This window comes from Clarias gariepinus, chromosome 7, assembly GCF_024256425.1.
Source record: "Clarias gariepinus isolate MV-2021 ecotype Netherlands chromosome 7, CGAR_prim_01v2, whole genome shotgun sequence".
Classification (NCBI taxonomy): domain Eukaryota; kingdom Metazoa; phylum Chordata; class Actinopteri; order Siluriformes; family Clariidae; genus Clarias; species Clarias gariepinus.
This window is the reverse complement of record NC_071106.1, coordinates 18,814,190-18,875,137: the sequence shown is the minus strand read 5'-3', so window position 1 is coordinate 18,875,137 and position 60,948 is coordinate 18,814,190. Positions and strand designations below refer to the sequence as shown.

General features: G+C 38.5%; 3 protein-coding genes across 5 annotated transcripts; 2 read left to right on the top strand and 1 right to left on the bottom strand.

Moving 5' to 3' along the window:
• The first annotated feature begins 3,258 nt into the window (after window positions 1–3,258).
• On the top strand, window positions 3,259–14,271 carry tgm2l (transglutaminase 2, like). The gene is made up of 13 exons (XM_053500605.1): window positions 3,259–3,365; window positions 4,332–4,508; window positions 5,022–5,252; window positions 5,453–5,571; window positions 7,822–7,950; window positions 8,102–8,279; window positions 8,566–8,704; window positions 8,794–8,897; window positions 9,931–10,173; window positions 10,276–10,542; window positions 10,974–11,134; window positions 11,224–11,360; window positions 13,492–14,271. The coding sequence occupies exons 1-13, from the start codon at window positions 3,350–3,352 to the stop codon at window positions 13,652–13,654; spliced, it is 2,064 nt and encodes a 687-aa protein (XP_053356580.1). The 5' UTR covers window positions 3,259–3,349; the 3' UTR covers window positions 13,655–14,271.
• A 3,719-nt stretch (window positions 14,272–17,990) lies between these two features.
• LOC128527747 (alanine--tRNA ligase, cytoplasmic-like) lies at window positions 17,991–37,600 on the top strand. 3 transcript variants are annotated; one of them, XM_053500282.1, is made up of 21 exons: window positions 17,991–18,066; window positions 20,364–20,531; window positions 20,784–20,972; window positions 21,130–21,275; window positions 23,047–23,238; window positions 23,310–23,454; window positions 23,535–23,680; window positions 23,759–23,867; window positions 24,686–24,836; window positions 28,545–28,669; window positions 28,873–29,017; window positions 29,100–29,278; window positions 29,378–29,491; window positions 31,339–31,545; window positions 31,771–31,955; window positions 32,903–33,011; window positions 33,219–33,332; window positions 33,424–33,543; window positions 36,090–36,176; window positions 36,331–36,444; window positions 36,903–37,600. In XM_053500282.1, the coding sequence occupies exons 2-21, from the start codon at window positions 20,388–20,390 to the stop codon at window positions 37,080–37,082; spliced, it is 2,901 nt and encodes a 966-aa protein (XP_053356257.1). In that variant the 5' UTR covers window positions 17,991–18,066; window positions 20,364–20,387; the 3' UTR covers window positions 37,083–37,600. The 3 variants fall into 3 exon arrangements, with proteins under 3 accessions (XP_053356257.1, XP_053356258.1, XP_053356256.1); XM_053500283.1 differs by lacking the exon at window positions 17,991–18,066 and adding an exon at window positions 19,068–19,139; XM_053500281.1 differs by lacking the exon at window positions 17,991–18,066 and adding an exon at window positions 19,208–19,282.
• A 129-nt stretch (window positions 37,601–37,729) lies between these two features.
• Window positions 37,730–57,643, bottom strand: st3gal2 (ST3 beta-galactoside alpha-2,3-sialyltransferase 2). Its single transcript, XM_053500284.1, has 6 exons — window positions 57,040–57,643; window positions 55,738–55,931; window positions 49,400–49,579; window positions 49,077–49,122; window positions 43,920–44,039; window positions 37,730–40,201 (listed from the first exon to the last, which is right to left on the bottom strand). The coding sequence occupies exons 1-6, from the start codon at window positions 57,379–57,381 to the stop codon at window positions 40,028–40,030; spliced, it is 1,056 nt and encodes a 351-aa protein (XP_053356259.1). The 5' UTR covers window positions 57,382–57,643; the 3' UTR covers window positions 37,730–40,027.
• Between the last annotated feature and the right edge of the window lie 3,305 nt (window positions 57,644–60,948).

Genomic DNA, 60,948 nt, shown 5'->3' with positions numbered 1-60,948 from the left:
ACAATTTGTGCATTAAAATAACTATATAAATTAAACTGACTAAGTGTCTGGGGAAATAAGTTGACTGGAATGCAAACTAACTTTGATGTAATGAGAAGGATCTGAGCATTTAAAGAAGAGGAAGAAGCAGTAAGAGAAATAGTAAGTATTAAGAACAATGAAAACCTTGTACACAAAGTACAATCTTTATTAGACAATCTTAACTGGTATAATCAACAATCCTCTCTTTGTCATCACTATTTAAAAAAATATTTTCCACCTACTATTTACATCCTGCCACATAGTGGAATAGTGGAAGAAAGATTGCATAATCTCTGCTCTACAAACTGCCATGACTTTGTACATACTTTCCACACACACACACACACACACACACACACACAGAGACAGACTAAATAGCAGTAGTGTCTGGACACAGTGCCTCTGGTGTCTATTGGGTAATGATTCAGTAGGTCACCGTTTTTTTAAAAAGAAAGCGTGTGTGTGTGTATATGTAACAGATTTGTTTTTAACTCCTCAATGGTGTGTTACCTGAAATTCAAGCTGGCGGTTCTCTTCTTTGCTTCATTTTTACTATATTGATCGGATATAAAGCTTTAGTATCATTATGGACTAATAAACCATGTTGCATTCAAAAAGAAATTATGCTTAACTTACATAATGTAAGACTTACATAAGACATAGCACAGGAAAGCAAGATCTGGAACAACAGAAACATTTAGAATATGTTATTCAGCTTGAATCTGGTTCTAACATAAATACATCAATTCAACTTATGAATAAGTCAGATTATGATGAATATTCCTGTAAAATCGGTAGGAGTTGCATTTATCAGGTGTGTCATGTAGAAGAATTGTTGAGGGCGGGAAATAAGAGTCTCATCATTTTCCCGAAAAACTGACTGTCTCTGCATTCCATGGATCAGCTTCACACACAGACACAAATCCAGTTTCTCTCCCACTCACTGCCTGGGTGGAGTAGGGTGTTATCCACCACCCCCAGGGACTATGTCAGTTAGGACAGAGGTCGGTTTGTGCCTGAGCACCGATTCAGCCATCTAACAGCAAGGTGCTAATCCACTGACTGGAGAGGTCAGTACTCCAATCTATTTACAACCCAGACAATACATGTGTAAAGCTTTATTTTAGGTAAGCACAACTTAATTGCTTGGAGTGGTTGAAAATTCCATTGAGACGTCGTAGTGGAATTTGAATGTAACTACAGTGTTAGATATTTCTATTCAGCCTCCAACTGCTAACCTTTTGACATTTGTCTTATCGCATTCAGAATTTCATCAGGCCATGTATCATTCAGCTGGGATGATGGCGAAATGAATGCTTTTAGTGGCAGTATTTTTTTCCTATATAGCAGAGTCTATAGAACAGAGGGCTTTTCAGTTCCTTGGTAACACCTTAGTGTGTGTGTGTGTCTCATTCACTTAAAGCCAAAAGAAAAAAGGTACTTAAAGGCAAAAGAAAAAAAGGTGGATAGGGATTTGGAGGTGCAGTATAATGTACATAATAACAGGTAATGGTGTCATAATGCAGTATTGTGATGAGATGCTTAGCTGCAGTAAAAGTTTGAATGATGCAAGCATTTTAAAGAAGGCTGTAGGTCTATGAATGAGGATCTCAGCCAAGGGTGCTTGGAGCCCACTGTTCCCGTGAACATTTAGTGTGTGGTATCCCTGATCCTTGAAGATGTATTGATATTTTGTCACCAGCTTGCGAAAGAGATGCATCTGTCAGTGACACACAATCATTTGCAAACACCACTTGAGCATTACAAGAACTCGGCAGCAAGTTATTGCCACATTCTCCATACGGTCCTGACCTCGCTCCAAATTTTTCTAATTGTTTGGGTCATTAAAGGAGTTCAAGCATGTCACAAGTGCTTGAATAACATCAAGGTATACATTTTTTCCAGTATGACAGAGCCATGATTGGATTGCGTACTTTACATCTGAATCACTAGCCTCATGTTGTATCCGGGGTCGAATAGCGAAATAAAGGTTTTTTTTTTTTCTTCACAATCAAAACTCCCGGGTTGACTTGAATATCCTATACTAACCAGTATCGTATACTAACCAGTAACCATGCCCACTTCCACTTACTCACAGTAGTCTATACTGCTTTATCCTGTATACAGGGTTCTGGGGGTTCTGGAGCATATCCCAGGAAAGATAGGGCGCAAGACGGGGTACACCGTGGACAGGGTGCCAATCCATCGGAGGGCACACACACTCACACACTCCTTCACACACTATGGGCAATTTTTCTGGACACCAATTTGCATGTCTTTGGACTGTGGGAGGAAACCGGATTACCTGGAGGAAACCCACCAAGTACAGGGAAAACATGTAAACTTGATGCACACAGATGCAGGACTCAAACCTGGCCGTGATTCGAACCCAGACTCTGGAGGTGCAAGGCGGCAGTGCTAACCATTAAGACACCGTGCCACTCCTAGTAACTATAAATAATTTTAAATGAATTTGTCATTTAGAAACAGTAGTACTTGTAGTGGTAGTACTTATATGTCAGGTTTCTGGAAAAGAATAGCACAATTGATGACACTGGCACTGTGGTGTGTTATTCACAAATTACATCTGCAGATAGTTGATGTTGTAGACTTCAGGAGAAAATACTAAATACTTTCAGATTTGCCTTTCACACTCATTGTGCCAGGAAAAACAGGTAAAACTCCAACTAGTGTCTTCACTTGATGTGAATAAAACACTGGCCTTCACATGGACTTTCCTGTTTATGTTAATACAACTCTGACATGGCAGGCATTCAGATATTTTCCCTGTTCTTTCACTAGCTGCAATCAGCACCTTCAAAAAGAATAAAGATGCTCCTGGAACAGAAAATCAGGTCGTACACTTTCATCAAGATGCAGAACATTTACTGGAAGTGAGTTGCAGTAGCAGACATTAACAAACATGAACAAGAAACAAAAGCCTCTGTGTATGATCCAGCTTACACTGGATATTCTAAATAAATCTGAGACTTAATTTATTTTTTCACTTTCAGAAAAGAAGTATTTACTTACTTTTTTCTAATTTGCAGATGTACTGAAATACATTCTTTATGTGTGTGTGTGTGTGTGTGTGTGTGTGTGTGTGTGTGTGTTGTCAGAGGCCATGAAGAAATATGTGTGTGTGTGTGTGTGTGTGTGTGTGCCTGCGTGTGTCAGAGGGATGGGCTTTAGTACATTATATAAATACAGGGTCCTGACGAGGGTATATGTATTAAAAGAAAGAAAAGAAGCGTCGCCAGGCTGTGCTGTGGAACTTTAAGTATTATTGCAATTGGAATTTTGACTGGAATTACACACAAGTCTGATAATGGCCAGTTACAAAGGTAAGAAAGATTTCTGATTATATGGATGTATTTTGGAAGTCTTGTCCTAAATGAACTGTAAATCCTAAATTTCATAAATATGGTACCTGAGAGTTAAGAAAAGCATAATTTCCAATAATTACTAGTACATTTTAATCTTAATAGTAGCAAGTTAAATATAATTAAAACCGCCTTTCCCTTTTGACTTACGGTATTAATGTGATATATTAGGACAACTAACTTAAAGTAATTATTACTGTTATTATTAGTTAAATATTAAACTTAATGAAAAGTTTAGTCTCTGTCTCAACCACAGTATGCCTAAATGCTTCATAAACATCTGCAAAATGTACACAAAACGCTGTGACGTAACTGGAGAGGCATTAACTTTATAGTCTTATATAGATGTTTCTAATGCTGGTCCAATAAAATCCTTATGGCGGCAATAAATATGTTTGTTCAGTTGAGTGGTCTGTGAAAGTGGTGAGTGGTTTTGCCCTGATCCTTAGTTTATGATTGTCAAACCTTTCCAAATAAAGAGAGTAAAAGGTGTTTATGTGAAGCTATGATAAAACGATATCTGTTTAAAAGTTTTATTGCTCTTATGAAATGCTGACGATATATATAGAGTTTAAAGGAACTCAGTTTATGATTTAGAAAGCAGCTATTATGTAATAAAAATAGTGTAGATCCAAAATTTTAAGACTCTCAATAAATTGTCATAGGAAAACACATTCTTTATAATGCATAGAAAAGCTTCGGTTGTTTCTAGTTTAATGATACAACTTAAAAGTACCAAGCATCACAAACTAATAATGCTGGGTAAAAATTTTTTTTTGAGATTCTTCACTTATTTTGTAAATCAAGATTTAAGACTGCTTCCTTTTTTTTTTTGCCACATTTAAATGTAAGAACATCAATCCCGTCCTGTTTCCATGAGATACCTTTTGGAATTCCTTACACCTTTCATCTGTGTTTTATTTCCAGCTGTATTTCGAGGTGTGGACTTGCAGTGCAAAGTGAATAACCGTGCTCACCACACAGAAGAAATAGGCACAGAGCGGCTGATTGTGCGTCGAGGACAGCCCTTTTCTCTGCTCCTGCGCTGTACAGATTCCCCTCCACTGCCTCCAAACCACCAGCTCACTCTGGTCCTCAACCTTGGTTAGTTGACCTTTTACTCTAAGAGTAAGAAGAATAAAGAAAAGAAGAACAGGAAAATCATTAGAATGTTGGGAGTGTTAAAGGTGTAGAAGAAAGTATGCATGCTTCAATCATGCTTGGTGGATAGTTCTTTAGCAGCTGTGTTTGCCAGGTTTCAGCAGAATCCTTAGCAAAATTTGAACTTAGTCCTGTCCTTTTCTTTCTTCTTTCTTCTGCATGAAGAACAAGGTACTGACGTTCACATACATATGTGTTATATGAACATTATCCACTTCATACAAAAATCTTTGCAATATTATTGGTTAGCAAAATCTGTCTCGTTCACTCTTTGTCCTCTAGTGAAAATGTTCATTGCCCCAACGCGCCTCTTGCTGCAGTTCTAACTTTTGATAATAACTTAACAAAGCTAAATATGGCACTGAACATGCGTGAGCAAATAATTGCTCACATGCGTGAGCAAATAATTTCCGACAAATATCAAATTTTGGGTGTGTTTGTGTGTGTTCACAACAGGTGCACAAGGGGAGATGATTGTGAGGGTATCAGGTTCGAGAGTAGCTTATGGGAAATGGTGGTTTAGTCAGCAGACTGCTCAAAGTGAGGTGCTGCTGAGGGTCTATAGCCCTGCCGATGCGCCTGTGGGTCAGTACAGCGTTACCGTGCTCTTGCTCTCTTCTGAGGGACACGTCCTAGAGCAGAGCTCATCTTATTCCTTTTGCATGCTCTTCAATCCCTGGAATAAAGGTGTGTGAAATACCTCCACATTTTAAATCGTATATCATTTTGAACAATTGATTGAGTAAATGACAATTATTTTATTAATAACATAAGATTACATTAGTGGTTGTATAGCCTTTTTCAAAAAGAGATAATAGCACTTTAATGCATGTGTTCACATTCATAATAACTTTATTTCATATATGTGTTTCAATTTGATGCTGCAGGGGACTCTGTGTATTTCCCTGAAGAACAGCTTCTGTCGGAGTACGTCCTAAATGAGAATGGTATTCTGCACCAGGGCACATGGGACCAAATGACCATTCTCCCCTGGAACTTTGGACAGGTAACATGTTCCTCCACAATATTAGATGTCTGATATCGCAATATTTTATATTACAGATATTCGGAGGCACTATGGTGTAGTGGTATGCACTGTCGCCTTGCACCTTCAGGGTCTGGGTTTAATTCCAGGTCAGACTCGATTCCCGTCTCTGTGTGCATGGAGTTTGCATGTTCTCCTCATGCATGGTGGGTTTCCTCCGGGTGCTCTGGTTTCCTCCCACAGTCCAAAGACCCGGCGTTCCCCAATTGCCGGTAGTGTGTGTGTGCCCTGCGAGGGTGCCCTAAGTAAGATTGGCACCCTGTCCAGGGTGTACCCCGCCTCGTGTCCAAAGTCTTCTGGGATAGGCTCCAGGCCCCCCACAACCCTAAATACAGGTTAATGAGGAATAGATAGGGTTTGATATTCTAACAGTAGTGCACTGACAATATGGTTTTCATTAGGTAAGAATTTGAAAAATAAGATTTTTAGAGCTGCCAAATGGGGGTCAAAGCTGTTACAAACATTTTGTCATGGGTTTGGGCAACTGATATAAAAAATTGATACAGTATATGGGTAGTTTTATATGTTGTTGGAATTTGTAGTAAGACTCAGCAGTTAGATGGTGGAGAGTGTGAATTGTAGCAGCTGTGTGCCAAGAGAGGCACAGGGGGTTGGTTTGTCTGAGCAAGCTTTCTGCCTGGATGTCTAACATTTCTGCGCAAGATGTGTGAGAATGCATGCCATGCAAACAAGAGCTGACTTACGCAATCTTATTTAGACAATTCTAAGTAAAGACAGAAAAGAGAAGCAAATGCAAAATAAACATAAAGAAAAAGGTGAAGAATATAAAAAATAATTAGTGCCACCGCAAGGTTTTGGTTTCAGGTTTGTAACTGTTACTATTGGTGCAATGGTCGCTCAGTATGGTATTGCTTAATAGCTAAATATAAAATTGCGAAAGTAGTCGTTTTTACAATAATCCTGGCATTATAACATCCATCCATGGCAAGAAGACCAAAATATCATAGTGTGCTATGTTCTGTATTCTGTTCTGTGCACTTCTTTACCAGACTTAATTATTCGTATATGTATCTGTGTCTGCTTAGGGCTCATTATATCATATACGTATTTGATTTAAACAAAAAGGTTTAACCTTCAAGTTTAAACTACAAGTGTCTTATAAAATGTGAAGCCATCCAATTGCATGTTTCCTAAATCTTGGTCATGCTGTGTCCTAGGTCAGTGTAATGTTGTTCACCCTCATGTACATGCACGAGCTCACAGATGTTCAAAGAGAAAGTATTACCTGACAGCAAGGCTGGCCACTGCACTGTGTGCTCCTGGCCACAGGGTGGCATTGATGGGATTTAAACTTGCAACATCCCAATGATAGGGCAAACCCTGATCTGTTGTTTCACTTGGAATGCCAGACTGTTTAGCAGTTTTCACTTGTACCTGTGTATTATGTTTAGGTTGGCTCTATTTACGAACATGCAAACAGACTTGTAGCTTTAATTTAACCAGCATGACCAGGAAGGAATAAGTCATCATGCAGCACCGCATGTTTTTGGGCTGTGTTCTCCCTGGAAGCTCCACATACTCATGTCCATGTGACAAAAATAATATTTCTCACAAGTATTCTCATTTAGATGCCCTGTAAAAAAATATAGTTATATTTGTTTAGAACAAATTATTTGTTCATTAAGCATAATGATTTTATAGGATGAATGATCAAGATGTGTTTTATGGGTCAGGGCTAGCTCAGTGGTTAACGCATTGGACTATGGTTTGGAAGGTCCCAGAACCACCAAGTTGCCACTGTTGGGCTATTGAGCAAGGAACTCAACTGCTCAGATGTAAACTGAGATTTAAAAAAAATAGAAAAATGTAAATTGGGTGTCTGCCAAATGCTGTAATGTAAATGTTATGGTGATTCATGACTTGAAGGTGAGAACTGCCAATGTCTAACCTGGCAAAAAAAAAAATGGAGTTTAAAAACCGTTTCCTGTCAAAGAAGCCAGAAGTTGAACAGATGTAAGTTTTATCCAGTGGCAAGAAAAAAAATGTGAATGTCAATAAACCTTTTTTGAGGTCAAGGATCCTCCACTTAAAAGATTTGAGAGACATAAAAGACACCAAATACGTCAATACTCTTGAATAAACTGAAGATCAGATGACATTTTATGACAAATGACTGTAGAAAACCATAAAATTCCAAAAGGTTCACATATTTTTTCTTTACACTGTTACTGTTGTGTTCTGTCTCTCTAGTTTGAAAAAGGTGTGATGGATATCTGCTTTGAGATACTGGATAACTCTCCTGCTGCCTTGAAAAACTCTGAGATGGATATTACTAGAAGAGCAGACCCTGTTTATGTTAGTAGGACAATCACTGCAATGGTAAGACAAAGGTCTCATGAATTTTGTTCTTCATTTTCATAATAATATAATATTATACTGTATTTCTGCTGATTGGACAAATCTGAGAATAATGCTAATCATCATTAAGGGGAAAGTTATACCCAGATGAATGTGTGTTTGTGACTGGAAGGTAAATGCAAATGATGACCGTGGAGTGATATCTGGGCGCTGGGATGGTGATTACAGTGATGGTGTGACCCCTACACGGTGGACTGGAAGTGTTCCCATCCTGAGACGCTGGAGTGAGGGAGGGGCTCAGCAGGTGCGCTATGGCCAGTGTTGGGTTTTCTCCGCTGTTGCTTGCACAAGTAAGTAAAGAGTTCATGCCATCCTACTGTAGATAGATATAACCATAGGTTTCTTCAAACAGTACAAATTATTACTGAATATTTACTTTGCTGTTTTCATACCTTTTGTGTTATGTTGTTGATCAGAAAGCACACAAAAGGTCTCAAATACTAGTGCATGCACAAAAAGCTGAGTAAGTTCTATTCATTGAGAAACATATTAGGAACCAACGAATATGTACAGTAACTTTTATAATTAGTTTATAATGTGTTAATGTGTTCAATGCTAATCTTTTGGCCTCCGCAGTTCTTCGCTGTTTGGGCATTCCAACTCGATGTGTTACAAATTACAGCTCAGCCCATGACACTAATGGTAACATCAACGTGGACTGCCTGTATAATGAGAAGCTGGAGAGTGTATCCGAGCGCAGGAATGACTCGATCTGGTAAAACCCATGCTTTATGGTATTTCAGGTCTTTAGAATTCTATACATTTCTGGACCAAAATGTGTCTAAACTGTTTTCTATTTTTTAGGAATTTCCATTGTTGGGTAGAATCCTGGATGAGCAGAGAGGATCTCCCAAAAGGTTATGATGGATGGCAAGTACTTGACCCAACTCCACAGGAAAAGAGTGATGGTAGGGTTTAACCCTTTAATGGGCAGCTTCATCATTTACAATAAATTACAACCATTTTTACTGTGATCACAATATACTGCATTTAAAAATTCTTCAACTTTTCCCTTTATTTTAAGAAATGACAATGAGGTTTTTACGTAATATATACGTAATATATACACAATAGGATGTTTTCCGTTTTTGAAACTGGACGTTAGTATCACCAGTGGGCGTCACAGTCGGCACTGTGTCCTTGTACCTCCAAGGATGAGAGATTGATTCTCTCTACAAACCTGTGTGCATGGAGTTTGCATGTTCTCCCTGTGCTTGATGGGTTTTCTCTGGGTACTTCGGTTTCCTCCCACAGTCCAAAGACCTGCAGATTAGGCTAACTGGTATTTTCAAATTACCAGTAGTGTGTGGGTGAGTGTGTGAGTTTACGTGCTTGTGCCTTGCAATGGCCTAATACCCAGAGTCTCTTGGGAAAGACTGCACGTCATAACTTTGAACACCATTATAGAGAATGAGTGAGAGTAAGAGAAAGCTATCTCCAGTGATTTTCCTTTTTAATTAAGCTTAAAATGTAAAAGGTACATGTTACTGACTTTCCACTCATGACCTTATGAAGGTGTAGTATTAACTTCATGTCCCATTTTAATGATAAGTTGTGATAACGCATGTGTTATGGCACAGCTAAGCTAATCTGAAGTGACTTAGCAAGAGGTCACTCCATGATGTAAGCCAACTATGACCTAGATTTTTTTTTTAGCAAAATAGCTTCTTGCTGTGTTATTTCAAAATATAATAAAATAATGGTGTTACGTTAAAAAAAAAATCAGTAAACCACAGTCCTCATGGCATATTTCCTGTATTAAACAAAGTAAAGAGAAGTTAACTAAGAAAGCTAACAAACTGAGCAGGTTTGTTAAACTTTTCTAAGCTTTCTATTAAAATATGTAGAATAAAATCTATGTGTTTGATCTCGTACTGCATTGTACTTTTCAAAATGCTTACAAAGTTCACTAAATTTGTGGGATTTCATTTCTCACCTTAGGTGTATACTGTTGTGGGCCATGTCCAGTGAAGGCAGTGAGAGAGGGTGAGGTGGGGATTAAATACGATGCACCGTTTGTCTTTTCGGAGGTGAACGCCGATATGGTCTACTGGATTATTCATTCTGACGGGGAGAGAAGACGAGCATTTGTAAACCACACAACTGTTGGAAGAAATATTAGCACCAAAAGTGTGTATGGAGACTACAGAGAGGACATCACTGCGAACTATAAATATCCAGAAGGTATTTCACTTAACTTACCTGCATCAATCACTCAATCCTTTTGCATTGAAGACAGTAGTTCTAGTACTATTTACTCTGTAATTCATTGTAATTTTGCATTAGGTTCCATCATGGAGCGTAAGGTCTATGAGAAGGTAGGGAAACACGTAATGAGACAAAATGGACAGACTGGCAAGCTGGAGATGTCTATCAAGCATGCTCAGGCCATTCATGGGACAGATTTCGATGTAATTGTGGAGGTGAATAATGTTGGAGGAGAAGACATGCCTGCTCAGCTCACCGTCACATCAAATGCGGTCACATACAACAGTCTTCATCGGGGAGAGTGTCAAAGAAAGACTACCAAACTCCTAGTGCCAGCACAGAAAGGTAGGTAAAGTTAACATGCTCCTGAAAAAAGATCAGAATTGTCCTCCTATGGAAATACAGAGTCTATGGAGAACAGTTAGTGCAAACAGTATAACTAAAGTAATAATCAGAATACAAAATTGAAGAAGTGCTAAAAAAAAAAAAGTGACACAACACACTAAATACCCATGGTAGTACATCAGGATATACTAGGCATAATTGCAAAACTCAGATTAGCTGGTTTGTCAGTATGAAAGATTTTTCTTGTCATAGATAACTTCTGTAAGATTCATAAGGTAAAAAATGATTTTAAAAGGAATAGATGTGCAGAGAAAAGACAATGAGCAAATCGGCTTTTGGGGTTCATAAATGCATAAAGAAATAATATCATATGTACTATATGTGCCTTTTTTGTGTTCAATACTCTCCTTTATCTTGTCAATGATCATTAGCTCATAAAGAAGTGATGAGGCTACGGTACGATCACTATGGAGCATGTGTATCAGAGCATCACTTGATCAGAGTCACAGCACTTCTCCAAACCACAGGCGAGCAAAATACCATTCTGCATGAGGTCAACATCCCCTTAAAAATGCCCATGCTCCATATAAAGGTAATGTACAAAAGTACATGGCACTGGTTCAGTTTAATAAATACTGACCATATGAGTAGAATTCTCAATTCTCAGTGTAAACATTTCAGATGATTGGAGAGGCAATGGTATCACACAAGCTGACAGCACGCATCTCCTTCACAAACCCACTGCCTATTACTTTGACAAGAGGGGTATTTACAGTGGAGGGAGCGGGGCTAACAGCAGCACAGGAGATCCAGGCTCCGTATGTATAAGCTCATCATCTCTGTGTTCTTTTTTTGTCAAAATTCTTTGTATACCTTATATATAGAAAGAATATACAGCATAGAATATGGATACCAAGTATATAGGAAGGTGAACAAGTCTTCAACCCTTATTCCATGTTTCACCACTACAATACAAAGAAAATGGTTTCTTTATCTCCACTACAAACAAAATTTGTCAAATGTTATTATCATTAGACCTTGACATATAGCTGCGAGACTCCAGCACAAACATTTACCAACCTCTAATATGGGAAAAGATATCTCTAAATCAACATAGCATAACTTGGGTTTGGAGTTTCATGCCTACTGGTGTTGGGTATAATAAACTTAAAGTTTAACTGAATAAAAATAACTTAACATGCCCCTGAAAAAAAGGTGTTTTATAGCTGATTCTACGTGCCTCTGGTTACATCCATGCTAATATGATAAGGCATCTAAATATAAAAATGGAGAAACATTTTATACATTATTATTTCCATGAAAATAAATAAACTGAGGTGAGTCTTGACCTAAAATAACATATCCATACATCTTGCCCTATCATAATACTTTCATTTGTCACAGCATTTTAGGCTGTGTGTCTCCCCTCTCAACTATTACCCAAAAATTTGAAGCACACAATTGTCTAGAATGTGTCGTTGTAAATTTCAAGTACCCAAGAAATTTCAAATAATTTTATCAAAATGGAGAAAAACCAAATCACATTTACTGAAATGCACAAGACAGACAAATCTGAACCGTCAGAAAGCAGTCATTAACAAGTGGCGATGCCCTAAAAAGTCCCAAACCCAAAATAGCACAAAGGCAAAAAAGTGTGCAAAAAGTGCTAAAAAACAAAAGAGCTCGTTCCTTTTCCAGCATGGGTTTATATACCTGAAAAACAAAGTGTTGCTTCTCCTCATTTCTTTGTCTGATTAATTATTCATTACTTATATTATAATTTATTTAGCTCCCTAATTATGATGTTATATACAGTACAAGCCCACAAGCCCATCATTCCCCACTCTGCTACTACCCATCTACTATCAATAAATAATTCTTTATTTGCTGTAATTACAACACTGTGCATGCTCTCTAAAAAGGGGAAAGTTGGTCCATCTGTCCACTTTTTTCTACTTTGTGCTCAGGTCAGCAGTTCTGAGCAGATGATTTGGTCTTAATTTGTATCTTGAGCTCGTCTGGATTCAATTCCTCTTTCTGTCTTTCTATGTCTAAACTCACTTCCCTAAAAAATATTTCTGGCTTACAGGCCTAAACTTCCACTTTTTCCATGTTGATTTAATTGAAATACTTATGATATATGATATATAATTGGTTTGATGATCATACTTGTGCTACTTGATATAATGATAAGCCCAAGAAAACTTTTTACAAATGTCTTAGCTGTAGCATACTAATTATGATTTCCATTCACTAGAGATAAGGGCTTTTGGCATGTTCCAGAATTGACAATGCAAGTCATGCTTTACTCAAGTTAATGTGGACGAACTTGAGTAGCCTCTGACCCTGGCACCATTAGTCAGGACATTTCATCTGGCTTTTACACTTTTACTCACAATGAACACAATGTATTGTTAATGTATGCATTAAATCAAAACCATATGGAATCTTGTTGTTAAGCTACTATCCTGTTTGTTTTGATTTATAGGGAGTTTGGTGTACCTCAAACACTACTGACTGAATGATTTATTTTTCCTCATCTGGTTTCTGAATGTTAGAAACCATTGACCACATATCTAATGAAAAAAAATTCCCGTCAGCTTAGGTTATTTGTTAGACTCTTCGAAGTTCAAATCCCTGCATTCAGCCTATTTCATGTGTACTTTAAGTGATATTACATGTATGAATTTCACTTGAAAAGGCAGCCATATGTTTAATTGTGCTCAGTATTAAGAAAAAAAATCTGTGCTGTCAGTTTTTCCAATCAGTCAGTCAGTATGGTCCCTGGATTAACCTGTGGATTCCAGTAGAAAGGAATATGTAAGGGTCCATGTACTGTTTGCTAAGACCCTGCTTCTTGTGGAATTGATATTTGTTTGGAAACTAAAACAATCAAAAGCAAGATTTATAATACTTTGTGTCTAAGATGAACTTTTTTGTTTTTAACAGTGGTGATATTGGACCTGGCCAGGAGGTTGTAGTGAAATTCTCCTTTAAACCCATTCGAGCTGGACTGAGGAAGCTGCTGGTTGACTTTGACTCAGATAGACTGAGAGACGTCAAGGGTGAAGCAACTGTAATTGTTCAGAAGAAAAGATATGTCAATGCTTAAACAACCAAGACAAACGGTTTAGTACAATATAGTTTAAGCATAAAATGATAGCAACAGCTTTAAGATATGTTACGCTTACTTATTAATATTATAATATCTGCATTTATCAGGTTTTTATTCCTTAAGCATACTTGTAGTGTATCATATTTAATAAAATCTTAAATTATATTTGTTTTTGTATAAAGCACAAGCAGTCTGTGGAGATCTTAGTTTTAAGCTTAAACAGTATGTAAGTATCATATTATATTTTTAAAAGCATATTTTGCACTATTTGTGTAATTAATATTACTCAATAACATTTATCACACACACACACACACACACACACACACATATTATAAGGATATAAGAAATACTCTGAACACAATACAGTCATTTGAATTCTTTTTCTATTGCATTTTGCATGAGTCTTAACAGTCCATGAGCTCTGATGATTTCTGCACACCAACAAATACACATATTAAGACTGCAGACGGAGCATTGTGACATGTATTATATCTGTTGATTATGAGTGATTATACATAAATCAACACTTGCACTTGTACTTCTTTGATCTTCTCTGTCTCTCTTCCTGACATTTGCAAAAGCCTGTTCAATTATTTTTTTACTCTTTTGTGCTAATAAATGTAATTTCATCAAACAATTTTGCCATGTGTTGTCATTTGTTGTTCATATTTTGTTTAAACAATTATGATTTTTTTTATATAATATTGATTATTTAACAAGATTTGAGGTGGAGCAACTACAATCGGCAGGGGAGAGCGAGAGAGGACACACCACAATTCAGTAACATGTAGAACTACAACAATAGTACAACAAAACCTAGCAACAATAAAAAAAATTACATTTTCTGTAGGAGTTTATGAGTTTTTAACATTGTTATGGAGAACTTAAGCTCACTCTTCTGTACAACATTGATTTAGTTCACAGATGTACAGTATGAAGATATTTGGTCAGAAGAGCTTCTAAGATCCTGTCACAGAATCTCAATGATCTTGTGGTCTGGATTTTGACTTGACCTTATATCAACTTGAACTTTTTTTCTGCTTTAGTCATTCATATATTGATTTGCTTGTGTGCTTGGGATCATTGTCCTGTTGCATGACTAAATTTTGGTTTAGCTATTTTGTTTGAATATAATGGTATAAATTTGAGTTCTGGAGTTTCCCTGGTTGTCCTGTGGTAAGAAGTCACACTTCTTGATAATTAAGTAATTTTATGCATTTTGTTAGTGACACCTAGCTGCTAGTTATTCTTCAAATGCTTTTTGAAGTAGAAAAGATGTGTTTGGGAAAATTACAGCATATTGAAATATCTTTTATTTTTTTTTACAACATATTGAAATATCTGTGTGTTTTGTTCTTATAACTTGTATTTGGTTCTTTTTAGAGGTTTTTCTTTTAAAACCTAGAATAATCGACGGTGTACATTCTTTTTCCCATAACTATACACTGCTGTGGTCCCAGTGTACTGTAAAGTACTGTAGACCAACATTCTTTTTGTTATAATACATGTGTAGATGTGATATAAGACATGCCAACATCTTTTAAATTGAAATAAAAAATTTTCTTTGTTCTTGGTGAAGGGGTAGTAAGGTACATCTGACTTTTCTCAAAGATGAAAGCATAGTGGGGTAATAATTTACATGGATGAATACATAAATAGACGAATTAATGTTCTTAACATATACAAATACAGATGCGAATAGTCGGTGTATTATTAATTGCTTTTGTTAGACAGCTCACCAGAAATGTTTACATGGTACCTGCTTTAGATAAGAGGCAACTGGGATGCAAACATGTTGCATGAATTAGAGTTTTTTTTTTTACCTATGCAAGTGAGCAGGCTTGTGGATTGAAAAAAATCACGCTTATTAATGTTTTGTTTTTCTACTAGTGTATTTGTATTTTGGGAAATTTAACCAGCTAAATTCCGTATAATGACTTTGTGAGAAGGATTTTAAAAATAAAAAAAATCTCCTTTTGAGACCTATTAGGAACTTATTATGACCTATTTTGAGACCATGCTGGCAGTGCTGCCATCTACAAATCTCTCTGTCGAGCTGTTCCTTTAAGGCTTAGGTAGGGCAAGGTTCATTTAAAAACTGTACAGATGGGAACAAAGACAAACAGGTAGAAACAATTACTGAGGGAGGAAGGATAGAGGCTGCTCTGTGCTCCATTTGTTAAATGTTTCTGATCTTTAGGCTAGATCATCACAAGATAACTTTTTGAGTTGCATTAGTGATTAAATGTGAGACTTATGATCACCATTGCTCAATAATGTATGTGCTGCTCATGGTTAACAAACAATATGAGAAGTCCAAGCAGCTTCCTGTCCTGTCAGGGCAGTAGAAGAGACTGTGTGCCCTCAAGTGACTGACTTTGAGACATGCTGCATATAAAGTGTGAGAAGCATATAGCTATTTGTGCAGCATGGCATTTGTGTATTTGTGTGTTTGTGAGAGAGAGAGAGTCCTCCAGTATCAGTTTTTACTCCTGTAAAGGCACTATAGTAACACACTGCACAATAAAATATATTACAAAACAAAAGTTGAATATTGTAATTATGACAGACATTTCAAAATATGAAGGGAAATATATTTGCGAGGCAGCTAAGCTACCGTTTTGTGTGTTTCATTCAATCTAGAAATTAAGCTAACCCTCTTTGAGTTACCATGAAAGGAATTTGGTAGCTTAGTAGCAAAATATTATAGAGGCTAGTCTGCTGCTAAATGAATGAAAAAGCGTGACAGTCTTGTTGGTCTAGAATTTTAAGGATTATCTGCCTACACCTGCATCTCAGTCTTTTATTCTTACTGCATTACCTGTTTTCTCTGTGGAATAAATAAATAAATAAATAAATAAAAATTGTTTACTTCTAGTATCAAAAAGAAGTTGTGAAAGAAGGGCAAACCGACAATAAGTAAAACCGGGTACAACCCAAAACTGACTCCAAATAGCTACCCCGAAGTGATCTGAAATTCACAGATCACTAACCTGAAGTCAGTAAATGAATCATTGGTCCATGCCACTGGAATCTTAAAGAATAATAAAAATTAGGAAAAGGCTTGTATGGGTGCATCATGGGAGTTGCTGCATCATTCTTCACAATACAATTAAACATTTAGCACTGTTTCAGGAATCTAAATTTCATTCTGGTCATCTTTGTGTTTCCTTAAGTGTATAATTCAACTTTCAGTCTATCAAAATCATTTTTTCAAGTTAATTCTTCAGCGATCAACAGACTTTTGAATGAAATACAGTAAAACTATTTTGCCCCTTCCTGATGTTTGATGTCCTGATCTTTTACACTTAAATAATTCAGATCATCAAAGAAATATTACACGAAGATAACTCAAGTAAATAAAAAATGCAGTTTTTCATGATGATTTCATTTATTAAGGAAAAAAAAGCTGCCCCCACCCCCCGTGATTTTTGTAAAGTTATAAGTTAAATAACTTTAATTTAACTTTAAAAAAGAAAGAAAGAAAGAAAACAGGAAAACACTTTTCCAGGCACTGTTGAGAGAGTACTGAGAGAATGATCATGGGGAGCAGTTGTCAAGACAGACGACATTGTGAGAGGCAGTACTCAAAGCAGTTAAATCCATATTATCATAGAGAATTAAAATATTGTAAACTTTATTTGACAGCACCTTTTTTGCATGCAACTGCCTAATAAGCAACGAACAGTGCTGGCCCGTCTAACAGGCAATACAGGCGGTCACTTACGAGGGCCCCGCTCACGTTATTAATTGCATTTCCATTTTGTATCATATTTAATGGGTCCATGTATCCAATGAGTACAACGATATATTTATGTATTCACGTTCTATTGTGGTGAGAAGAAAATGCATTTAATACCACTGGGCCCTTGTCGTAGGGCCTGTATTGCCTGTTGGACTGGCCGGTACTGATGGGGAGTTTTCTTCATAATAGCCTTAATAAAAATAATGCTCATGTAAAGGTTTGTTTCCCTGCAATCTCTATGTATAATAGTTTATGAATACAGTACGTAAAATGATATGTGGACACTGGCTTGTTTTGGCATTCTTCTTCATGTTAAGTAAGGTTATTATTACTATAATCACGCTATTGATGACTTAATGCATATTACATATCAATGCATATGCTACGAGGCAATAACACTAGTTATCAGCTTACTGGCTGTATGATATGACTCAACTCTTTCTTTTACGTTGCATCATCCTGTAATGAAAATGAACTTGACGATGTCTGTTATTGACAGCTCCTTCTACCAATAGGGGTGAGGTAAAGTTAAGGCGTGACCTCATTTTGACCAATAGGAATGCGGCATTGCCCTGACTCCCGCGGTTTAGTGATTTCTGTACCGGCGTATTTGACCAGTGTGCGCGTGAGCAGGCGAGAAGCGGTTATTGAGAGCATTTTGGTAAGTTACATTAATATTACTGATTATTTCTCGTATTTTGGGCGTATATTTCTGATAATACTATCATTCCGTATAGTTGTTGTCCGACTGCCGACGCCGTTCTGAATACGACACAGCACATAGCACAGGTTTGTCTCGTGGCGCGTCGAGGAGCTAAAGCTAACTAGCGAGCTAACTGAGGGGCACTAACCCTGGACTTAATTAGAAATCACATATCTAGTGTTCTAGTCTGTTTAATTCATTTTTATTTGGGTAATATGAAGCAGAAGCTACCATGTAATTCTCAGTCTTGTGAATTAAATCAGTGCTACTGATTAGCATCAACGTTACCGGTATAAACAAGGAACAGTAGCTTGAACTAAGTGTTCTGGTCCGGTCTTGAACCTAGCTTTAAGTCCAGAGTGTAACGCAGATCCATAAAGATTATGCATTTAAATTATCGCTTGCTTTTTGTTGCATGTATATGAGCAGAAGCCAAATGCTGATGCATCAAATGAATGAACTGCACGAATCCTGTGCACGAGTTACAGTACATACATCAGTGTTGTCAGCTCTTTTCAGGGGGAAGTTCAATGAATGACGTCATAGGGTGACATGCATATTCAGATTTATATGGTGAAACGTTTTAAAATATTTTCTAAAAAGATTTTAAAATAGAAGTCTGTAGATTTTTATTAAAATGTAAAATATTTTTTCCACAAAAGTTTTTACAAAATAAGTTCGGAACAGTTTCTCTTAGTAGCATGAACAAAAAGATGCCTTGGTAGTTAGCAGACAGGAAATAGACACAAAGGGAATAGGTAGGAACCAATAGTGATTAGCATTCATTTGTCAGGAACACTGGCGAACAGTGATTGGTCGTTGGAGACACTGGTTTGCACAATCACACGCCCCAGGCAGGTTATACATACTGGTGGCGAGTTGCCTAAACCTGCTGTCACACCTCTTATACCCTGCAGCACAGAGAAGTGAGCTGGAGAACTTTATCGAGTGCAGAATAGTCTGATCGGAAGCTGCAAATAAGTAGCTAGGATTTTTTTTTTCGAAAGGAGAGTCGGAAAGCTGACAACACTGTAAGTTTGCATTTATAATACAAAGGTTTTTTTTTTTTTTTGTCCCCCACCCTTGTCTGCCACCATAGGAGTTTTAAGGTGCCGTCATCCACATGGCTCTCCATCTCACCTTTTTCTGTGCCAAAGCATTTTCATGGTTTCAGGTGAAGGAAGCATCAGTTTGTGCAGGATGTGTGGTCTGTGGTCAGTTCAGCTTGTCTCTGAAAGAAATGCTTGAAGTGATTGACTACTTTAATATTTTGCATCCCCCTTCAAGCGAGTTTGAGTAACTCCATCTCGTAGATCTAAAAAATATTTACAGGACTTAAATTATATTTTTGCAAGATGTAATTTTATGTGTGATGCTACAGTAGTGCACGAAATCCTCGTGAGTTCTCTGATGCGATGAGTTTCATAATTCTACCAGTTTCAGTAATGGAGTTGCTCAATGGTCTGCGGTGGAAACTTGCAGTCACGCATTATGTCTGTATGGCAGTTTACCTTGTTGATGCATTAACACTACAAACATATTAGTACTATTTTGTTTCTATACACTGGAAAAGACTTGGGTTGCATGTTTGAATGTTGTAGCAAAATGTAAATTCATTGGTTTGCATTTTGGCTAAAGGCCATAAGTCAGATATAGAGAGAATGTTTTGTAGAGAAAATTATATTTTTAATGTTGAAAACACATCTACAGTGCTCCTGCTAAGAACTTGTTACCATTTGGTAGTCCTGGAAGCAGCAATGCTGTAATTAGTGCTGCTGGTTCTAAAGTTGTTTTGCCATGAGGAGCCTCCCATGAGCCTGTTGATTTCCACGCACAGGAGGATAGTTGAGTGTTCTGGAAGGCATAGGATAATTTAGTTTTGTTTGAGATATCTTGTTCCTCATTCAAGTTCGGTGTTTTGTTTCTTGCCATTTTCTAAATTGAAGGAAACCTATTAAACTCTTTATTCAGAGAAGTGTGTTCAAAGGTAAACTTCTCTTCATGGGTGCCCTACATGGGATTAAACTTGGCAACTGAAAAAAAAGAAAAGAATAGGAAGGAAGAATGAATTACGGGTTTGGCATTCGTACCTGTTCAGATTTTTTGTTTGGATGGAAATTACAATAGCTTGCTACACTGCCGGTCTAACATGATTTCTCCCTCCCTAGCTGTGCATGGCTCACAATCAGCTAGCATGTTGTGTTTGGCAATGTAAGCTTTTTAATAAGTCGTTACTGTGTTTTATGATTGCTTAGTCCTCTTCGTACAACCCACCCAGCATGGACACTTCACTGACTGCTGCTCAGATCCGTGAGAAGTTCATTAACTTCTTCCGTCGCTACGAGCATGAGTATGTACACTCGTCTTCAACCATTCCCCTGGATGACCCAACCCTTCTCTTCGCCAATGCTGGCATGAACCAGGTATGATTGTTCCACCCTTGTTAATTTAGGATTAGTGGTCAACGTTTTTTTTTTTAAGCTGTATAATTACTTTAATGTTGGTGTCTGTGAATTTAAAAGCTTGGCATGTATGAACAGGCATTATGTAAAGAAAATTGAAACTGTATTCTCTTGTGTCTCTTGTTTTATCCTGGGGCAAAAGTACATTTGTAGTTTTTGTATTAACATTAGATTCAAAGACTTCGTTTTTATAAAAAAATTTTTTTTCCATAGTTCAAACCAATCTTCCTAAATACCATCGACCCATCCCACCCCATGGCCCGACTAAAGCGTGCTGCCAACACCCAGAAGTGCATCCGTGCTGGTGGTAAACATAATGACCTGGATGATGTCGGCAAAGATGTATACCATCATACCTTCTTTGAAATGTTGGGTTCCTGGTCGTTCGGAGATTACTTTAAAGTAAGACACAGGGAACCTACAGGGTGGTTATACAAGAGTTATTTGACAAAGTATGGCATTCTAAATGAATTAATCTAATTAAATCAAATGCAATATGAATATCTTTATTTTTATTTAACTATCTTTTAAAAATTCTGTCTACTTTTTCCATCTTCAGCAACTGGCTTGTAAGATGGCTCTGGAGCTGCTGACACAGGAGTTTGGCATTCCTCTCGAGCGCTTGTATTTCACCTACTTTGGAGGACACCCTGAAGCAGGCCTTGAAGTTGACAATGAGTGCAAGCAGATCTGGCTTGACCTAGGGTAGGGTACACAAAAATCACACTATTAAAACCATACATCTACTAACATATGGTTATTGCTGTCTGTCCAATTTTTGTAGTACAGTGGAACCTTGGATTGTGAGCATAATTCGTTCCAGAAGCGGGCTCGTATATCAAAACACTTATGAATTAAATTTCCCCATAAGAAATAATGGAAACTCGAATTATTCATTCCACAGCCCAAGAAAATGCATACATAAAAGTAATTAATACAAAATATAACGCAAAAATAAAACAAATTAACCTCCACTTTACCTCTGAGAAAATAAAAAATAAATCCTGACAAATGTGTTTCCCTTAGTGTTTGTGCGCGCACGCGTTGTGTGTGAAGCTAAAGTAAGAGGAGAGGAGGATTGAGACCTTCTCATCTTATACAGTAACACTTCCTCCTCTTTTATTTGAGTTTCACACACACTAATGGAAAAACAGTTTTATTAGGAAAATTAACAAGGAACATCAATAAAACAAATTAACCTGCACTTTACCTTTGAAAAGAATCGCGATAGAGCAGGGTTTCCGTTAAGTGTGTGTGTGAGGGAGAGAGACAAGGTGAGAGGAGGAGGGGTGTGTTTGAAGGCGAGACATAAGACTTGCTTTTGCTTTACAAAAAGGATGACTTTCACGCACACATGCATACAGACACACAATAAAATGTTTCACGCACACACGTGGTCACAGGTTATAGTAAACAGTACACACGTGAACGGATGTTGATTATACCCGTAAGAGACGTGCACTAAGGCCCAGCAGGGGAGATGATTACCCACAATTTCGCAGCGCGCGAGAGAGGAAAAAACATAGGCTTAGTTGTGATCACATGATGCTCAGCATCAAAAGAAGAAGCGCATGTGTGATACATGATACTCGGTACTTGTAAACCGAGAATTGTTAGTTTTTCAAAATGTATTTAAAAATTTTGCTTGCAAACTGCTTTACTTGAAATCCGAGGTTTCACTGTACAGCCGTCACAGTTTGAAATCTCACGCTACACAACCCATTGTATTGATGCTTGGAAATTTAGGCATAGATGATACAAGGAACAAGACTGGAGCATAGTTCATAAAGTATAATTAGCAAATTACAGTCTTTCAACAACACACCCAGACACATCCAGGTAGAAGGTCAAATGGTAACAATTTAAAGAAATAAAGTTATGGTTGAGGTGGTGCCATTTTTCTGATTTTTCTTTAACCCCCTTTTTTGTTGTTGTAATCATGTTTCTTTATTGTAACCATGGAGCTGGTATTTATTTTGACTATTAAATGTCTGAGCGATATATACACACTATATTACTTTAGTTGTTCTTAACTGTGCTCATGGAACACCACATGGCCTGCATATTTTAATGTTTCCCCTGCTCCATCACATTTACCTCAATTAAGGAAAGTCTGTTAATTAGCTGATTAGCCAAATTTGGAAGAGAAAACACAAAAAATGTGCAGGGCAGTTGGTTGATCAGGATCAGACCTTAGGACCACCTCTTGTGTCCACTAGTTGCGTCAAGATGCTTTGTGACTATGCATACGGTTATGGGGTGAAATGAATAATTACTATAGTAAACTAAAAATTAACAGATTAATTACCAACATATTTAATTATTAATTTGTTCATGTCATTAAACAAATTAATAATTAACAAAAACAACCAGTGCAAGCAGAAAACAAAAGGACTTTTTGGTGGTGGGAGTGTGGTCAAGGGCAGGTGTTCTCATGTTTCCTCAATGTCTTCTGTGTCTCTGTACTGTGTGTCAGGGTGGCAGAGGAGCGTATCCTGCCAGGTAATATGAAAGACAATTTCTGGGAAATGGGAGACACTGGTCCCTGCGGTCCCTGCAGTGAGATCCACTACGACCGAATTGGAGGCAGAGACGCTTCACATCTCGTCAACATGGATGACCCTAATGTGCTGGAGATCTGGAATCTGGTGTTCATCCAGTTCAACAGGTAGAATAAAGGCCTTGAGTTTGGCTTTGCATGTAGATGCACAAATAAATTTACGCTAACCTTATATGTAGAGAGTCCGAGACGGAGCTGAAGCCTCTTCCTAAGAAGAGCATTGATACTGGAATGGGGCTGGAGCGCCTGGTCTCAGTTCTGCAGAACAAGATGTCAAACTATGACACAGACCTCTTCGTTCCTTACTTTGAGGCTATTCAAAAGGTATAAGCGCATCTGAAGGACTCTGTTTGCTGTTGAATTTTTTCCTTACCTAACGAGCACATTTGGTTTTGGGTGTCAAGGGAACAGGAGCCAGGCCTTACACTGGCAAGGTTGGATCCGAAGACCAAGATGGCATTGACATGGCCTATCGTGTCTTGGCTGACCATGCTCGTACCATCACTATTGCTCTGTCTGATGGTGGTCGTCCTGACAACACTGGAAGGGGGTAAGATTATGGAGTAGCCCTTAACAATATATCGCACAGTTTATGGCTGTATTACATTTATTCTGTGGGTGTGTGTAGATACGTGTTGAGAAGGATCCTGCGACGTGCAGTAAGGTACGCTCATGAGAAGCTTGGTGCTCAGAAGGGCTTCTTTGCCAGTCTGGTGGACGTTGTGGTGCAGTCACTGGTGAGAATAATTTTCTACCTGAACAGGATTTTTTGTGTTCTGTCTTTCATTTACATATTCTTTATATGAGAATTTTTTTACGGCACAAGCCCTATGACATCTGCCCTATGTTGTCATAGTGAGTGAAGAGCCCTATTGTTTTTTCTAAGAATAACTAATAAATAACTAATAAATATTTTTTTCTTAACATGGTCAAAAACTGATGAAAATTGGCAGGCAGGTTAGAATCTGCTGCCATTACGATGCCTGAGAGTTTGGGCCGGGGCGTTGCTCGGGGTTCTCACTAGATTTTGCTGCATAGCTCATACACACTTGCACGTATGCCTGCGAAACCTGGTATACATTAAGAGCTCATTGAGCTGAACAACTTTTGCATTGGCTGTCATGGGCTCAACTCAATAGGAAGTCAGTTTTTCTGGGTCATTGGCAAAATGCACCCAAGGGACTTTGATGTACTCCTCCTAGGGAATTTATGTGATCGCCACGAAATGTTTTAAATACAATGAGGATGCAAATTTGTAGAGGGATTTTTGCTATCTTAAACAGGTCAATGTCTCAAACTTATGAAGAAAAGTGGTTAATAACTTTCTGCATGACATTAAATTCTCCCCTTTTCCAAAATTATGTCATAATGGTATTGGTATGTCTTCTTTAAGTGCATGTGCCCATTGTATTTCTTGGAGCACTCATCGTTGCATACAACTAATATTTTGATGTTTTTTTTTTCTTTTCTTTTCTTTTGCTCCCATCCAATTAACTTCAATTTAATTTAATTAGTTTCTGCTGATGTCACTAATTTATATAATCTCTGCTCACAGGGCCATGCTTTCCCTGAGCTGAAGAAAGACCCAGACTCTGTGAAGGATGTCATTAATGAAGAAGAAATGCAGTTTCTAAAGACTCTCAGCAGGGGGCGACGTATCCTGGACAGGAAGATCCAAAACCTTGGAGACAGCAAGACCCTTCCAGGTTGGTGTCTTTACCCTCTTCCATGCCCACTTTGAAGGTCCTTTCTTTTTTATTTTAAATCTAAGCAAAAAAAAAAAGTATGTTATTGAGTATTTGGACATATATATATATATATATATATATATATATATATATATACAGTGGTGTGAAAAACTATTTGCCCCCTTCCTGATTTCTTATTCTTTTGCATGTCTGTCACACTTAAATGTTTCTGCTCATCAAAAACCGTTAACTATTAGTCAAAGATAACATAATTGAACACAAAATGCAGTTTTTAAATGAAGATTATGTTATTAAGGGAGAAAAAAAACTCCAAATCTACATGGCCCTGTGTGAAAAAGTAATTGCCCCCCCTTGTTAAAAAATAACTTAACTGTGGTTTATCACAGTTAAAAGTTCAATTTCTGTAGTCACCCCCAGGCCTGATTACTGCCACACCTGTTTCAATCAAAAAATCACTTAAATAGGAGCTACCTGACACAGAGAAGTAGACCAAAAGCACCTCAAAAGCTAGACATTATGCCAAGATCCAAAGAAATTCAGAAAAAAATGAGAACAAAAGTAATTGAGATCTATCAGGCTGGTAAAGGTTATAAAGCCATTTCTAAAGCTTTGGGACTCCAGCGAACCACAGTGAGAGCCATCATCCACAAATGGCAAAAACATGGAACAGTGGTGAACCTTCCCAGGAGTGGCCAGCCGACCAAAATTACCCCAAGAGCGCAGAGACAACTCATCCGAGAGGCCACAAAAGACCCTAGGACAACAACTAAAGAACTGCAGGCCTCACTTGCCTCAATTAAGGTCAGTGTTCACGACTCCACCAAAAGAAAGAGACTGGGCAAAAACGGCCTGCATGGCAGATTTCCAAGGCGCAAACCACTTAAGCAAAAAGAACATCAAGGCTCGTCTCAATTTTGCTAAAAAACATCTCAATGATTGCCAAGAAAATACCTTGTGGACCGACGAGACAAAAGTTTAACTTTTTGGAAGGTGCGTGTCCCGTTACATCTGGCGTAAAAGTAACACAGCATTTCAGAAAAAGAACACCATACCAACAGTAAAATATGGGGGTGGTAGTGTGATGGTCTGGGGTTGTTTTGCTGCTTCAGGACCTGGAAGGCTTGCTGTGATAGATGGAACCATGAATTCTACTGTCTACCAAAAAATCCTGAAGGAGAATGTCCGGCCATCTGTTCGTCAACTCAAGCTGAAGCGATCTTGGGTGCTGCAGCAGGACAATGACCCAAAACACACCAGCAAATCCACCTCTGAATGGCTGAAGAAAAACAAAATGAAGACTTTGGAGTGGCCCAGTCAAAGTCCTGACCTGAATCCTATTGAGATGTTGTGGCATGACCTTAAAAAGGCAGTTCATGCTAGAAAACTCTCAAATAAAGCTGAATTACAACAATTCTGCAAAGATGAGTGGGCCAAAATTCCTCCAGAGCGCTGTAAAAGACTCGTTGCAAGTTATCGCAAACACTTGATTGCAGTTATTGCTGCTAAGGGTGGCCCAATCAGTTATTAGGTTCAGGGGGCAATTACTTTTTCACACAGGGCCATGTAAGTTTGGATTTTTTTTCTCCCTAAATAATAAAAACCATCATTTAAAAACTGCATTTTGTGTTTACTTGTGTTATCTTTGACTAATAGTTAAATGTGTTTGATGATCAGAAACATTTAAGTGTGACAAACATGCAAAAGAATAAGAAATCAGGAAGGGGGCAAATAGTTTTTCACACCACTGTGTATATATATATATATATATATATATATATATATATATATATATACTCATTATTAAAAAAATAATAAATCACATTCTAAATCTAAACATTGCAGAACTTGTGTTCTCATGCAAATTGGTCCTGGTTTAATTTTAAAAGCTGTACTATTTGGTTGAAGCGATTTTACAAAACAAGTGGCAAACATAATGAAGACGAAGGAGTTCTCATGGAAAAAAAAGTCTGAAACATCATTTAAATGGAAAATGCTACAAAGCTATAGCATGGACGATAAAGACTTCTTATTACTTTACAGGCTATTTCATTGGTTTCATAGAAAGAGAAACGGCAGTTAAATCCCCAGGCAAATGTGCAACACAAGCAAAGGTCCTAGAGTTGAGAGTCACAGAATCCAAGTTGCTTGAAGTCCAATGTAAAGTTTTCACAGTCTGTAATGAATTTGGGTGCCATGTCAACTGCTGGTGTCCGTCCACTGTGTTTTATTAAGTTGAAAGTCAATACAGCCGTCTGCCAACACAGCGGTCTATTTTGGAGCACTTTGTGCTTCCATCTGCTGACAACATTTTCCTTACCAGCAGGACCTAGCAACTTCCCACAGCTACAAAACTACAACTAACTGTTTTGCTGACCATGATATCACTGTGCTTGACTGGCCAGCGAACTCGCCTGAACCCCATAGCGAAAGGGGTATTGTTCAATTCAATTCAACCTTATTGACATTGTTCTAAATAACAAAGTATAAATAATAACAAGCTATCTTTAGGCATCATATTTCCCAGCATGTAATAAAGTGCAATCATAGTGCAGCAGTGCAGTAACCATAACGGTTATGGTTATGTGAAGTGGGATGTAGTGGGAGAAGAGTGTGTGTATTGTGTGTGCTGCATCAATGCAATCTATGCAAAGTCCAGGTCACAGTTATTGTGTGACTGATCTTGAGTAACTGATCCTTCAGCCTGTGGAAGGAGGCTGTGGAACAGTCTGGTGGTTCTGGCATGTATGGACTTGTACCTTCTACCTGAGGACAGTAACTGGAACAGGTTGATGCTGATTGCTTAGGATGCTGTGCACTCGACGAAGGCAGTGTGTGTAGTGTAGATGGTGCTAATCTCTAGGAGACAAGTCCATATATTTTCCCCGCTGCTTTCACCGCCTTTTGCAGTGCCTGTTGTTCTGCCTTAGTGCAGCTGGAAAACCACACCAAGAGTCCATATGTCGGCATACTCTCTGTAGCAAAACGGTAACAGTCACCCAAAAGCTGCTCAGAAAGATTTGCTCATCTCAGTTTTCTCAGATAGAAGAAGCACTGCTGAGCCTTTCCTATTATTCCCTGTTAGGTTCTCAAAAGTTAGGTGTTACAGTTAAGCAAAGAAACTTTCTACTGTCCCATTTCCAGAAGTAAGTGGTAAGTGGATGGTCCTTGTGCCTTTATGAAAATCCACAATGATTCCGAATACTGATCTACCTCCACTCTGTAGGTTTTACATCAGAATTGAGGTTGTTCTACAACTAATATGCTTTGGCATCCCTTAGTGGGGGGAAAAGCCCTGAGTATTTTACTTAATTATTTATGTTATTATTGTTATTATTATTATTATTATTATTATTATTTTCTTTTTATGGACATCTGATTGTTATGGCATTCTTGTTTGTCTGGTGTTGGAGGGGTGGGGAGTTTGGTTTTGTGTTCTCTTATGTTTTCTTGTGTTCTTTCTGTATAGTTAAAGAAGTTTTTTTGTAATATTGTTCTGGCTGTCTGCCTGCATGTTGAGTAGAGAGCCAGTTTTATCAAATGCACACATATAAACATTTAGTCTGTCTAAAACCTTGTTAGATTCCTTTGTGCTGAAATAGTTTCAAGATACATTCATTTTTGCGTGTCACAAGGTCAAAATGGAAAAGGAGGTTGTCAGCATATAGCACGTATGTGGTGTTCATATTCTTTTTTTATCCTGTTCAGGGGACACTGCCTGGTTGCTGTACGATACCTATGGCTTCCCTCTGGATCTGACTGTCCTCATTGCAGAGGAGAAAGGCATGGGAGTGGACCTAGCTGCATTTGAGGAGGAGAAGAAAGCTGCACAGGTGGGAGAGCTGAGCTTACTTTGTGGTGCTAAAAAGATGCATGAGATCTGAGTTGGATGGATCCTGTTTGGATCACAGTGGCTTCTTATGATCAATAAATTTTAAACAAAAGTCTTACTGAGTACATGACAGTCACCACAGCCAGAGACACTCTGTAAGGACTGGATTACTAAGTCAGCAGGTCTCCCCTCATGTGCCAATAGCTGAAGTCACAAGGCAAAGGTGCTGGAGATGAGGACCACATCATGCTGGACATCTATGCCATTGAGGAGCTGAGGAACAAAGGAGTCCCTGCCACCGACGACACCCTGAAATACCGCTACACCTCTGATGACAACGGCAACTATGGTGACTGACATTTGCCACACGTTAGTTTGTATGTTCTGTATACGTAGAGTCATGTTGTAAATGAGAGTGCTTGTGTGTGCAGAGTTCGAGCAGGCTGTGGGCACAGTGCTTGCTCTGAGGCGTGACCGTGCATTCGTCGATGAGGTGAGCACAGGGCAGGAGTGTGGTGTGGTGCTCGACCAGACGTCTTTCTATGCTGAGCAGGGAGGTCAGACCTTCGATGAGGGATACATGCTGCGTGAGAACGACTCCACAGAAGATGTAAGAGATGTGGGGAAAGACACAGGGGAGTGTTTTAATGAGGAAAAAGTTGTTCCTTTAACTCACCTGAAGATATATTCTGCATTTTGATTGTCTCAGAGGATGGAGTTCACGGTGAAGAACACTCAGGTCCGTGGTGGATATGTGCTGCATGTTGGAACCGTGTATGGTACGCTGAAGGTTGGAGACCGTCTAACTTTGCATGTTGATGAGGTAAGAGAGGTCTATTAAATCATTGTATTCCTGCATTTATTTATATAGATCTGATCATAGTTTTAGATCTAGACATAGTTTTAATATATTTTGACTCTTAAAGCCCTTTCAGATTTCCTGTGCAAAATAAAAATAAAAAAAAAAGACAATTGGCCACCCGAGGAACCTTTAAAATTTTAAATTAATGTTAAAACTTTAAATTTACACTGTTAAATAAATAAATTAACTGAAATTAAATCCCAGTCCTCAAAGCAACAGAAATATGGCAAGATATTGCTATTGAAAGCATTAAAAGCTTTAGTGTACTTACTGATGTTTTTTACCCAAGTCATAAAAAAGTAACATACTTTTAAAGTGCAAAAGATTTGAGAAGTACAGACTGCAAAAATGTTGCATTTGGCACATATCGAGGTAACAAAGCATTTACTTGTACTGTTTATTTGTGCAAATTGTCACATGTTGAGTTTAGGATTCCTAATCAGTCACTATCACGCTGTTAATACTTCAACCCCAGACCTTCTGTTGGTGCTAAACTCTCCTATTGTATTTTTTTTTATAAGTCTTTTTTATTGGAAATATTAACAAGTTACATATACATACATACATTGTACACAATTTTTTTTTCTAACCGCACCCCTCCCCTCACCCCACAAAAAAACAACAACAAAAAAACGCAGAAAAAAGCCAGTCAGCAGAAAAGGGGAAATAAATAAATAAATAAATTGCACATCAAACAGAAAAGGAAGCAAAGGAAGTATGAGGGTGTGCTGGGCAAAGTGCTGGATGATCCGCTGAATTTGTATTTTCTCAAGCTCGCAGCCATAGCCGACATAGAAAAAAACTACTAAACTTGTCACGGAGTTATGACTACGTATTACTGACCAACTAATGAAATAAATTAGAAATTAAAAAAGGATTTTAACATATTAAATGTTATCGTTCAGCGAGAGCCCGACAAAACACGTCCTACTCCATAATAGGCTCTATAGCGCCCCCTCCTATTGTATTTTTGTCAAATTAGACAGATTCCTATGTTTTCACTCTAAAAATACAATTTTTCTAATTTGATTATTATGAGGGTCTGTTATTTTCTCCACATAGTGCATCTAAACACACAAAATAAGTTTTTTTTTTTTTCTGTTGAACTTTTGTACATGTATGGTATTCGTAGTCAAAGTTATTCATTAGTCATTAAAATTGAACATGTTTAAGTACAAATATATGCACTACAAGTGTATATGTAAATGTAGTTCCGGTCTATGACCATTCATCAGATGCTCACAGTTTTGGCTCATACGCTCACACATGTACATAAAGATTTAATGTTTTTGAGGCCTGGTCAATATGTACAACACCTAAAAACTGTTAAATCTTTATGTACATGTGTACCAATGACCAATGTAAACATTTTAATGTGTGTATATGTTAGTATGGTTATTGTTAGTAATTCTGTTGCCATTGTTACTGCTTTATGTGTTCAGACATTCATATGTTATTTTTCATATGTAATTTGTTTTATTGCTTTCTTTGTATACTGGGAAGTTTTGACTGGGAACATAAAGGGTGTAAATTTGGTAGATAAAAAGATCCATCACTATATTAAATAATGTACACGTAACTATGAATTTCTAGTCAGCTATAATAGGGTGGTCAACACGACTGGGAACACAAAAGTAATTAAGGTAATCTGAACATATAATGGGTGATTTAAACAGGTACCGATTTGTGCAACAATAGGAGCAGGGTTCCAGCTTTTCTGACAATGTTTCAGTGGATTGTGATTTTTTTTTTCTTCTAGTAAGACTATTATAACAGCATAATAATTCTCTGCTCTTGGGCTCCTTCAGGCTCGCCGGAGGCCCATCATGAGTAACCACACTTCCACCCACATCCTGAACTTTGCCTTGAGGTCTGTACTTGGTGAAGCAGATCAGCGCGGTTCCCTTGTGGCACCAGACCGTTTGCGCTTTGACTTCACTGCCAAGGGTGCATTGAGCACAGACGAAGTGCACCGGACTGAGGACATCGCTAGTGCAATGATAAAAGATGCCAAGGTAATACAATACTGTTAGAGCTTTACGTATCATTTTAAATCTTAAAAACTACAAAACATATGTTCCTTTTAGATAATTCATTGCTTTATTTTATGTACATAATTAGATGTACATATAATAAATCAACTAGTGTTTTTTTTTAACTCCGTATCGGAGCCTTGCTTTATGTCTCATTATCACTATGTTAACATATTAAACATTGTAAACACCTTGCCTTCTCTATAGCCAGTGTATGCCAAGGACGCCTCACTTGCAGCTGCCAAAGCTATCCAGGGCCTGCGTGCTGTCTTTGACGAGACATATCCAGACCCTGTAAGAGTTGTGTCCATTGGCATCCCCGTGGAGGATCTACTGGCTGACCCGAACAGCACTGCAGGCTCTCTCACCTCCATTGAGTTTTGTGGTGGAACGTAAGTTTTAAACACCATTTTGTTAGTGATGATTCCTCTCGGAGGGCTGATTGAATACATAGATTTGTGTTTGTTGACATGCCACAAGTTGGATTTATTTATTTATTTTTTACATAAAACAGAGGCATTTGGTGTTGGTGCAATGGAATGATAATCATTCATTATTTTGTTCACTGGTAGCATGCAAGATAGTTTAAATGAACTGTGAATGATGTATTTTGACAGGTTTGGCTACTGTGACAAAAATTGTTGGGAATTTGATTATGATTGAGTTATTGACACCATGTCTAAAAGTTGACACTGGGGATATGTGTTGAATGTCAGGCCTAGAAGGGCTGGGCTGCAGTTCACATTTCAGCTCATCCCAGAAATGTTCATTAGTAATGAAGTGCATGTTTTCATGAACCCACATTTCCATGCTGGAACATGTTTTGGCCTTTTAGTTCCAATAAGGGGAATATGTATTTCTACAGCATGTAAAGATTCTGTAAACAGTTGCATGATTTCATATTTATTGCAATAGTTTGGAAGGGGGAAAGGCCCAAATATTGGTATAATGGGCAAATGTTCTCAAACATTTGGCCATATACTGTTTATCTGTCTACGGGAACCATCATCTATGTTACTGTTTGGAAGGCATAGGATGTTCACATTTGTATGTATATTCTCTATAACAGCAAGTTATTCACTTCATCTAACACATGGGAGCAGTTAAACACTTGCTAAAGGTGTACGGTACCTATACGGTATGGTAAATTATTTTTATTTTTTTTAAATCACTGCTGTATCCATCAAATGCGCTGCTGGGATTATGATGTTGTGTAAAAAGTCTCTGTGCTAGAGACATGGTGTGATCATAGAGATCCCAGTCCAGGTCAGATTGACCCAATGACAACATGGAGAACTTGGTTAAAGAGCTGAACCTTAACCTATACTTGTTATCTCAGGCATCTGCAGAACTCGAGTCACGCTGCCCCGTTTGTGATTGTGTCTGAAGAGGCCATTGCTAAGGGGATCAGGCGAATTGTGGCTGTGACTGGAGCAGAAGCTCAGAAGGTGATCTCTCAACTCTCGCACGTCATTACGTACTACAGTGCACACAGTATTGCAGATTGTATTTTACATTCAGACAGTATTCATTGCACTGCTTTGTGAGAACCTGTTTGTAATGGCAACTTAATGACCTAAAATATAATAATCTGAATGCTGCATATTGTAGCAGCATAAAATGCATATGCTGATGATAAAATCATGTGTTAACAGGCCCAGAGAAAAGCTGATGCTCTGCGTCAGTCCCTGTCTGCCATGGCTACAAAAGTGAATGCTCAGACTGCTCCCAATAAGGACATCCAAAAGGAAATAGCCGACCTAAATGAGGTGAGTTTACAGTTAACTCGTGGTTGTACACATCTTGTCCAAATTGGTAAATGGATCATGTTAATTTGAACATATATATGTGATGTTCCAGTCCTTAGGAACCGCAGTTATCTCACAGTGGCAGAAAGACGAGATGAGAGAGACTCTGAAGGGCTTGAAGAAGATCATGGATGACCTGGACCGTAGCAGCAAAGCTGATTTGCAGAAGAGGGTGAGAGAAATGCATACAAGCATATAAATGAGGGTTTCTTGCCAATTTAAATTCAAATCCTAGTGACAGCTCAGGATTTTCCTGAGTGTGAGCTGGCATTACTTGGGCCATGGTGATGGCTCTTTAAGTGGTCTGGACCTCAATGTGCTTTTACGGACAGGTTTATATTTGTTTTAGCAGTAGTTTTTTGGCATTTGCACTCTGTACACCACCACATTGAATGCAAAATGAAACTCAGGATGTGCGCAAAGTCAAGACATTCAGGTTTAATTTGAGTAGTTTGACATAGGTGTGACATTAACCATTCAGGAAATTACCTTTTCCTACACGCATTACTTTATAAATAATGAAACAGACTATAGAATTTTAAAGTTTATATAATTACAAACATAAGGCTTGCCTAGAAGTCTGGAAATCATGGACAATCATGGACCAAATGCTGTGTTTACTTCCTTGAGATTCTTCCGCTCCTGCTTGTCTGTGGGTCTTTCTACCTTCTGTCTTATGTTCGTTAAGTGAAAAACGTACTTTATTTGTGTTGAGTAGTAGTAGACGAATCTTTTTATTGAATTTTCCATAACTTGCAGAACAATCACATCAAACATTATTAGTATTACTATAGTAAAAAATAAACAAATAATAATTAAAAACAACTACTTGGATAACGAAACACGGTAAGAAAAAAAAGGGGATGGGGATCTTTTCGGTTGAGAGAAGGTGATTGACCCTTTGCCTTGGGTTTTAGGTCATTATTAGGATTAGGTACCGTTTGTTTTTTTTTGATACCGGTGCTAAATCGATACTTTTAAAATGGTACCGGTGCCAAAACGGTGCTTGAACTGATACTTTACAAAAGCAACAAAATGATGGTGGATGACTCAAGAATACATTTTTATTCAACATAAAATTGAATGCTTAAAATTGAACAATATATTAAAATTTTAAAGTATATATAAATATACAAAGTACTGTTGTAGTACTACTATTACTAGCTGAAAAGCCATAATTATAAACAGAATCCATGTTACATTAGTATTTTACAAATCGTTTGACCATTTGTTAGCATGAATGCAAGATTATTACATTAGCCTACGACTAACCTGCGGAAAGGCTGCTGTCGTCATCATAATCGGCGGACTCCTTTTTTGCTACGGTTGGTATGACTGGGGCTGGGGTCATCCACACCGATAGTGCCAGCTGATCGGAATCCTTTCTCGTGAAATATAGCCACACTTTCGACCGTTTAGCTTTTGGCATTCTAACGAAAGTTATTTAATTTAGCAAGCTAAGATAGCGGTAGACCATCTGCTGCCGTCAGAGCAAGTGTAACATTAGTTGCTGCATTCACTCGCATCTCGGATGGTCTCTCATTTCCTAAAGATTTGTGCTTTTAATTTTTTTATCTAATCTAATAAACTTTAAATCTACAAAAATAAAATGGACAGTAACATTACTGCAACAATGTTTTGGATTTGTATTATCAAAGCTTTGCGAATTTCTTAAGATTTTTCTAATTAAGGAAATAATTTATTTTTTCAATCATTTGACACCCCATGAATGCAGTAATTAAATTTTACTAGTGATCATGTGTGTTGATGAATCTGATGCCTATTACAACTGTTATCATAGCCCCAGAGAACAAATATATAATTTGACAGTTTGGCACCGAAATTCGCGTTCTGTTTTGGTCCGGTACATACCAGTTATATAGGTACCGGTGCCGTATTGGCACCGGTTTTCGGTACCCAACCCTAGTCATTATCCATCTTCAATATGAAGTGGCGTCCTATGAGTTTTGGCTGAATCTGAGCAGAAAGAATAGTCTTATACACTTGAGAACTTGCTACTTTATACTGTTGGTACTTAGTAGACATTAGGTTCACATGTACATTTTACATGATATAGTTTTATATTAACATTTTACTATTTTGTTTAATAATGTACAATATGAAACCCAGTCAAACCAGTATAAAAACAAAAGTAATATAACCTGATTTAAAGTCAGCAAATTAAACAAAGGGTGTAAATGTGTTCTGTGTGTCGCTATGAATTTGCTGCCACTCTATCACTGACATCTTTATTGGGACAGATTGTCACATTAGCGGCCATTCAATTGAATCAGTACCGTGGTGGCTTTTCAAGGACATTGCCATCTAAAGTTTTCTCTTTTCTGATCTTACTTTTTATAAACTAAATTAGTCTTTCCAGTTTGGAAAAGCCTGCAGAGGTAACCAGCCACATGTCCCCTAGTAGCCAAAACATTTTGCATGGTAATGAAATCTAGGCCACATTGATAAAGATAATATTGCTGATTATAATCAAAAGTACCATTAAATTGTGCTGCACCGAAAATTGAGCTTGGAATATTAAATCCCATTCAAATCACAAATAAAATCTGAGCCCCACCCTACCTAAAACCGTTGGAGACTTGCAAAACCCCCAGGTGCATCATAGCTGAGGCTGTGCTCCAACCCCAGCTGGGATATATAGCAAAAATGCTTGTAATATGTACATATGCATGCTTTCTTTCTCCTGCCTTTCATTAGGTGCTGGAGAAGACGAAAGAGGTCATCGACAGCCACCCCAACCAGCCTCTTCTCGTCATGGAGATGGAAAGTGGAGCTAGCGCAAAGGTGCCGTCTTGCTTGTCTGCTTAAAATTATTCTTGTGCAGGATTTTGTCATAGCAAGCATCTCCTATAAATATATGATCATTTTACATTGTACTGAAAAGATCTTAAGTTGTCGAAGTGTGTTCACTGTTTCTCTGGCTCTGAATATTATGTAGGCATTGAATGAGTCCCTGAAGCTGCTGAAGACTCAGTCCCCTCAGACCGCTGCCATGCTTTTTACTGTGGATAATGAAGCTGGCAAGATTATCTGTCTCTGCCAAGTGCCACAGGTAAACTATATCGACATGCTTCACAAATTTAAAAAACCTTTCATAATACTGTCATCTGTTAGATTGGACCCAGGGCTAAATGCTGCTTACTGGAGCCAAATACAACCAGAGCCATGCTGCCTTAACTTTCCTGTTTATATATAGACTAATAACCTTTTGGTGGACTGTATCATATTTTGGTAGCTACCAGTGGTGATGTGACTAGGATACTATGCATGTGTAGGTTTTTTTTTCCTGTCTGCAAATGCTCCAATGATTATAACTGAAGAATGAGAAAAATCTCAGTTCTGGTTTTGGAATCGACATAGCTTGAAGCACAGGATGTGCAACTGCACATGTAAAATGCTCAAATAAGAAAGAAGAATTTGGTGTATTTGATTTAAATAAAGCATAATATTTCTAATTAAATACTTTTTAATTAATTGTGTTAATATTTATGCCACTTCTTTTCTGTGCAGGAGGTTGCAAACCAAGGCCTAAAAGCCAATGAATGGGTTCAGAAAGTGTGCCCTCTGCTGGATGGAAAAGGAGGTGGGAAAGACATGTCTGCTCAGGCCACTGGCAGAAACACGCAGTGCATCCAGGATGCCCTGAAGCTGGCCAACGAATTTGCCCGACTTAAACTGGGACAAAACTAGATTCCTCAGAGGGTTCGCGGGGAAGATCTTAAAAACCTCATCTAATCTGACTAGAGTAATGCAGTGTTGTCTGCTGAAATTCAGAACCATCACAGTTGACATCTCAAAAGCTATTCTGTCTGCGTGCAAGGAAAGTACTAAGGGTACTTTCAAGATTACCACACTGACCAGTCAGCTCTTGTCTAGACGTTAAACGCACAAAATGGGTGTTCCTAAACTCTCTGATTGGCCGATAATGCATTGATTAATGCAAGCTGGTATTAGTTAATGTCCTCTTGTGACCCTTGCACTAAAACCAATACAAATTTAATATATGTCCATTTGTGTGTATTATAATAATAATCATTGTCTGTCTCTGTACCATTGGACAATAATCTCACTTTTTTCCACTACTGGGGAGTGGTTCAAATGGTTCTAACCGGTAATGCACCGTGACCTGTATTTCATATGTTTGATTCATCTTTTCATTTATTCTAAAATAGTGATGCATACAGAATAAATAAAAAAATAGAGACTGATTTGTTTCTTGTCCTGTGGAATGATCTTGACTCCATTGCTAACAGTCTTACTGTTGGCCTGCTGTAAGTAAAAACATTTTGCATACTGAAATAAAAGGGATTAAGAGACAACGTATCACATGTGGACCATCTGTGTACTGTATGCATTTATTTGTTACAATAGCATAAGATAAAAACAGTCCATAATTACACATACACATGAGGAGGTTGGAACAGGAAAGAGAGAGAGCTGATGACCGTCACTACACCATTAACAAGTTGGCGTTCTAATTAGAAGCATAATAAAATACTAGCAGGATATGTACAGTGTGTTGTCAGTGGTTTGTTTGAAAGGCTTTAGGTCAGACAAATCAATCAAGTCAGGTCAGTATAAACATCAGCACAGAGGGGCTTTCACTTCCAAAAATTACAATGAACCGTAATACAAAACCTCAGTCTTCCAAACTAGCTGCATTTAACAACACTGTAACCCCAGGGAAAAAAGGGAAACTCCTCATTGAAGGAGGCAGGCACAGATCTAGAGGTCATTGACATAAAAATGACAGTGACGTTTTAAAACACAAACAGATGCGAGTAAAGTCAGACTGTCTTGATTTGAAAGCACATTATAATTAAATGGGACAATTTATTATTTTTATCCCCTGCAAGACCACCAGAAATGTAAATGTCATCCTTGTCCGATTAAGGGAACAAAGACTGCAGCAAAGCAAATACAAAAACCCTCAAATCTCTTTAAGCATTTGCTTTTTAGATGTTTTCATTAAAAATTTGACACTTTGGAAAAGCTTTGTTTGTGGGATTCTTTGGTGATGAATTACACATTTTAAAGGAATATTTTCACAGGGAGGAGAATTGTGTATTTATTTAATCAGTTGTTACAATAACTGCCTCAATCCTTAATGCTTTACTTAATTATCATTAATGCACTATATGATCTCGCAAGCATATCTGGGTTTCTACAATATTCAACTCTTATAACAGATTCCTCCTCAGATAATGTTTAGTAGGGAATTATTGGAATGATCATAAAGCCAATACCTCATAATATGGTATGCAGGAGTGTGCATTTAATAAAATAAATAAAAAAAAGCACGGTAAAAGAGCTGAAATGACATCACAGGTGTTTGTGTGTACGTGATGAAGAGCAGGTGGGCTGAAAATGCAGAGTAAGAAGAACTGCTCAGTCTGTTTTTAATTTTTTTTGTTTGTTTTACTGCAAGGAGGATGTCTCCACAGCAAGGACAAGGCACGCAAGCATCTGTTTAGGTCTACATCAAAAAAAAAAAAAGGGGGTTACTGTACCTGAATATGAAACCATGGACTAAGCCAAAGCAGGAAGTTTAGAGCACCCTGAAACTTTTCCACAGACCACTGCGCTGAACACAACAGATGGTGGAAAAGATTGACTGTAAAACAAACAAGTAAATAAAACTTTAAAATTTACAGAACTATTTGCACTAGAATTCTCCTATAAACACCTAATTGCACTGAAACATGGTTTAATCCCAGTTAGCAGGATTCGACATAAAGGCTGAGTTTTAACTCGACACACACCGATGTCACCAGGCTCCAATACCTTGTAATACTTTCCCCTCAGTAGTCAGAAAATAATTCTTTGTTCCTGGTGTGTGGATAACACTGGCTCTAATTAAGAGACATTTCATCCCTACCTCTGCAGGCGATACAAAAACAAATAACACTGCTTAAAATGTGCTTCACAAATATACGTCTAAACACTGATTGATACACTGGAGTAAATAAGTGTTTTCTGTTTAAGAAATGATCTGAAGGCGCTGAGTGTTCCACTTTACAATCAGCTGTTTGTGGTAATTACTTATTAAATTAATTGAACACATGATGACGGTGACTAACATCTGTTCGTACGTCTGTGACAGCACAGTGATGCAGAGTCGACATGATAAAATGTAACCATAAAAGATATAATACAACGTAAAAAAGCTCCATTTTTATGTAAGAGCATGTAACCTGGCACTTGCAGTGATCATGCAGGGTGGCATGATTAACACACAGTCTGGATCTGCTCAAGGAGGTAACTATCTCAAAGTCGATGAGCACGTATTAGGTTGATCATACTGTAGGGCTGAGCACACGCAAGAGGTGGGAATTAGTGGGCTGATTGACAACCATCAAGGTCACTACTTAAATAGGTTCTTCATGTTTATGCAGCACTAGAAAAACATCCTGTGCTGAACGAGGAGAACGTGTGGTTGGTCATCGTGGAACAAGTTCCTCTTCCGGGTCAGGGTAGGCTTGGAAATAACCACCAACACTGAGGGTTCCTGATCCCACACCACTATGAGGCACAGTATGCGGGTATAAAGGAAAAAGAGCAGGAGCAGGGCTTGCGTGGTCGGTTGGTTGGTTGGTTGGTCGATTGATCAGTGGCTCCTTTCGTCAACACTGTTGTCACTTTCCAGGAAAAACTGTGATCTTGCCAGCTTTGGCCAGGTGCTTTATGATCTGAGCCTCATAATCTGCATCATGAACACCTGTTTTACGGAACTCTCCAGAGTAGCGGTTCTGTTCCCAGTAGTGGTGCCAGTTCCCCCGGCTGTCTGCACCAAAGCCAAATACATTCACCTGGACATAAAACAGAGAACAGATGAAATCATACAGTACACACTCCAAATTCTTGGTTTCAGCAATAACAGTATGTATCTGATGAGTGACAAATGCATAAGCAGATAAGGCAGATGGGTAAAAATTCTCAGTGAGAATCGTGACAGGTGATTGCACAAAACAAAATGCTCCCAAATTTAAATCATCATTACTGCTAATATTTTTCCTGCTTTATTGACAAATCTATTTATATTAAAATTCCTGTGGTGGAGGAACTGAAACTACCTGGACTATGCACATATTACTGACTGAAAGCACAAATTACATAAAATGATAGATTGCATGAGCATAGGTAAAAAATTTTCTACAGCTTTATCATTTTGGTTTCCATGCTTGGTAGTCAGTGAGGAAAAAAAAACATAGGTCAGTAGAGCATTGCATCTCGTATAGATTCCCGTCAGTATGCGAATCAGTGCAATCAATTTCCTGAAGATGTCATTTCACCTGCGCATAAAGAACAATCACACATATGTATGGCTGTTTAACTTTAATACTACTATTAATGGATAAACCCCCCTTACCTGGTTTGCAAGACTCAATCTACCTTGATCTTTATGAGTCACAGTCCCTAATCAATAAGGATTAACAGGAATACTTCACACACCATCACCCTCAACATAGGAACACCCAAGGGATGTGTTATAAGACCCCTTTTATCACCCAGTTCAGACACAATTGTGTTACTAAACATCATGAGAAAGTTAAATTTAACACAGTTGTGGGGGTCAAATGATCAAATAATGATTATGTGGCATACAGGGATGGGGGGCAAAAACTTAAAGGATGGTGCACAGATAATAACCTTGTCCCAAATGTACGTAAAGCAAATAAGATGATGGTGAAAATCAAGAGGGCACGATTTACACAACACGTGGTTCTTGGTTATAAACATCTCCAACAACCTCATTCACTTTGAACTTCTTACTTTTGGCTAAACAGACTAAACAAACATCTACTGTACTTCTTAAGGAAGTTAACAAAAACAGATCAGCTCCTACAGGAGTATTATTGACTCTCCTGACCCACAACATTACAGTCTGGTATAGTAACAGTACTGCATCAGAGAGGAAAACACACTGAGGATGGTGTGTATAAGCATGTCTGAGTGTATTAGTACATGTCTATATACAGTACATAGTGTATACAGTAGGAATATCTCTATGTGTGTATGTATATATGTATAATACATTAAAATGTATATCATGGACAATTTTCTTCATAATTTCTTTTAAAAAAGTAAAACTCATTCTAGAATAAACTCGTTCTAGATTCATTATATATGAAGTAAAATATTTTATCAAAAACATTTTTGATTTACAGCTTACAGCTCAATAACATAAAAAAATCAAGTATTTCAAAATATTCTAATATTTAATTTTAAGTTTGATAAAATACGGAACTGTTAATACAGTATAAATAGAGTGCGTCTGTCTGTCTCTGGAAATACATGCATGTGGAAGACTGGGGTCTTGACAGTTGTCCAAAAGATGATTAAGTAGGGAAAAGCGTGGTAGAAAAAGGTGCACAGATAACAGGGATGACAAAAGCCTTAAGAAGATTGTCACGCAAAGCCGAATCAAGAACATGGGAGAGCTTCATAAGGAACAGAGCAAGGCTGGAGTTAATGCATTAAGAGCCACCACACATAGACATCTTCATGAAATGGGATACAATTATTGCATTTCTAGTATCAAGCCATTAGTGAAACAGAGACAACATCAGTAGTGTCTTGTCTGGGCTAAGGAGAAAAAGAACTGGACCACTGCTAAGGAGTTCAAGGTCCACTTTTCAGATTTGGAAATGGCAGACATTTTTAGAAAAGTTCCTACATTTTCACAGACGCAAAAGTCGCAGTCAGAACCCAGTGGAACCCAGTTTTTGGTTGACAAAACATTGTGGTGATGTCATTTGGCAATGCTGTAAACGTTGGGACAACAATGGTATTAGGCTGTTAGAATTACTTTGATGAAAAGATGTCGGAACCGCACAGACTATATGACGATAGGATAACCTTGAATAATACTGCAAAAATGCCTCAGAACCAACAAACATACAAAATTGATCGTTAGAGTGGGATTCAAATTTAGACGGCTCCAGTGAGAGCAATGCGTGATTACCACTAGACCACTGGGAAGTATCCTGTTAAAGCCAGTGAACGTGTGTACATAACAACGAGTAGCACAAAAGTACAGAACAAGAACAATTTACTGGAATATTAAATTGAAAAGCAGCCAAAAGTGTTTAAAAACCTGCTTACTGTTGAGACCTGCTCTGTGAAACTGGAAGTGATGCACTTTGAATGCCGTGCAAACACCCTATAACAGTATAGTCATTTGGAAGCAAAAATGCTGAAACAACAGTGTTGTTGTCTACAGTCATGTGACTTTTGCATTGCCATTTACTGAAAAATTTGCAAGAAAGAAGACCCTGCTCCCAAATAGGCACCTTCAAGCTCAATTACAGAGAGACAGTAGAGTGCAAAAATCTTGTCCACCCTTTGTTTTTTCATATTTTGCTTCCAAAAAGCCAGACTTTCATGAAAATATTATAATGTAGTCTTGAGGAATACTTCTCATTTTTGCCATGTTTTGGCTATCATTTTCAGTCCAGTGTTAGTGGGTTTTAAGCCATGCAATGACATTAATCATTCAAACATCAAAAATATCTAACCTAAGGCACGAAACCAGAGAAAAACAAATTCAGATGATGACAGATGATCAGGCTGGTGATTAGTATACTAGTGATGTTGAATTGTGAATTGAGATGGGAAATGATACATATGTTTACATATGTTCTTTATACATATGTTTATTTAATAATTTTCTTTAATTTAATATAAAGAAATGAGGCTTAATCAATTCTTCCAAGAAGAGTGGTCAAATATCCAAGCTTGTTGATGGCTACCATAAGTGTCTGCTAATGCTAAATCTTGCTTGCGGACATTTATCTAAATATTAGATGTATTGTATATATATGATGGCAGCACGGTGTGTAGTAGTGGTTAGCACTGTCGCCTTGCACCTCCAGGGTCCAGGTTCAATTCGCGACCATGTTCGATTCCCATCTCTGTGCATGGTTTGCATGTTTCTTCCCATGTTTGATGAATTTCCTCCAGGTACTTCAGTTTCCCCCCACAGTCCAAAGACCTGCAGATTAGGCTAATTGGTGTTCCCAAATTGCCCGTAGTGTGAATCAGCATGTGTGTATGTTTGTGTATGTGTATGTGCCCTGCGATGGATTGGTACCCTGTCCAGGGTGTACCCTTGTGCCCTAAATCTCCTGGGATAGGCTCCAGGCCCCCCGCGACCCTGAATACAGGATAAAGTGGTATAGATGATAAGTGAGTGAGTGTATATATGATTTTGACTCTGCGTTGATTTAAGAAAATTAAATTAAATTCAAAATTCTAAACCAAATTGGAGTTTCATTACAGTTTTATTAAAGCTGTATGTTGTACAATTCTTATGCCTCAGGAAAAGACCAGCCTATCAGCTTATAAGTGTGTGTGCGTGTGTGTTGTGTGTGTTGGTAAAACGTTTTACTAAACATCAATTTATTGTGGCATTAATGGGCCCTCATGATAAGATGCATTAATTGTTTCTTGTTTAATTATTGATATTAGATTTTAACCCCATTTAATCTCACAGCATTTTCAAGCACATATTTTCTAGTTCTTTACCTCATCACACACATGCAGGGCGAAGAAGAGGACCAGCATGCCTGTGGAGGGGTAGCGGCCATGGTGCCGTGTCCAGTGGTCATGGATATACTTGAAAAATGCAGGATTGAAGATCTGAACCTATGAGTTAAAAAAAGAAAATATAACAACCAGGCAGCTGTAATGGATGCAGGTTTGTGACCTGGTTAAGAGCACAAAATATCAGCCTCAGTTATACACTGCCTGGGCGGAAAAAAAAAAAAAGTTACTCATCATTCATGACTCAGTTAAATCTAATCTCATGATTAGGTTAAATCTGGTCTTATCAGACCACATGATTGCTCCAATTATTACATGTGCCGACTTTTTAACAGCCAACTTCAAGTGATTAAGTGATTTATGATTGTTTTTCCAACTACCTTTCATCCCTGAAGTTAACGGTTCAGTATTATACATCTATGCTTTAGTCATGTTCTAGAATTTTTTTTTTTTTGCGTGATGCATGCCAATAATTTGACCCTTTAGAAATGGTGATTTTTTTTGTGCTGTTCTAGCTCTTGGTCTAGCAGCATGCTAAAAAGTGCATGAGCAAAGCCTTAACATTTAATAGGCTCAGTACACAGTAAAATATGCCCAGTGGAAAGGCATAAGTCTGTAAATGCCTCATTAATAATTTTAGCTGGGACATACTGTATATTTAACACTAGTAGCGCCGCGCCAATTTCACCTACTTATAAAGCGGTTTAGCGGTCATTTGACCGCCTATTGTTTTGAATGGGAAGCTGTTGCTGACACACAATGATCGCTAGATGGCGCTTTCACCCAAAGCAAATAGTTTAGCTTCAAGACCAACTTGCACTTGGACAATGCACCATTCATTCCTGCGTTGATAATCAGCGATATTTTTGTTTCTCATATTCAACTGAGAAAACCTACTACAGAGTCTCTAAGGGGACAAAGGAAGAGGGGAAAAAACGGCATAAGAAAAAATAACAAGTCATGTTTTGCATTATAACCCAAAGTGTTTGGCATGACTTTTTTCTGCCATTTTTTCTCCTCCTTTGTGGAGAAAATGTATTAGTTTGTTCATTCTATTTGAAGCTTCTGAACGACTCGGATGGAGCAGGAGCACCGCTTTAGTTCTGAACTCGCTTTCGTGAAATTATTGCTAAAGCAATATTTTGTTTGAATAAATCAGATCTACCACAGCAGATAATAAACTATGCTATGTCATAATCGAAGCAAACAGCACGATTATGCCTCGTGTGGATCAGTGTTGCTAGGCAACGGACCACGCACCTAATCGGCGGGAACAAGGTTCACTTGGCCGCGGTGTATTATAAACCTGCGAATTGTTTCACTGTTTATGCTCACATAAGAATCATGTAATAAAAGCGAGGGAACTGTGGAAGTGATGTGTGGCCACTCAATGAGAACTAAACCAAACTATCTGCATAGTGACACTAAACAGCTGAACAACTTCACTTTTCCGTTTACCCCTGAAAAAAGCGGTATTTTGTTTGTTTATATTTAGAATTTTTATAAAAGTACAAGAAGTGTATACACACAGACACACACACACACACCTTAACAGTTTACAGAAAGTAGGCATTTAAGGTCACAGTTCTAAAAAGGCAGGACACTAAAGAGACTTGTCTACCGACTGTGAAAAACACCCAAAGAAAGATGCCCAGGGTCCCTGCTCATCTGCGTGAACGTGCATTAGGCATGCTGCAGGGAGGCATGAGGACTGCTGATGTGGCTAGGGCAATAAATCGCCATGTCCGCACTGTGAGACGCCTAAGACGGCGCTACAGGGAGACAGGAAGGACAGCTAATCATCCTCGCAGTGGGAGACCACGTGTGACAACACCTGCACAGGATCGGTACATCCGAATATCACACCTGCGTGACAGGTACAGGATGGCCACAACAACTGCCCGAGTCACACCAGGAACACACAATCCCTCCATCAGTGCTCAGACTGGTACTTTTGATTTTGAGCCTCCCTTCATTCAGGGACACATTGTGAAACATTTTTAGTTTATGCCTTATGGTGTTGACTCTTTAAGTGTTCATACAAATATTTACACATTAGGTTTACTGAAAGTAAAAACAGTTGAAAGTCAGAGGACGTTTCTTTTTTGCTGAGTATATATATATATATAATTATGGAAGCTCATTGCATTCACAAAAGTAAAGAATATCTTTTAATATTAATATCTCATAATTCTGACTTAATATCTCATAATTATGAGATCCTGATACTGGTAGATATTTATGTCTTTGGGTAATTTGGATGATATTATCATTAGTATTGTATGTCAACACTGCACAGATATCTGCTTAGGACTGTTCAGGAGGAAAGCACATTCTGTCCTTCTCAAAGTGGCTCTCTTCCTTCAGGAGCAGCTAAACCTGTAACGATGCGGATCTTATGAGGGGCAGAACCACGCATAAATACTCTGAACGGGCATGTCCGCAGAAAAGAAAGACAGACAGACAAAGTGTGCTGTTTAGAGACAGAGGCAAAGCCCCAGCCTCTCCCTGTCTTAGACGCCGGCAAGAGTGAGAGAGAAAGAGGGAGCGGCACGCATCAGTCCAGCGTGCGCACTCAGGTTAAGTACAGTATGAAAGTACAAAAAAAGACACAAACCCCTCTCTATCTTATAAATCCTCGGTAAGGGTGAACGTTTATTTTTAGTTTCCCGAGCACCGTCCGTTCTCGCGTACGGCGGAGCTCTGTCTCATAAGCACTCTCACAACAACTCCTATTTTACTGACCCCCTCTAAAGACCTGCGTTAGGGCTCTTATACACATCATAACATTTCGTGGTGCGGCTCTCCATACTGCTCCACGTAACAAAACCAATATGGATTATGCTTTATGGATACAAATCATGCTTTTAAAATGCATCCAAGCTGGCTTTGTGGTATCTCAGAGAATTATCTGGCACCTATTTAAAATTCTGGATTTTCGTTTCCGAGCAAAAGGATGCAGTAACTTTCGTTTCCGATGTCATGCGCTAAAATGCCCCCTTCCACAATCTGCCTACCCTTATCTTATAATTCTGAGATAGTAAGTCATAATTATGAGATCAGGATGTCATAATTACGAGATATTAAGTCATAATTATGACACAAGTCCCGTGATTTATTTTTTCTTTTGTGAACGCAATGAGCTTCCGTATATAATAGCATGCATCTTTATATATACACATTTGGAATCTGCATCTACATTTTCTGTTACATGTATAGAATTAGTTTCAGCTGAAACTCAATCAATGGTGTTGGGGTACTTATGTAGTGATAATTAGTTTCTGCCAAATCACTAAAACTAACAATGGACTATGAGAGGTGGTTGGAAGTTGTTACTCTGAATATAAATATTTCTCAGAGGTAAACGAAAAAGTAAAGTGGTTCAGCTGTTCAGTGTCACTATGTCATAAACAGTGAAACAATGTGGACTCATCGCTGTGCTTGTTGTAACTGAAAAAGCTTCTTCTTCAGTCTTTCCACTCCGTGACCGCTGAAATCCGACACGACACTACGTGTGTGGGCTCAGTGGAGGTGTGTGTGTGTACTTCTTGTACTTTTATAAAAATTCTAAATGTAAACAAACAAAATACAGCTTTTTTTTCAGAGGTAAACGGAAAAGTGAAGTTGTTCAGCACACTCAGTGTAGTTACCGAAATCTTTGGTTTAGTTCTCACTGAGTGGCCACACATCACTTCCACATTTCCCTCGCTTTTATTACATGATTCTTATGTGGGGATAAACAGTGAAACATTCCACAGGTTTATAATACACCGCGCCAAATGAACCACGTTCCCGTCGAACGAAACGAGGCATAATCGTGGTGTTTGCTTCGGTTATGACATAGCATAGTTTATTATCTGCTGTGGTAGATCTGATTTATTCAAACACAATAATAAAGCTTTATATCCTCAGGCGGGGTCATTACATTGTTTTAGAGATAATTTCACGGAAGCTTCAAACAGAATGAACAAACTAATGAATTTTCTCAAAACGTTATAAAATTAAGTAAAGCGAAATCCCCTAAATCTCCTTATAAAATATCGCTGATTATCAACGCCAGAATGAATGGCGAATTGTCGATATTTCACGAAAGCATCTATATATCAGTTTATAATATATATAAACTGCATATATGGAATGAAACCTGAGATAGTTACATATACGCACTGAATGACGCATAGATAGTATGCGCGATCCCTTGCGCCATCTGCTGAGAGAAATGAGAATCGCAGGTTGGAAATGGCAGGAAACGGCATGACCGACGCGCAGCTGTCAGCGATTTCACGTAAATAAGAGCAAAATGGTTTTTACTGTTGCGATTTTAAAAATGTAAGCATACAGGGTGATTAAGCTCACAGATCTAGAAAGAGTCATGAAAGCAGGGTCCTGGAATTTGATCGACTGTGAATTTTTTTTTTGTTTTTTGTTTTTTTGTTTGAAAAAATAAAGCTCCTAAAATATGGTTATATAGCGGTTTTTAAATTAAATAACTCATAGACAACCTTTTGTCAGAGAATATTAATCTGCCAAAAATGACTAAGTCTGAAAACGGTTGTTTACGCCATTTCGCTGTCAAACTCTTCACAAACTCACCATCATCTTAATTAGCAACACCTGTACACTGACGCATTAATGAATTATGCCAATGCAGATACAGGTCAAGAGTTTCAATTAATGTTCATCAGAAAACATCAGGATTTTAATGATTGTTGGTACCAGATGGGCTGCATTGAGTATTTCAGAAACTGCAAATTCACAGACAGATTTGACTATCACACTTTCACTCCTGACAGACACACACACACGTGTACACTATATAATATACATACACATTATATACATATACACACACACACATATTATATATATATATATATATATACACACACACAAACACACACGTGTGTGTATTTATATGTGTGGGTTTATATGTTCTTGATCTTTATCTGCAACATGTTATACATATTCTGATGCTCTTACAGAGGATAAGTTCATAAATAATTAAACAAATAGGTTTTCCTAAGTGGCCAGTAACAGTATATGTAATATGCGGCAACATACTGAATGTCATATTATTGCACATATTACATGCTGACAGCCAAATATGTTAAAAAAATGAATGAATTGAGTTTAAATTACCTTGTCCTTGTCTACACGCAGAAACTGCTTTACTGGAGCATAAGTACTAAAGGGAAAAGAAGTAAAAAACAAAGATGACATTAAAAAAATCTATGTCGATGGGATCAAGTGCAGACAGTAATCATGTGTTCCAACCTGAAACGCATAAATGTTTTTTGCTCTTATGGCCATAAAAACATGGTATTTTAGAACTGCTTAGTATCCGTCTTATGCTTTTGAAATATTTATAGGCTATCCAAGTTTTATGTGAGTGACAGAAAGAGAGCATGAGAGAAGAACGAGTCCATAGCTGGGGAAATATGTATGTGTGTGTGACGCCTTACAAGCGGATTTGGCCAGTCGAGAGGGCGCTGGTGATCCACAGCAAGTCCAGAGTCTTGAAGGGCACCAGAACAAAGCTGACGTTGGCAGCCAGGTTCTTGGCACTTTCTGGGTACATGAAATGGTGGGTGGTGTGACTGCCCACGTCTTCTTCATAGCCCACGGTGGGTGCCAGGTTAATTCTGCCAAATATCAATACAAACACAGAGCCGAAGCAGTGCTTACCCAGGCACACACTTGTAAATCCTGGCACAAATATTTTTACTTCTTGGCCATATTATATTTTTATCATACAAGGCTGTTTTTAAATGAACAAAAGGACCTTATCTGAGCTCTGACATTTCGGCTGACAAGAGCTTGCGGGAACACAGGACGGAAATTACACAAATGAGGACCAAATGGAAAGACTGTGGATAATAGGCCTGTCAGAGACCTTTAAAATGATCAAATCATGATATATGACATAACCAGAAGAGGGTGTATTCCAGGGGAGGACAATACATGTCTCAATGCTTGAACTGGAAACTTTTGAAATACAAGAAGACAACCCTAAAATCAACCCTCATGCTGGGACTGAGAAACCAGTTAAGGCACTGAAATAAAAAGATGAGACAAAGACAGAGAGAAAGAGAGAGAGAGAGAGAATTGCAGAAACAGGGACAAAAAAGAATAAGAAAGCAGCTGACAGGTAAGACTGTGACAAGATTCACTTCATCCACAGTCTGTCCCTGTCTCTGTATATCTCTTTAGCTTGTACGTTATCTCTCAAATCCAAGCTATATGTATTCTTTCATCGTTCACTGGCCTGAATCGTAAGCACGCTCTCCTTCACCAAATGTGTTTTCCAATCTCCGTCTGAAAGTGCACCTATGTTTGCTCTGCTTATTGGAATTTCAATATTTCCATTTCTTGACTAGTGCCAAGTGTGAATGGATTCGGAAATGCATCGAGCTTTGTGTGCGCTGCTTTAGATGTTGATCGACTTGGGATTTGATGCTCTGAAAATAATCTATATGCTTTCATTCTTTATCCCTGAATCAAAGCTTTCGCAGAAAGCTGAGGTCTTGCTTTTATCAGCCAGGGCGCATTCTGAAGCTGCTATAGAAAATATTATTCAATGCATACTTTATTAAAGGTTTAATGCATGAGGCTAGCAGAACAAAGGTTTGAGTTCCTTAGAAACCATGGCAAGGCATAAACAAGAAACTCAGTAGCACAAAAAAAGCAAACTACGTTAATTAGCCTGCTTGTTTCATCTGGATGCTTCCAAAACATACTGTATGTGCAAGCGTTATGAGTCTGCTTTCGGGAAAGATTAATTTCACAGACAGCTGAAAAACCAGGTGGCATTGTAGTGCAGGAAAGAGCGACGGTGCTTTTCGAAACCTTTCTGTTCCGGCTTGCACCAGAGGGTGGCACACTGACACGCAGGCTATGTCTGGTGTACATAAAATCTGCCCTCTGATACCACTTGCCTGATGACAAGCACATACTAACATTCAAATTCTGGGATTTTTTACATAGAACCATTATTTACTTTGTGCTGCAGCTCTGTTATTATTAAATGTCAAGAATATTCGCTGCAAATCAAACCAAGCTACAGTTCATAAATTATCGGTACACCCAGGGCTATGTCTATGCTATTAAACCTTTTATACCACATCAAGCCTTTAAGTAGATTTTACTGACCTATTAAAAAAATTCCCACCAGCTATCAAACTGAATTTTATCCTACAGTAATAGAGTTTATGATTAATCATATGTAACATCAGTCAAGCTTATGCACTTATCATCCAGGCTGGTTATCAAAAATCAGACTAGAAAACAGGAAGTCTTTATCTAGGAATATTTTTGCACTTTGCACTCTTACTGTACAAAAGTAATTAAAACCAGTTACATGTACATCTTTGCTTGCTCAACTGGTAATTATGACCCTAATGGCCCACAGTACTCTGTATACATTAAAAGTACATTAGTACTGTAGTGCATAAAGTACATATGCTATAGAGTACTTAAGTATTCTGACGTTTCCTACATACCCTACCTTTTCATACTATGCTATCCAGAGATGCACTATACAGTAGATGTTTTGATTAATTCTGGATGTAGATGCAGATCCCTAATGAGCAAGCCAGAGGTGGAAAAGGCTCCCTGAGATGACATAAGGAAAGAACCTGATGAGAAACCAGACTCCAAAGGGAACCCATCTGCTTCTGGTTGATGCCAAGGAGCAGATATCTATATGAATAAATTAAGGTTTTGTCTGTACATTGGTCAGAGCTTGCTCTTTCAGTGATATCTTTACATTTCAGACATTGGAGGACCTGAAACCTGTCTCAGCAAATTTTCTGTCTGTCTGCATGACTGTCCAGCCTGATTATGTCACAGCATCACACAAAACTCGCTGGTCAGAATTTAATGAAACTTTGGCAGTACTTAGGTATTTGCCCAAAGTTACACCTATGAAATCATCTATCAGAAATGTTGAGAAATGTAGAAGTGAAGCTATGAACAGTTATGTGCCAGATTATGCCACTATCGCTTTTTCTCTTGAGGTGCATGTGCCTGAACTTAAAGCCCAGTGTTATCCGCTAAAATGCCTCCTGGCACAGATTGCCCCCCTACATAATCTATTACAACAGAATTGTATTATGCAAAACTGTCTGGACCGAATTTAATTAAGCTTTTGCAGTACTTGGATATCCGCCTGAAGTTTATCCTGCACCTGAAGTTAAATCAAAATGCTGAGTAAAATCAATGAACGGATATGTGCCGGATTTATTAACCTACTTCAAAATAAGCTATTATTAATATACTTATTAATGATATTACTTCTATCCTTACTAACTAACCAGATTTTTTTTTTTACTGGGATTAGTTAATATTTTCACTGTTGAAATAACAGCGCTGGAGTGGTATAAGTGAATTATTTTTTAAGACAAAATCTTTATTCTATCTACTTTTCCGATTTCTAATCTGTGATTCACTCTTCGATTACCGAACAGGGAGTGAATTTGGCTGGCGACAAAAGAAGTACAACTTGTGTAAGTGTAAGATGTATATAATACTATTCAACCATTTCTACAAACTTTTTTCCTTTTCCCCCCCGTCAATTACATGTCCTTTTACTAGTACAATATAATCATTCATTTTGGCCTGTGTATCAACTTTATTCACTTCATGTTATATTTACAATTTAAAAAATATAATTCGGCAGTTTTTCATCTGTCACACAACCATAAATATATATGAAGAATAGGTGCTTCCTTTGAGACACAAGAAACTGCCAGTGTAACTTCATAGGATGCCTGAGCACACAGATTGTCAGATAAAGCAACGCCATGAATCTCTTTGGCGTAATTCAAACTGATAATGTATTGAAGACTCTCAACCACTTACTGTACTATGGTCAGGTTCATTGATTAAATCATGTGTCCTTTTATACACTGAAAGACAGCACTGCAAAAAAGCAATAAAAGTGATGCTAAATTAAAAAAACTAAACAAAAAAGGCTTTGAAAGTTCTTTTCCAGTATCATTTTAAAAGCTTGTTAAAAGGCACATTGTATAATACTGGATTAAACCTTGCTCACACAAAGCTACAATATTCAACCCCATTTTATTTTTTATTTTTTACAGGCAAAAATTGGGTGGGGAGTAAATTCACATTGAGACCTAAATTCCAGAATTTGCAGGTGCTCGACTGTGATTTTATTCCCGTCTGGATCAGCTATGTCAGTGTTTTTCTCCCTCATCCCCTGAGATAATTACAGACCAAATGACCAACTATTCTTCAACCAACTCTGTGGTGGTCTGATAATTTTAGAACCATCCAGATAGAACCCTATGTGATTTTACAGGCAGAGGCAGAGGCTGTGCCGTGTGTTTAGTTTGCTTCAGTGGTTTTGGTTGCCTGGTGCAAATACCCGTACTTTCCAAATCATCAAGAGAAAAGTGTGTGCCTTGGCAGGATGATTAAAGAGGCTGTTTGAATGACAGCTACAGATGCTACATATTCATGTATACACTATAATATCTATTCATTCTCATACAGAATGACCATATAGGAAATCACCTACTGGCATGTTTATGGGAGGAAATCAGAGAACATGGACAAGATGTGAACGTGTACAATATAACTTATACACTTCTATTTCAATTATACAATATATATATATATATATATATATATATATATATATATATATATATATAGACAAGACAGACCAATTTTCAGATGGAAACAAAATCTGTACGCTCCTGGGATTCGCATAAAACTCATATTCTCCAGAAGGCTCAGTAAAACCTAACAATTGTTATTTTATAAAACTGCACAAATCTGTGTCTAAAACTCTGATTTTAAGCAATGAGTTTTCACTTCAAATACTGTGTGTTTATTTTATTACTTATTATTCCTCTTTATAGAAGTTTCTTTTATAGAGAAATGTTTTCAAAAGCATATTTTGCTTATGCCGTATTTTTGTATGTGCCCAAGACTTTTGCACAGTACTGTAAGTAAAATAATTGTTCGGTTTTACTGAGCTTGCTGGAGAATATGAGTTCTTCTGGTAACTTTGTCACACTCGCTCCTTTCTATTTTTATGCAAAAAAATACTTATGCAGACATGATAAACATACTGTATATAACAAAATTGGTACAGCATATAATATGGTGCCTAAGACTTTCCTTCCCTTTTTGTAATTAATTGTACTCACTAGTGCATTCATTCCCACCTCTGGCTGTGTATGTGACAAATAGAATTTGTATTTGAATACAGAAACTCTACACATATCTGAGCTCAGGAGACTGGAGCTGTGAGCATGCGAGATCAGCCAACCTAATTTTGTGCAATTACGGCTAAGGAGAGAACTGAAAGAAAGTCAATGACGATGCATCTTGTATCAATTTTCATTTAACACATTTCAATATAAAAATAAAAAAAACGCACAGTTACACTCGTAAATACATACAGTATCTTTAGAATACAACATTGTCTATTCAACTCAGATAGCGCTAACGAAATCAGTTTGACCCTGGCTGAAAGCATATAAAACAGCCTGAAAGGCCTTCACTTAGAAGATGTAAAAGCTACCTAAAAGCAGAGAGCCATTTTTACGTACATCAGTGGGAAGGAAACGAGACAGGAGCTGCAAGTAAAAAAGACGTGTACTTAAAGTGAGATGAAGGACTTAATCAGAGCTCAAAGCTGAATCAAAAGAGACATTACTGAAATAGTACCTAAAATTTATGCAAATTCACCTACCATTCGTCAGTTTCTCGCTGTCTCTGTCATTTCTCTATTCACTCTAAATTATCTCAAACTCCTCTTCACCTCCTTAAGAAGCCTTATTTCTTTTTTTTCTCTCTCCACTTAAACACACTGAACCGTACCTCACCCTTTTTTTTTAATAAGGGCTGATTAAAAAAAAAAAAAGATGCAAATTGAAAAGCAATCTGATTCAAACCATGTTTAAACAGGATTAGTTTTTCCAGCATGATGCTTGTTAGTAATGATATGAACCCAGCCTGATAAAACTCTTGCATCCAGACAGCTGTAAATGAAAATGGGATTTTATTAGCTTAATTTCCAATATATATGGATCAGGAATTAAATTTTAGATACTGAGGCAATATATAATAGCTGCAATAGCTGGATAGCATTACAGGATTGCACTCTTTCATTTAATCGGATTTATTTTTAACAAGCGCTTAGTGAAAACAGTACATTAGAAAAAATTATATAAAAAAAACGAGATACAGCATATACAGTACATCTGCATTTGGTGAGAAAGGTAGACTGGTAATGTTTGTGAAAGATAAAAACAGATGAAATGCCTCCATAGCAATAGTGGAAAAGTGTGTTTTTTTTACAACACAGAAGGGTGCCAGCTTGCCTCAAAACTCAGAGATGTCTATCTGGAATAAACTGATCAGACTGCTGTGAGTCATCGAAAAGCAGTAGGTAATTTAGGCTTGAATTTTTCTAAGGGGAGGAAGAAGACGACTCATATCAGCACCTGCCAAAGACGGAATAGAGCCTGATGTTCTCCCTGTGTCCAGTCCTCTACATTCCTCCGCCCTCTCAAAAACATGCCATAAGCTACTCTGAATTGTCCCGTGTGCATGTGTGGGTGTGTGTGTGTGTGTGGTGCTATTCAGGGTTTGTCCACACCTCATGGCCATTATTCTCAAGACACGCTCCAGATCCACCGCAACCCTGATCCGGATTACTGAAGATTAGTGGATGAATTATTTTACCCAGCTATTTTAAAATGAGGACCACACTCTAACTGCATTCCCTTTTCACAAAACTCCCAAATCACCTGACTTCTCTGCTCACCTCATGATATAGGTGTGGCTGTCAATCACTGAGCCGTAGCCTGCTCCGCGTAGGTTGCCCGAGTTGCCCACCACAGCACAGCGTATGCACCGCGCGGGGTCCCATGAGCCGTACGGCGAGCGTCCGGGGATGACCTGGAAGAGCTTCAGCAGCACCTGTTGGATACTGTGGGGCTTAAACTGAGGCTGCAACATCTGGCAAAGGGAAAAAAGATGAAAGAACATGAAAAGGCACTTATATAAGATGTAATATATAAAACGTATTTATTTCGAACAATGTAAATCTCAACACAAGTCGAATAAAAGTGACTGCTTTAAAATAGACTTCTCTTGGCATCAGGATGCCCACACCTGAAAACTATGCCGATTAAGACCCTATCATCTCTCCCTCTCTCTGGATCCATCACCCCCTGCTCTCTCTCTCCCTCTGGGTCGTCCTTGCCACCTGCTAGTCAAAACGAAGCCCGCTGGCTCTGCACTAGGCCGGGTAATTCTCGCCAGATGTTTCTCTGACTATCATGCCAGCCAGGCATTTTATTCCGAGTCCAGATAATGTCAGCACAGAGAGGCAAGGCAATGTGTGTGTGTGTTTAAGTGTACATGAAGCTATTAACCAGAGTGGATAAGCATTAGAAATGCAGTGATTTCCGTTCGAAATGAGTAATTTTCACTTACAACTCTGTCCCAAACCTCTTCGGTTTAATCCCTCCATTCCCAACCGGTACCAAAAACAATTCCATAATCCTCTCATCTGCCTGCACAACCTTCCACACAGGAACAGACCGAATATGCAGCATCTCTCACACTCTGTAGGCTGAACTATCTTCTCTTCTCTGTTCATCTCTCTGTTGATCAGCTGTGTGCCTTCTCCAGGCGCCAATTCGTTCTGGAGCCTCATTACTGATTTTTCAGCTGGCGAGACATTACTCATATTCTCTCTAATGAAACAGCCCTTTGGCTCCAAGTCTCCTAAGCGCAGTGCATGAGCACAATTTCAGAGTTCACTCCTTCGCTGCTTTAAAAGGAGAGAATCCACAGGGTCTTGTCTGTAGTCTGAATGTATTAGATGAATGCTAGAGGATCGTTTATATTAATAATCTTAAAAAAAAAAAAAAGCTGCAGTGTAAAACCTGTTTATACAAAATGGTAGCAATCAGGATCATCTATAAACATTTTTAATATTCTTAAACAAATCCTTTAGGCGAATACATCTATAATCTAAACGTATTTACAGCTGTACAAGGACTTAACCAAACTGATAAAACACTGTTTGAATGAATGCTGGAACAACAGTCTTACTCACCACCCACCAGTAGTAAACATCTGCAGGCAGCTGGATGTTTTCCCGTGTCCATACGGGCGAGATGTTTGGCTCATAATTCTCATCAAACCAATCGGACATGCCCGGGTCGTCCACGCAGCGGTTACAGGCACACGTCTTCTGCTGCCTGCCCTTGGCGGAAACCAGCTTGTGAGAGCCTGCGTAGTTTGGCACCAGCTTCACCTGCCGTGACTCTTCCCACCCAGGAGACTCCAGGTAGGACAGGCCAGGGCCTCCCCTCAGTGAGAATGAAAAGAGCAGGGAGGTGAGGAAGAGGAGGGCCAACGATGCCAGGAGCACCCACAAGCGCAGAGAGCAGCGCATGCCCCCCGATGATGCCCGAGAACCCCGCTCGGCCGGCACCCCGCTGGGCCCCCAGGACCGCTGTGTCCGAGCCCAGCCAAAGCCCGAACCCCAGCGGCTCTCTCTCTGCTGAGGAGCGCACGCCGTGCGACCCCCCCACAGCCATGCACCGGCTCCTGCCACCGTGCCCAGCCTGCCCTCTGTGCCCGTCAGCTCGCCTGCTGACACACACACATAAACAGCTAGAAAGACAGGAACAGAGCTCTCTTGGTCTGTCCGCGGGTCACACACTCATGCTCTCTCGCTCTCGCCCACTCAACTCAGATCTGTCTCACTCATCCTCTCATCACTTGGCTCAAAACACACACCTGTTCAAATTGTCACCAAGTCTATTCAGTTAGTGTCTGCATTGTGTGATTGTCTCTGCAGCGACAGTCTGATGAAACAAAGCCCCTGTGGATTTGACATTTCAGCTTTGGATAAGTGAAGGCTGTCACCCACGCCTACTATGTGTACAGTGTGTACGTGTGTGTGGTGTGTATAGGGTAAGTCTGCTTGCTCCTGCACTAGTGAGCCAGTGCGTTGCGGTAAATTCCAGCAGTCTCTGGAGAAAATAGGTGGACCTTTCCTGTACAGTTAGACTGTAGAGGCATCCTGGACTTCACTCCCCTCCCTCACTTCTCTGTCTTCAGTGGTAAAGGGTCTTCTGCTGTGGACATGGGCAGTCTCAGGTTCATGGTCGTCCTTTTCTGATAGTCAGGTTGTGACATTCGCCTGAGCCACAGCTATACACAGGTCACTGCAGTTTGTTGGCAGCATGTATGTCTTGGGGATGGCATGGCATGGCACGGCACGGCTCAGGCTGGCTGATCAGGTTGTATGGACTTTCTTGGAAACATGGACAATTCATTAAAAAAAAGGCTGCTTGACTTAGTGGTCACTCTACATAATGAAAAAAGGAGAGACAACAAAAGCAATCAAAATCACAACAAATCCGTAATGACGCAAAGGAGATTTATGAGGGATTTAAGGAAAGGATTTGGCAACCACAAGGAATTATCTGCAATGAGCATGAATGCGATTGTTGAGTGAATGAATTACAAAAACGACAACACAATCTCTGACCAGATTGTAATACAAAAGTTGCGCGTGTGTGTGTGTTTTTGTTGTTCTATATTAATTATGAATGACGCCCCTATAATGGTGGGTTTTGCTGAAAAACAAGGTCATGTGACTTTTCTGCTTTTATCACCTAATTAAGGGACGGTGCCCATGCTGGCACTGCCTGTCGACTTTGGCATTCTCCCTCCCGGCCAGATCTTCCGCTGCCCTCCTGTCGACGTGTTCTTATTGCTCCGAAAATCCCTCTTCTGCTCCCGTTATGGTTCGAGTGCTCTCTGATCAGGCTGTACATAGGTATCAAGTGCTGCTCTCGTCTTGTGAATGATCCAATAACCTGTGGATGGAACACAAAGAAGGAATTTTAAAGGAGCAAGATGAGAAGTAAATTAAAGAGCAGCTGTAAATGCCAAACAGAAGCATCAAAGGACTTGTCACTCGCGTCCTGCATTTTCATTATGTGATAAAGCACTGTTGTGTTCATCTGGTTGGTTCAGATGGCGCTTCAACATCTGGCCATTTATCAGTGCAGCCCCATAATGAACTCTCATAAAAAAGAATTCATTAAAGGAAAAAGGGCAGCCCTGGGCCCTGATGAACCGTACCTGCAACGAATTTGTACAAAGAAAATCTCAAGACCGTAAAATGAGAAAGGAGTCTGAAAGGGAGTCAGCCACCTCATCACCTCGCTAATTGAGGATTTAAGATTTTATCGGACTGTTTAAGATCAAAAGATGGTAATGAAATCTCGAAAGCCGGTCTCGTCCAGAAACCATCAACATCTTGTTTTCTATCTCTCAATTCAAAAACGAATCCAATTTCATTCTCTCAGTTTGTCTTCTGTGCCCACTTTACTCTGTACATGTCGGTCATGATGAGATATAAGGAACAATTTGTAGCACCAACGCCACAAGACGTGTCCAAGAGAAGCTACATTCTGATTCAGCTTATACATTTTGGCAAAGAAAACTGCTGTTTAATAAAATTAATTACAAATGAATGAAATAAAAACTTTATCCAGTCAAAGCACAGAACGACAACAACCTTTAAAATGCTTAAAGCTGCTCGGTCCTTAGGCTTAATCTCGGCTCTGGGGTTTAGTACAACAAATCAGACAGAAACATGGATGGATGGATGGATGGATGGATGGATGGATGGAGATGGATGGGGAAACAGACAGTCCTACAGCCAGCCAGCCAGACAACCACACAGCCAGCCAGACAAAAAAAGAGAGAGAGAGAGAGAGAGAGAGAGAGAAAGAGAGAGAGAGAGCGGCAGGGGATTTTCAAACCTTCTATTAATTGTATGGTCCTTTTTTTTCATATCTATTCTATTGCCAGTGTTATTTCTGCATTACACCAGGGGAACAAAAGACTTTTTAATTATGCTGCTGGGTTACCATGGGTACCCTGACAGGCCAATCTACCGAGTTCAGTAGCTGATATACCTGGATTGAAAGAAACGACCTTTTGTCAAAAGCAATGTAAAAGACTTCTCTTAAACCTTTACCAGATATCAAATGAAGCATGAAACCTATGAAAGGCTGCTATGACATGAATTACAGCGTAATAGCAGTATCCAGTGAACACTATAATGATACCGCAGACCCTTAAAATAACCGCATAACCGCATCCATACTGTACTGTACGTGCCATGATACCAGCATGAAATAAACGCGATAAGCTATTTTCGGTCGTCATATGAAATGCTTGCTGTGACATCACAGACCTACGGGTTTTTAAGGGCACATTAAATCATCATTTAATCTCTATCACAAATATGTCTACAGTCTGGTGTTGGTTTTAGGAACAGGCAGCTCAGCAAGCAAGCAAGCAAGCAAGCAATCAAGCATGATTCTCCATTTTTGAGATACAGAAGCATTATTAGAGGCAGTGATGAGACAGAGGACAAGGTACATAAATAAATAAGAGAGCATTTTATATCATGCATGCATGGTTGATTCCAGAATTAATGGCACCTTTCAAAAGAATGGGCAAATATGAATGCACAAAATTCTGAGTCAATTACTCAAACTGGTATTTCATCATTATTAGAGTGGAACCTTGGATTGCGAGTAACACGGTTTGCGAGTGTTCCGAAAGACGAGCAAAGATTTGTAATAAATGTTGACTTGAAAAACGAGTATTTACGAGTATTTTGTATCACGCATGCGCTTCTTGTTTGGACACAAAGCGTCCCGTGATTTGAGCCATTGGTTTTTCTCTCTTTTAATGCGGAATTGTGGGTAATCATCTCCCCTGCACGCGTGTACTGTTTACTATAACACTGTGACAACGTGTGTGCACGTAAAACATATTTTATTTTGTGTCTGTTTGCGTGTGTACAGCGCATGTAAAACAAAAGCAGGTCTCATTAGAGAGGATAAAAAAAACATTTCTTCTCTCTGTAGGCTCAAGGCTTAGCCTGCTCTTTGTGCCTGTGTGCACGTGCGTCATTGTACACCGTGCC

What these genes read in the sequence shown, in the direction of transcription:
- tgm2l (XM_053500605.1), top strand. An exon ending in GTAGGACAATCACTGCAATG is followed by an intron (nt 7,951 to 8,101) that starts GTAAGACAAAGG and finishes TGTGACTGGAAG; the next exon opens with GTAAATGCAAATGATGACCG. An exon ending in TGCCCATGCTCCATATAAAG is followed by an intron (nt 11,135 to 11,223) that starts GTAATGTACAAA and finishes TAAACATTTCAG; the next exon opens with ATGATTGGAGAGGCAATGGT.
- LOC128527747 (XM_053500281.1), top strand. Translation starts at nt 19,232, where the DNA reads ATGGCTCTCCATCTCACCTTTTTCTGTGCCAAAGCATTTTCATGGTTT. An exon ending in AGGAGAAGAAAGCTGCACAG is followed by an intron (nt 28,670 to 28,872) that starts GTGGGAGAGCTG and finishes ATGTGCCAATAG; the next exon opens with CTGAAGTCACAAGGCAAAGG. An exon ending in ATTGAGTTTTGTGGTGGAAC is followed by an intron (nt 31,956 to 32,902) that starts GTAAGTTTTAAA and finishes TTGTTATCTCAG; the next exon opens with GCATCTGCAGAACTCGAGTC.
- st3gal2 (XM_053500284.1), bottom strand. Translation starts at nt 57,381, where the DNA reads ATGCGCTGCTCTCTGCGCTTGTGGGTGCTCCTGGCATCGTTGGCCCTC. An exon ending in ATGTTTACTACTGGTGGGTG is followed by an intron (nt 55,932 to 57,039) that starts GTGAGTAAGACT and finishes TCCCTTTGCCAG; the next exon opens with ATGTTGCAGCCTCAGTTTAA. An exon ending in TCGACTGGCCAAATCCGCTT is followed by an intron (nt 49,123 to 49,399) that starts GTAAGGCGTCAC and finishes TTTTCCCTTTAG; the next exon opens with TACTTATGCTCCAGTAAAGC.